The sequence below is a fragment of the Papio anubis genome, unplaced genomic scaffold (assembly GCF_008728515.1).
Source record: "Papio anubis isolate 15944 unplaced genomic scaffold, Panubis1.0 scaffold209, whole genome shotgun sequence".
NCBI lineage: Eukaryota > Metazoa > Chordata > Mammalia > Primates > Cercopithecidae > Papio > Papio anubis.
In genome coordinates, this window is record NW_022162121.1 from 35,854 (window position 1) to 107,613 (window position 71,760).

The 71,760-nt window shown below is 45.1% G+C and overlaps 1 protein-coding gene and 1 pseudogene across 1 annotated transcript; both read right to left on the minus strand.

Annotated features, from left to right (window-relative positions):
* Positions 1 to 11,353: 11,353 nt before the first annotated feature.
* On the minus strand, positions 11,354 to 37,086 carry LOC101026679 (SPARC). Its single transcript, XM_003900399.4, has 10 exons — positions 36,976 to 37,086; positions 26,269 to 26,338; positions 24,724 to 24,786; positions 23,253 to 23,340; positions 21,696 to 21,817; positions 19,771 to 19,891; positions 17,404 to 17,537; positions 16,296 to 16,444; positions 14,012 to 14,160; positions 11,354 to 13,523 (listed from the first exon to the last, which is right to left on the minus strand). Exons 2-10 carry the CDS (start codon positions 26,323 to 26,325, stop codon positions 13,495 to 13,497), a joined length of 912 nt encoding a protein of 303 aa, XP_003900448.1. The 5' UTR covers positions 26,326 to 26,338; positions 36,976 to 37,086; the 3' UTR covers positions 11,354 to 13,494.
* Positions 37,087 to 47,131: 10,045 nt separating this feature from the next.
* Positions 47,132 to 47,203, minus strand: LOC116272806 (annotated as a pseudogene).
* Between the last annotated feature and the right edge of the window lie 24,557 nt (positions 47,204 to 71,760).

The window sequence follows — 71,760 nt, forward strand, 5'->3', positions numbered from 1 at the left end:
TGGACCTGGCCCACTTTGTGCCTCTTTGGTGCACCATTCACTTTGTAATCAATGTAAATGAAGACCTCCAGAGCTGTGCAAGGTGGAGCAATCCCTATAGTTCTTCCCAAGCCCTGTGTGCTTTCAGGATCTGAGAATCTAGTGTTAAGAGACTTTGGAGTGGAAAGAGTCTTCCCTAGGGGCTTTGATGATGTCAATCCTAAATCATCTTGGAAGAGCCCAAGGGGAGCGCTGGCCCCTCCAGGGTGTCTTTATTGATCTCTGTAAACACTCCCTTCTCCCAAGCTCTTTCATTCGAGAGGCCAAGCCAAGTGGAGGCAGACGCTCGCTCACTCTCTCCTGCCTTCAAGCTGACACTCTGTAAGCCTTTAAGCAGCTTGTAATTCCATCATCTCAGTGCCCCTTGGAAGCAAGCAGCATCAGATTAAGCAAATCTGGGATCCAGGCGCTGAGGAATTTGGGGCCTCTCAGGTTTCTTGGCAGGGGTAACAAGTACCTGCAGAGACTCTTCTTCAGAACAAGTGAAACTAATCCCTTCCAGGGGCAGAAAAAGGCATGCTTTTGGCAAAAGACTTCATAAGATGTTATCTCAACATCTTCTGAAGTTGGAGCCTTAGGAGGGAAGGCAGTTGCTAAACCAGGTGGGAAAACGGATGGGGTGGGAAGGAAAGACTTAGGTGGGTTCCCACATCGGTTCGAATCCAGGGTTGCCTCTAGAACCAGGTTTCCTGGCCTGAGGAGGGTGGCCTTGTGCCCTTTCCACTCTCCTAGGACTAGACAGGGAGAAAGAAGAATGTGGAAGGGAGGGAAGGGGAGAAGAGAAGAAATGAGCTACTTCAGTTCATGGCCCCAATTCTACTCCTCAAGCTGGACAACTTAGAGGAAAGAGTTGCAGATGTAAAGTTACAGATGCAAGGAAGCTTCAGTATCATCCAATCTAACCTCTTATTTCTTATTTATTTATGTATTTATGTATTTATTTATTAAGACAGGGTTTCACTCTGTTGCCCAAGCTGGACTGCAGTGGCACAATCTTGGCTCACTGCAACCTCTGTCTCCCAGGTTCAAGTGATTCTCCTGCCTCAGCCTCCCAAAGTGGTTGGGATTACAGGTGCCTGCCACCATGCCCAACTAATTTTTGTATTTTTTTGTGTTTGTGTGAGATGGAGTTTTGCTCTTGTTGCCCAGGCTGGAGTGCAATGGCACCATCTCAGCTCACTGCAATCTCCCCCTCCCTGGTTCAAGCGATTCTTCTGCCTCAGCCTCCCGCATAGCTGGGATTACAGGCACCTGCCACACCATGCTCAGCTAATTTTTTGTATTTTTAGTAGAGACAGGGTTTCACCATGTTGGCCAGGCTGGTCTCCAACTCCTGGACTCAGGTGATCCATCCCCACTTGGCCTCCCAAAGTGCTAGGATTACAGGCGTGAGCCACCATGCCCAGCCTAATTTTTGTATATTTAGTGGAGATAGGGGTTTCACCATATTGGCCAGGCTAGTCTTCAACTCCTAACCTCAAGTGATCCGCCCACCTACGCCTCCCAACATGCTGGGATTACATGTGTGAGCCACCATGCCCGGCCTATGAGTGATATTTAAAATTAAAAACAAAGCATGGCTGGGCAAGGTAGCTCACTCCTGTAATCCCAGGATTTTGTGGGGCCAAGGCGAGTGGATTGTTTGAGCCTAGGAGTTCAAGACCAGAGTGGGCAACATAGTGAGATCCCCTCTCTACAAAAAAAAAAAAAAAAAAAAAAAAAAACTAGTTGGGCATGGCACACACCTGTAGTCTTAGCTACTTAGGAGGCTGAGCTATGAGGATCACCTGAGCCCAGGGAGTTGAGGGTTCAGTAAGCCTGTGTTTGTACCACTGCACTCCAGCCTGGGTGAAAGAGTGAGACCATGTCTCAAAAAAACAAAATAAACAAATAAATAAAAGCACATAAAATGTATTGTGTTCTCCCACTGATGCAACAAAAAGTATGTGTATATGCTTATGTATTATTTTATTTTTATAGTTTAATATATATATTTCCAGAAAGATACGCAAGAAATATTCATAGTTAATTTACTTCATTTTACACCCGTATGCAGTTTGAAGTTTTTGTTTGGTAGATTTTTATCACATGTGTATTACTTCCATTGCAAAAAGAAAATTGAGATGGAAGTTGCTTGGCTGGGATCATGTAGTCATCCAATTACTTTGGGACTGGAACCAGACCAGGTCTCCTGACTTGTCTCTTTTGACTTTTGCACACTGCCTTCTCTTCTAAGCTCAACGGCCAGACTCAGGGCAGAGAGGATTCTGCCTCCTGTCCGTCTGTCCAGTGGCTGAGAACTGGGGCTATGAAACTGTCAGTGCACAGGGATGATGACATTCTAGGTTTTTGGGCTTCTGCCTATTGGATTTCTTTTCTGGCTGTGCCACTAAAAGTAGATATTGAGCAAATGACAAATTGCTTCTCTTTTCTGAGACTCAGTTTCCCCACCTGCATAGTGGTGGCGTGGGCGTGGGTGGTGAAATGAAGCTAACTCCTTCAATGTCCTGAGAACCTTTTTAGCTCAGGCTGCTGCTCCTCCAGGCTGGGGAGCGTGGGGCGCAGGAGTTTTCATTCCTTGAGCCAGGCTTCCCCCTGCTGGTCTCTGCCGGTAGCGCTCGGTAAGCTTCCAATAAAGTGTTCTAACCGGCCGTTGTGGGGGCAGGGGCTGGAGAGCTCGACATCCTGCAGTGGATGAGACAGTTGTGCGCAGTGATGAATTGTCTCACCTCCTGCATGGCTTTCCAATAAACAGATGACCTGAGCTTGGAACTAACTCCCCTTTACAAACATTAACAAAGTGGTTTGGGTTTGTGCTGTTTTGTGTTGTTTTGCTGTGCAACAGAGATACTCTCTCTTGCCCAGGCTGGAGTGCAGTGGCATGATAATAGCTAACAGCAGCCTCCAACTCCTGGGCCCAAGAGATCCACCCACCTCAGCCTCCCATGCACCTGGGACTACAGGCCGGCGCCACCACACCTGGCTTGTTTTTGTTGTTGTTGTTGTTTTGCATTTAAGATATATCGAATTGCAAAGACCCTGTAAATCAGGGGATGCTTGAACTTAGTTTGGTCCAGAGCAAGAGTTGTTCACCATCTCACAAAATCATGTCACCAGTGCCACTTGTGTGGGAATCACCTTTTCAACCCGCTTGTGTCTATCTGTATTTGTAGTCATAACGCTTTGCAAATATGTAACCAAGGAGCTCTGAGACTACCTTTAAGAGATGGAGAACTAAATATTATTAAATTAGCACAAAGACATATGAAATACAGACATTTTATTTCATTTATCAAGGCTGTTTAAAATATATATGATTGCCATGTTTTATGTTTTTAAATTTTTGGTAGCACAATAATAAGAAAGCTATATTGTGAAAAATTATGTTCTTAACTTATTTATGTATCTTTTGGTTGCCTGTTTTTTTCCGCCTGACTGATACTGTTCCCAGATATCTACCACATAAATTTGCTATGCCCCTTATAGTGTAATTTTTCTTTTTCTTTTTCCTCAATCATCTTGTGGTCCCCATCACCTCCTAAAAGATATGGTCTCCAAGTCTTTTGAAGAATCAGAGGCCAAGTGTATCTTGGACATGTGGGGAGTTGCTATGGGCCTCCACAACAGTATGAGTGGCTGCATGGCCTCAAGTGTCACTAAAGCTCAAGATTTTGACCCTACACTTATACACAAGGCCCAACTCATTTGCAAGACTCACACCTCTCCTCATCTTCTCTTCTTCCGCACTTTGCAATTTCTTTTGGTGTGCCATTCCCTTCTCAGTTAACCTTATTATCCTTCCTCTGTTAGTATACATGAATAAGTCGTTCTGTTCTTTACTTTAATCCATACCTCTGTCTCAGCCTCCCAAAGTTCTGAGATCACAGGTGTGAGCCACCACGCCCAGCCAAAGTTATGTTTTATGATAACTACTTGCATTTTTCCTTTTATTTTACAGTTGAGGTATCATATTGATTTGTTAAATTTAACTTATCCTGTCTATGAATTTTATTGCAGAGTAGTAGGAAATATTTGTATTCATTTAAAGTGGAAAGACAATCTGCATGCCTGGAGGAGATATTTGCAATGTTTACAACTGGCAAAGCTTTATTACCAAGAATATATAAAGAAGTCTTGCAAATCAACAAGAAAGAAGAATAAAGCAGAAAGAAATGGACAAACGAAAAGGCATTTTATAAAAGAAGAAATGCGCATGGCCAGCAAACATATGGAGATGTTCAGCCTCATGTGAAATGTAAATCAAGACCGAATAAGATAAGCTTTTATGTCCACTAAAATGGCAAAATTTTAATAGCTAGACAATCCAAGTATTGGAAAACATACGGATCCATGGGATCTCTTACAAATTGCTTATAAGGGTATACATTAGGACACTCACTTAGAAAAACAGTGTGGCATTATCTTGTAAAATCAAACACTCACATAGGCTGCTGTGCAGATCCTTGGTCTGTTTGCCCTCAGATCCACTCTTTGCTATGCCCTTATGTGCTCAGTTTTCCAGCAGGATCTCGGCAGCCGTGTCGTCTTGCTTCCAGTTGGGCTCAGTCAATAAAAGAGAGAGAATGGAAGGTGGAAGGAAGGGAGTAGCCAAGGTATTTCTCAACTGGCACCCTCCCCCACTCCTCTCAGGTAGCATCCCCTGTGGTGGCCACAGCTCTCCCATGGGTCCAGTTCCCACAGGAAAGCCAGTCATGATTCTAACTTGTACCAGGTGACCCTGGCCCTGGGCTCTGGTGACACTAACCCTTTATTTCTCTAGTTCTAGGGAGGGGTAGTAACAGCTTCCTGCTATTATTAATTTATGGGTGGCCTCACTGCCTCCTGTGAGGTTTCTCAGCTATTGATTACCATACTACTCAGCAATAAAAAGGAAAAAACTATTGACACATGCAACAACTTTGCTGGACCACAAGAGAATTTTACCAACTGAAAAAGCCAGTCTCACATTGTTACATACTGTATGATTCCACTTACATAACCTTCTAGAAATGACACAATTATTGAGGTGAAGAACAGATTAGTGGTTGCCAAGGGTTAAAGACAGGGGTGGGGTTGGAGAAGGACCACAACTTTGTGGGACCACAAGAAAATTTTACCAACTAAAAAAGCCAGTCTCACATGGTTACATACTGTATGATTCCACTTATATAACCTTCTAGAAATGACAAAATTATTGAGGTGAAGAACAGATTAGTGGTTCCAAGGGTTAAAGACAGGGGTGGGGTTGGAGAAGGAAATCAGTGTACCTAAAAAGGGGCAGCCAGAGGGATCTTTGTGGTGATGGGACAGTTCTGTATCTTGATTGTGGTAGTGGTTATACAAATCTACATGTAATAAAGTTTTATGTGTGCATAGAACTATGTACATACTCAAACAAATGCATGCAACCCTGGTGAAATCTGAATAAGGTCTGTGGATTGTGACCTGGTTTCGATACTGTTTTATAGCTATCTAAGATGTTATTATTGGGAGAAAATGGGGGAAAGGTACGTGTACTTTTCTGTACTATTTTTGCAACTTCTTGTGACTCTGTTAGTATTTCAAAATTGAAAGTATCTGAAAATCTATAGAGTGGTTTCTGTTTTTTTCTGATTAGACCCTGACTGCACTCCTATAACCCCACGATTCCTTCCGCTCCTAGCTATATATTTACCTACAAGATAGGCTCCAGAGAAACTCATAATGCATGTGTAGCAGTTATTCATGATAGAAGGAAACCCAACCACTCATAAATAGGAGAATAAATAAATTGTGATACAAACAGAACAAAATCTTATACAGCAGGGCAGATGAATGCAATATGCTATATACAGCAATATGGATAAGCCTCAACTCATAATCAACGTTGAGTGAAAAGGGCAGGGCTCAGGACGTTATTTATAATTGTTTTATCAATGTAAAAACAAAGCATTTGTTATAAAATTTAACATTATCTAAAATGATACTACATATTGCTTAGATATATATGGGTGTATGTGTGGGTGTGTTTTTGCTTATGTTTCTGTGATATTTATTTATTTATTATTTTTTCCTAATCACTAGACAATGTGGGAATGATATTAATTTTTAAACATAAGGGAAGGATAGGCCGGGCGCAGTGGCTCATGCCTGTAATCCCAGCACTTTGGGAGGCCGAGGCAGCTGGATCACCTGAGGTCAGGAGTTCAAGACCCAGCCTGACCAACATGAAGAAACCCCATCTCGACTAAAAATATAAAATTAGCTGAGTGTGGTGGCACATGCCTGTAATCCCAGCTACTTGGGAGGCTGAGGCAAGAGAATCTCTTGAACCCAGGAGGCGGAGGTTGCGGTGAGCCGAGATTGTGCCACTGAACTCCAGCCTGGGCAGTAAGAGCAAAACTCCATCAAAAAAAAAGAAAAACCATAAGGGAAGGATAAACACAAAATTCAGGAGTGTGGTCAGTTCACGTGGTAGACACAGAGAGAGACAGGATAGAGAATGAACACAGGTGTCGCCACTGTTCCAGTTCTCAGGTGGGGAGGCAGGCTCATGGGTGTTCAATATATTATTTGATAGATAGATAGATAGATAGATAGATAGATAGATAGATAGATAGATAATGGCTAGATGATAGATAGACTGATAGATATATAGATGATTAATAGACGATAGATGATAGGTAAATAGATGATTGATAGATACATAGATAGTAGATAGATTGATTGATCGACTGATAGATAAAAGCAAAAGAGATTCATGCAAAGACCGACCAAAGACAGTGAGTCTTGAATTAAGGATCACAATGAATGGCTCTATGACTTGAGGTCTATTGCATTATCTATATCTCCATTTATTATTAAAAGGAGGTATGGAGTCTAGTAACTCTGGGACCTCTGATCTAATGAGAACAGACTTCTAAGAATTCCATGTGCTCTTGGATTCAGAAAACTGATGCCCATTCTTGTGCCCCATCAGGGTTCTTCTGAAAGCTTTTCGGTTTCTCAGACTTCAGTGTCCATCTGTCCTGTTCCTAGGTTCCAGGGCTTTTTCTACTGTGGCTTTCCCAACCTCTCATTAGTTAATTCATTTTCTTAACACATCTTGCTGAGCATTTAGTATGTTTCAAGTGCTCAGACCTGGAGACACAGCAATGAGCAGAAGAGACCAGGTCTCTGTCCTCATGGAACTTATGTTTTGTACTTTGGTGGGGCAGAGTGGGAGGGGGTGAAAGGTGGTCAGGCAACAAAAGCAAATAAGCAAGAAAATAATTACAGCTTGTGGTCATTGATATGAAGGAGAGATGGGAGTGAGAAGGAGAGACAGCAAAGCCTTTCTGAGAAGGAGGCATCTGAACTGAGAAGCTGAGGGTGCAGAAAAGGCAGGACTAAAGCTGGTGAAAGAGTGCAGTTCCAGAGGGGAAAGTGAGTACAAAGGCCTGGAGGCAGGACAGACTTTGGCCTGTTTCAGGAACAGAAAGGAGGCCACTCTGCCTGCAGTGTACTGACTGAGGGCATAGTGATAGCAGACTCCAGAGGTCATTCACAGGGCACCAGCTGTGACCAAGATACAACCTGAGTCTCCTGGCACTTACGTTCCTGGTTGCACAGATTGCTTGCTTCCTGGTGGTCATAATTTCCTCTACTTCTCTGAATCTCACCCACTCTTCAAGACCAGGTCATGCCCATCTCCTCCCAGAAACTCCCTCAACTCTCCCAGCTCTTAGGAATGGGGGGCACCTAATATGTGTTTGGAAGTGGGTGACTCTCTTCACTCTCTTACCTCCAAGCCAGTATTTCTTAAAGTATGGCTTTCTGACCATCTGAATTACAATCCCCTAAAATCTACCTAAGTTTTAAAAGTATTTTTAGTGAAATATTTGAATTATAGTGAATAGAATACTGATTATTCATGTACCTAATATCTGCTTCTAAGAGCCTTACCTTTTGTCCCTATTTGCTTCTGTATTTATTTTCATTTTTTAAGAAACAGAACACATTACAAATACATATGTGTGCTTACCAAAAGGTCCCAGTCTGGACCTTCTCAATCGGAATTCCTGGAAGCAGAGCTGGGAATATGCAGTTTTGCAGATTTTACATCCCTTCCTCACTCCCCTTCCCTTACCCACAGGGATTTTTTTTTTTTTTTTTTTTTTTTTTTTTTTTTTTTAAACAGAGTTTTGTTCTTGTTGCCCAGGCTGGAGTGCAGTGGCATGATCTTGGCTCACTACAACCTCCACCTCCTGGATTCAAAAGATTCTCCTGCCTCAGCCTCCTGAGTAGCTGGGATTACAGGCACGTGCCACCACACCCCAGCTAATGTTTTGTATTTTTAGTAGAGATGGAGTTTCACCATGTTGGCCAGGCTGGTCTCAAACTCCTGACCTCAGGTGATCCATCTGCCTCGGCCTCCCAAAATTCAGGGATTACAGGCATGAGCCACCGCACCTGGCCAGTGGTTTTTAGACATAGTGAATATTGACAATTACTGATATGTGCCATTTTCAATGTATCCCATCCAAGTAGTTCTTCCTTATAGCTCATCCAAGGGAGTCTTTGCTATGCATGAGAATCCCCTGGGGAATTTTCTAAAAGTACAGATGTCCAGGCCCCTCCCTAACCTAGTAAACCAGACTGGGCAGGGATGTTAGGAATCTCCATCATGAAAATCTTGCTGGTGGGTTTTTAATGGTAGCAGAGGTTGGGGCAGAGGATGACCCGCCTCCTGTCTGAAACACTCCTGGTGATCATCGAAGTGAGGATTCAGATGTTCTTCCATTTGCTGTCTCCCAGAAGGATTCAACAAGCCTTTCTTATGCCCCTGCTGAGTACTGGGCAGAGCTGCAACCAAAAGACATTGGTCAGGCATGATGGAGAAGCCCTGACCTATGTCCAGGATGCAGTCCGAGCTCAGACATTAACTCAGTGGGTGGACTTGGAGGTACGGTTGGCAGATCTAGCAAAGAAATAGAATGCCTGCTTAAATTCAAATTTCAGATTTCCAACAAACAATTTTTTAGTAGAAGTATGTCCTAAGTATTGCATGGGACATATGTGTACTAAAAAATGATTTGTTGTTTATTTGAAATTCAAATTTAACTAGGAGTCTTTTGTTTTATCTGGCAATCCTACTTGAGGGAGTATCTTCCGCGTCTCTGAACCTATTTCCCCATCTGGGAAATGAGAGGGTTGGACTAGATGTCCTCTGTGGGTTCTGATAGTTTGGATGTTAAGATGCATTGCACAGGCCTAGGAGCTTTTCTTCTCAGCCCCAGCAGGGGGCGCCCTAACCCTCCTCAGCCGCCTCACCAGCTAAAGGCTCAGCCAGGAGGCAACCGGGTCCTGCTGGCTCTGGGGGACCATCTGGAAACCAGGTTGTAAGAGCTGGGAGAGTCCAGGTTTGCCCATCCCTAGGACAGCCTATTCAGAAGGAGAGAAGAGAAGATCAGAGTCTCTGAAGATAGGACTATCTCACACAGCGCCCCGTCTGCCAATATTTAGAAGAGAAGACTGAACTCCTAGAGGGGTAGGCACTTGCCCAGGTTCACACATCTGTCCTGAAAATTAGATTCCTATCACCCTGTCCAGGACTCCTTTGCATCCTTTGAGTACCTTTATTTTTCTGTTTCCAGCTGGAAGTGTTTAACCCTTGCAGTCCTGTAGCCAAAACCAATGCAGACCCCAGCCAGCCCAGTACAGCCTAACAGGACTGAGACAGCCCTGAGTCCCTTCACAGAGGGAGTGTGGTCTGGAAGAAGGAAACATTAGGACTCATGGATAAAGGATCAGTCTAGGCAGTGAGGAAAGAGCAGATCCCTCACATTTAAGTTGGGAGTGGTAGTTAACGATGATGATAATTATTATGGTGACTATAATGATTATTTATTGGCTTTCTCTATGCTGGGACACAACAACCTGTGAGGCAAGGATCATTATTGTCAGGATTTTTACCGATGCGGAAGTAAGCTCAGAGTGTGGGATCACTGGACTAAACGAGACTCCATCCAGTTCTGCAGCAGGAGTGGGAGGGAGGGCTGCTTCCGTTCTCTGACCCCTTTGACCTGGGTGCCTCCAATTTCATCAAGAGCCTGGCTCACTCCTCCTCAATGAATGGTACAGGGGGCCAGGATTATCTCCAAAGGACCCACACCTTCCCAATGAAGAGTCAGTGCCTGAAGGAAGGGATGCTCACCACTTCAGTTTAGGAGATGATTTTAGGAGAGTTACGAATTTGGCATTAACATTGATTTGCTTACAGTTCAATTCTCGTTTGGTCTTTCTATCAAGGAGAACGTCTCTAAGATTTCTTCTTTTAGCAAGAAACAGAGCATTCTTTAAGAAGCATGAGGCACATTTATAACTGCATAACATTGTTTTTTCATTGTATGTGTATTTTTTACCATATTTATCTTTAAGGTTTATCTCTATGGTAAATGATACTAATTTTTCATCTAAGGTAATAATACAATTTATTTTAAATGTTAAAATTTTTGTTTTTTTTTTTTAAAAAAATTGATTTGAAGTGGGGAGAAGGACAGATAGAAGGAAGTTATAGAAGCTCTGCCCTTAAGGGTTCTGGATTCTGACGGTCCCTGTTAACTCAGCCGATTAATTTTGCTGAAGCTAGCAGGGCATGCAGCCCTACCCTGTCCTCCCAGGGCCCTGAGCTGATTCATACAGCATGGCTCTTTGATGCTGAGGTTTTTTTGAAAACTGTGGCGCTCCCTATAGGGAAACATCCAGATATGAGGGAGGAAGCTCTGGGTTCCAGTTCTCCCCCTTTTTCAGTGCCTCATCACATGACCAAGTCACCCAAGCTCCCTGAATGTCAGTAAGTTGTTGGCAGAGCTACTGTGATAGTAACGTGTATTCCATGTATGATCTGTCCCGGGCTGACCACCGGGACAGAGTGCATCATTCAGTTCATAGGGCAAATGTTATATCTCCCACCTACCTGAAGGAGCAGTCGGTCCAAGTCATTTTCCATGAGAGTTCCCTGCTTTATTTCCTTTACAACACATGTTTTTATCAGAAACAGTATTGCAAGCTTATGTATGGTCTGCCTGCTAGAATGTTAGAAAGCTCCAGGGGAGCAAGGATCATGCACGCTGCCTACTCGTAAGACCCCCTAACACACTGCAGGTACCTGATGAATGTTGCCAAATGACTGAATGAGCCAATGCTGAAATTTACTTTAATTCATCTCTCCACAGATTCCTAGAGATTATGAGACTAGTGCTGGGCTTGCATTCCTCAAATGGCCAGGACCAAATGGACAGATCTCTCCTACTGCTCTCCCTCCCATTGTGTAGAAGAGAATACCAGAATACAGTTTGATTTTTTAGGAGCTTTTATTATTTGAGTAATGTTAACATAACTTAAGAGATGGGAAATGACATCTGGAGATCCAGGTATGTGGCCCACTGCAATTGAGCGCATTTTTTGGGTCTGTTTCTCTAAGGGGAGTCTCAAAACACCAGCTCAAAATATGACACATATGACACAAAATACGAACATGCACGAGCTTTGAAAAGTGCTCTGTAGTCTTAATGATGATCTAGAAGAGCACTGTCCAATAGAACTTTCTGTGATGATGAAAATATTCTACATCTGACCTGCTCAATAGGGTAACCACTGATCATGCCTGACTCTCAAGCACTTGAAATGTTGCCAGTGTGATTGGGGAGCTGCATTTTGAATGTTCATTAATTTAAATTTAAATCTTAAAAAGTTATACGTGGGTAGTAGCTGCCGTACGGAACAGTACAGCACTAGAATAATGCTGTGTCCTCCTGTTACACACACTCATGGTCTCTCCTACTCTCCCTTTATTGCACCTGTGACATCTTGCAATTTATATTTTGTTGTGTCATTATTTAATGTATTCCTCTGGACTCTAAGCTCCAAAAGAACAAATGTTTTGTCTACTTTACCATAACTGTGTCTCCAGTGCTTGGCATGGGACCTGGTACAGAGTAGGTACATCATAAATATTTTGTGAATGAATGAATGAATGAATGAATGAATGAACAAACGACCATGATTAATAAAAGGACATAGCTGCTCAGTCTGGTGCTGATAATGGTGGTAGTGATAAAAAGGGTTAAACCACAGGTCATTAAATGAAAACAGCTAAGTTAGTGCTTACAGGAACCATACACTCCCTGTGTGTAAACATACCAGTGTGTGTGTACAGGTGTGTGTGTGTGAAAGCATAATAATGTGTTTGCAAAGGTTTGCATTTTTGTAGTCGTGTGTAGACATGTATGCTCATGTGTTTGTGTGTCAGGATAATAAGGTGACTAAGACTAAGACACATGCAAATCACCCAGGAAGGCAGTTTCTAAGTCATTACTTTTTATTTTGAAAGATTCGTGAAACTCTTCACACCATGGTGAGAGTTCGTATGATTAATAAGAAGCAGCTTTTTCATGAAATGCTTGGAGGTGAACGAGTTCTCAGCCTGTGAGATCCGACCATCCCATTAACTTTGAAGTTTCTCTTAATTAATAGAAGGAAAAAAGGGAGAATGAAGAAAAGGAGGAACATGCTAAAAACCTTATGACAGTCATCCAAATGCGGGGAAAGAACAACCAATTCACCAACTCCACTTTTTCTATTTTACAACTTTCTACATCTCACTCTTGATTTTGGCCTTCCTGGCTGAAACAGCCTGGCAGTCCCCAGAGCCCCTGAGAAGAGCCCTGATTCTCCAAAAGACAGAGGAGGAGAAGCCCTGCAGGATGCGCTGACCACTTCCCAGAGAACTGACAGTCCATGCTCCCAAAAGTTTGAACCAACAGCCTAGTGTGAAAAGAAACTGCACTGAAAGGTAAAGGAGGAAATGGTGACGAACTGGGCTTATGTGAGAATGTCTATATTTTCATAACACAGCCCTAGAATCTTTCTCTCAGTGACAGCCTCAGGCAAACCACGTTCTGGTTGGTGGGTTCTGCAGGGACCTCTCCCATCACTGGGCCTCTAGTCCCAAAACCATCCTTGACAACATCGTGTGTCTGTTACTTCCCTTTGCCCACCTTCAGGCCACCTGGGGAAGCCCACAGGCAGCCAATACCCTGAAATGAAATGAACACAAAGTCTGACTCGGTGAGTATTAGTTTCAAACAGAATACTAGAGAGAAAAGTTGAAGCTGCAATGTGTGTTTAAGGCAGAGCCCAGCAGATCCATGTCCACCCATGTGCCAATAAGACAATGGGCAAAGCTACAAATGGCAAGAGAAAAATGGGACTATTAATGAGTGTGGAAAAGGCCTTAATAGTTAAGTTACAGCTAAGAATGTCATGTCTTGGGTTAGAATTTTCATTTTTAGCACCGTTAAAGTATTCACTTAAATCTATGTTAGCACCTTGTCCCCAGGCAGAACAACAAACCATCCAAACATTTTAAACATTGGGGGAAACAGGAAGGGGAGGGTTAAAGAGAGAGAATCCGGTACGGCGGAAGGAGTGGATTTAGATCACAAGATCCTTGTCGATATCCTCTGCAAAGCAAGAAAAGATCAGGGTTAAAAATAAGGCTGTATCGATGATGACGCACTTCCCAAGGAGTTGGTGGACTCCCACCCATCCCCAGGGACAGGGGTCTAGGTGGCCGTCCAAGGTCACCCAGGAAGTCAGTGACGGAGGAACCTCGCTCTCCCTGTCTCTGGCCTTTCCCTGTCTCTTACACACGCTGCCAAGTTACACTTCCTGTTTCCTCTCTGTGTGCCTGCCAGTTCCCAAAATAGTGTTTAGCACAGGGTGAGTGCTAACGCTGGAGGAAGGGAAAGAGAGAGAGACAGTCGGACGGACAGAGAAGGATCAGGAAGATGCCCAACAAACCGGAGTCAAATAGGCAGACAGAGCAGAGACAGGCAGAGAGGACAGACAACAGACAGACCAAGAGATCAGAGAGTGTGAGGATGACAAGCCAGAACCCTGGGAGCAGTGCTTCTGCCCATGCCCCTTGCTCCTTTGCTCTGACACTCACTCTGCTTGATGCCGAAGCAGCCGGCCCACTCATCCAGGGCGATATACTTGTCATTGTCCAGGTCACAGGTCTCGAAAAAGCGGGTGGTGCAGTGCTCCATGGGGATGAGGGGAGCGCGCAGTGGGGCCAGCTCGGTGTGGGAGAGGTACCTGCAGGGAAGAAGGCAGGAGAGGGCCTGAGGCATGGAAAAGCTCCACACCCAGCCTAGGGAGGCAACCGGGGAGTTAGCCTGCCCCAGAGCGTGGAGGAAAGGATATTTAAAGCAGGACAAAAAGCCAGAATCCCAGGTCTACCCCTAGCTCAGCCACTGACTGCTCTGAGACTCAGAGAACAGCAGTGCCCCATTCGGAACCTCAGTTTCTCCTTCCAGCAAAGAGGAGGAGTTAGCCGTAATTACTAACAGCCCTTCCAGTTCTACGGTTTCATGGGCTCAAAAACAAAGGTCTTTTTGGTGTGTTTGACTGTTTCCCAATTGGCTGAGAACTGGGGGCACAGAAACTTAAAATCAAAATTCAGCACTTCTGCTATGGGTAGATCAAAATCTGGCATGACACAACCCTGTATATTGTCTATGGACACACATTTATATAACTATAAATGCCTAGTAAAGGTCTAAAAAGATACACCAATCTGGTGACAGTGCTGCCGTCTGGGAAGGAATGCGGAAAGGGACTGGGATTGGCAGTGAGGGTTAATGGGAGCTCTAACCATCTTCATAGAGCTTTACTTGTGTATCCTGTAATGTCTGAGAGGGAGGTCCTTTGGATGTCTCTCCCACTGTCCTCCCTCCCTATTCTCCCTGCTGGCCTTAGACTCCAGAGCATGTGTATAATGTTTTTTCTTTGTTCCCCAGAGCCCCCAACTACTTGTCCCTAAAACACTCTCCCCGCCAAGGATCTCCAGGGAACAATATGACTCCAGTTGTCTTCTTAACCTCTAGACCTCCCAGCCCCACCCAGCTCACCAAAGAAGTCACACAATGTTTGAACTGATAGGAACCTTCTCCTCCCCTTCATTGTACTGGTGGAAAACCGAGGCCCAGGGAGGGGCAGGGATGCAGGCAAGGTCACCTACAGCCCTGGGATGGGAGGAGGAAGAAGTGGGTCCCCTTGCCTAGGCTGGAGCCCTTTCCCAGATGTGCAGTCCTTGCACCCCATCTGGAAGCCTCCCTCCAGGCCCTCTGTTGCAGTGGGATCCAATTGCTTTGCCTGAGCTCCAGATGTTCCCCCTCGACTTTTCCCCTCCCTGCCACAATGAGTGACTCAGTTGGATCCCAGCCATGGCAAGAGCCTGGGAGAGAAGTGGCCGGGAGATTCCCAGAGCTCAGGAGACCCCAGCCCTTGGGATTGCTGGCAGGGTTGGCGGACTCCAGACACACGGGCTGGATAAAGAGCAAGGGGTGAAAACCCTAGAGAGGCGGTTCCCTGGGTATGTGAGTAGGGCACCCTTCCTTTCTGCTGTGTGTGATGCTCTGCTTCCACAACCCAAGGACAAAGTAAAAACAACTCTGGGAAGGTGCAGGTGTGGCTTGCTCTATCTGATGCTGAGCAGGAGCTCTCACTTCATCACCACAAGAAAAGTTCAGAAGGTAGTGACAGGGTTATGAACAGAGTATGAGTCCATAAGGGCAAGGACCATGCCAGATCTGATTGCTGCTCAATCCGCTGCCTAGAATAGTGCCGGGCACAAAATGCACACTCAGTAAGCATTTGCTACCTGACCAGCTGCCTGCTTGTTCTGCAGTGCCGTTGCAAGTGCCTCATAACTCATTTAGACAAGGGACAAGAGTCCTCAAACTGGGGGCTCGCAAAATAGATGGGATTTTTCGGATAACTTCCAGGGTCAGTTGCGCCCTGTTGGGGCTGGGCCTTAGGAGAGGGCTTAGACAGTACCAGGTGGCTGCACTGCCTCTGGATGTTCTGCTGAAGGACAGGAAGCATATGGCTGACACCACCTTGTCCCCTGCCACCCCTTGGAGCCTGGTACTCCTTCCTAACTCACACTACTTCATTATGCAGATACCCACGCCTAGTACTTGCAGGATTATGGAGCTATTTTGAGCTCCTACTGACTTTCACCTCAGCATGAGAGTGTCTTATTGGTTTCTTTCTCCCAAGTCCACATCTTTTCTCCAGATGCCTCATCTTTCTGCTCCAATCCCCAGGCAAACTGTGGATGCCAGGGCTAGAAGCAGCATAGGCTGCTGAGAGGCTTTCTGGCCCTAGCTAGCGCACCTGCCAGCCTGGAGTCATGGCTCTGTCCACTCTAGGGTCTGGGGTCTTACCCATCAATGGGGTGCTGGTCCAGCTGGCCGAACTGCCAGTGCACAGGAAAGATGTACATGTTGTAGTTCTTCTCAAAGTCCCGGGCCAGCAGCTCCACGGGGTGGTCTCCTGCCTCCAGGCGCTTCTCATTCTCATGGATCTTCTTCACCTGAGGGAGTAGAGATCGTGTGTGACAAGAGGTCCACGGAGATTGTCTGGGCCAGTCCGGCCCTCCCACCCCTGCCAGAAGGCCAGAGCAGGCAGAGACTAGCTAGACCAAAGCTCACAATGAGGGGAAGGAGGTGTCATAGATGGGTACCAGCATCTCATTCACAAAAACAGAAGCCTGGGATGATCTCAAAGAATTCGCCATAGAGCTACCCACATCAAAATCACCTGGAGAAGTCCGGGCACACTGGCTCACGCCTGTAATCCCAGCACTTTGGGAGGCTGAGGCAGGCAGATCACCTGAGGTCAATAGTTTTGAGACCAGCCTGACCAACATAGTGAAACTCCGTCTCTACTAAAAATACAAAAATTACCCAGGCGTGGTGGCGTGCCTGTAGTCCCAGCTACTCGGGGGGCTGAGGCAGGAGAATCACTTGAACCTGGGAGGTGGAGGTTGCAGCGAGCCGAGATCGCACCACTGCACTCCAGGCTCGCAACAGAGTGAGACTTTGCCTCAAAAAAATAAAATAAACATAAATCACCTAGGGGGTATTTAGAATGCAGCTTTTTAGGCCTTGCTTTTTAGAGACACTGTTTCAGTGGCCTGAGGTGGGACCAAGGAATCTGCATTTTATCAGCATCCTGGGGTACGTAGTATGCTCTTTAAAGTTTAAGATCCACAGACTCCAAAGGAAAAAGGAACAGGGCTGTTTGTGTCTCTTTTGTTTAATGCTAAGTTAAGCAAAGGGAGCAGGTCTCTGCCGCAGGACTTCTCAGCGATCTAAGATGTTAATATGCACCACCAGCCTCCAAAGGCGGGAAGAGAAGTATGTGTCCTGGTGCTTGGGGGTGAATGCACGCTCCAGAGCAGGATGCCACCGTGCAGTTGGGGGCCCAGTTCTAGGAATGGGACTGGATCTTCGCCAGCACAGGGCCAGCAGGGCCAGAGACGACACTTACCCGCAGCTTCTGCTTCTCAGTCAGGAGGTTGTTGTCTTCATCCCTCTCATACAGGGTGACCAGGACGTTCTTGAGCCAGTCCCGCATGCGCAGGGGGAATTCGGTCAGCTCAGAGTCCAGGCAAGGGGGGATGTCTAGGTTCCAAACACAGGGGTGGTCAGCACAGACCCTGACTCTCCCTGCCGAGAGCCAACCAGCTGCCTGGGCTGTGCTCCCCACCCCAGGGCCCCCACACACACCACCTGCATTGGTGGCCTTGGCACAGTGGCTCAACCTTTCTGGGCCACAGTTTCTTCACAGGACAAAGAGCAGAGGAGATTATGTATGGGAAGAATGCTCTAAAAATGCATTGTGCAAAGGCATGGCTGCTGCTTTCTCAGCCTGATCTCCTCAGATCAGGGAAACAGATGGTTCCTGATGGCTCCTGCACCTTACTGGGTGCTGGGCTTTGGGTGTGATTCTAGCTGAGATGGCTTATGTTGTTCATGTCAACCATTGGCAGGTGTTTGAAGCCGGGAGGCTGAGGGATCACATCTATCCACAGGCCCAGCTTGGCAGGGAGTGGGGAGTAGAGGAATCAGGAACGTGTAACCACCAGAATCTTCTTAGAAATGATTCCAACCTGGTCTTTGGAACTTAGAATCACAAATGTCGGACCCAAAGATTTCATCCAAGTCCACACTTTTCTTTTTCTTTACTTTTCTTTTTTTTTTTTTGAGATAGCGTCTCACTCTGTTGCCCAGGCTGGAGTGCAGTGGCACAATCACAGCTCACTGCAGCCTCGGCCTCCTGGGCTCAACCAATCCTCCCTCCTCAGTCTCCTGAGTAGCTGGGACTACAGGCATGTGCCACCATACTCAGCTAATTTTTTTTTTTTTGAGACGGAGTCTGGCTCTGTTGCCCAGGTTGGAGTGCAGCGGCGCGATCTCAGCTCACTGCAAGCTCCGCCTCCCGGGTTCACGCCATTCTCCTGTCTCAGCCTCCCCAGTAGCTGGGACTACAGGTGTCCGCCATCATGTCCAGCTAATGTTTTTGTATTTTTAGTAGAGACGGGTTTTCACCATGTTAGCCAGGATGGTCTCGATTTCCTGACCTTGTGATCTGCCCACCTCGGCCTCCCAAAGTGCTGGGATTACAGGTGTGAGCCACCGCACCTGACCGAAGTTCACACTTTGTACTGGACTTGTTAGAGGTCAGCATGGAGAGAAGGGACTTGCTCAAGGCCACATTGTCAGAGCCCCATCCCGCAGCCAGGACAGTGTGGTCGCCTGGGGGCTTAGGGTCTGCTCTTCCCTCATCACTGGACCATAGAAAGTCCCCTCTGTAAGGCCACCTTCATTATTAGCTGGGAGCTGGGAGAGAAGAACATCTGGTGATAAAAACCTTAGGAGTTGGAGTGAGTGGGCAACATGCGTCAGGGAAAGCAAAGTCACTTCGTAAAGGCTTCTTAAGACAGGCACTCTAGTCTCACTGCCCAGGGACTTCCTACCCATGCTTCTTCCCCCAACCCTGCTTCTCTACTCTGTACCTTCTCAATTTCACACCTGGGGCCCCACGAGGAGAACTTTGTTTCCCCTACGTACTTTTCTGCACCCTGTGCACCTGAGGTGGGTGAGTGGCTGTCCTCATTGCCATCGGGCCAGAATGTACAAGACCCACAGTGTGGATGTTGCCTTGGAGTGGGAGCAGGTGTGGTCTTGGAGGTCTCCCATGACAGGGAGGATGCTGAACAAGGGACTTGGCCCCACTGAGTCTGTAGCTGGGGTCACTGACCAAAGATCAGACCGCACCCTGGCATCCTTCCCCAGACAACGGGCTCCCAGGTTTCTGGAAGAGGGTGCTTATCCTCTCTCTTCAGAGGGCAGATAGGAATGTAATGGAGTAAAAGGATGATGATATGACAGTACCGAGTAACAGGGCCCAAAGCAAACTGACAGGCATAACCCTTATTTTAAAGCATTCAAATTCAGATATTTTCAAAATATTTTGTAGGCCCAGGTCAAACATCATTTTTGCTTTATAGTGTTGAAGCAAGAAAGATGCAAGTTAGCCTTAGAGAAGAACTTCTTCCTCGTTAGAGAAATGAAACGCGGTTGTCTCCAATGCTAGTGAGAGACTCCAGAAACCCTCCCTGATGCTGACCTTCCATAGTCGCTCAGTCCTTCCCCAGAAAGTACCCTGACCTCAGAGTTGAGAGGAGCCGACTCATAGACGATTACCTCAGTTTATAAACGGGGATGCTGAGACTCAGAAAGGGAAAGAGATTTGCCCAAGATCACCCAACATGGGGGTGGCAGAGCCAGCATCAGTGCCAGCTCAGAGCTCTCTCCCCAAGACAGGAGTCTGGAAGGGCCCAAGGACACTCACATTTGCAAGGCCCGATGTAGTCCAGGTGGAGCTTGTGGCCCTTCTTGGTGCCCTCCAGGGTGCACTTTGTGGCAAAGAAGTGGCAGGAAGAGTCGAAGGTCTTGTTGTCATTGCTGCACACCTGTTGGCAAAGCACAGAGCACCCCCTCCTTCATTCCCACAGCCCTTAGCTGATACCACTATCCTTGTGCATTTCAGAGATGGGAACATCGAGGGTTAAGCAAGGAATGTCATTGGCCCGAGGCCATACAGTGGGTTGTGGTAGGGCTGGGACACAAATCCACTCTTTGGGTTCCCAGGTCAATGCTCAGCCCAGGCTGAGAGCCATCGATGGTCTTTGAGCAGAGGCATGACTGAGTCAGGTCTAAGACACAGGGGAAAAAAATCCTGGAAGATATTTGAAGAGAAAGTTAAAGATGGGAATGGGAGAGAAACAAGAGTGTTCAAAGAAGAGTTAACATAGCAGGCCTGGAACTGTTACCCTTAGAAAGGCCTGCTTGTAAGGTCAGCCTGTGGCTGGTGTCTGGGAACTTAGCCGGGAAACAGTTCCCTGCACTGTTGTAAATATTTCCCTAACTGATAAGAGTGGCTCACTATGCCTGGACTGTTTGTACAAACAATCTGGTTCATGCTGAACATCTGCTTTCCTTCTGGAAGTGTGAAATTCTGGTGCATGCTAGGCAAAGGGTACCTATGTGACCAGCCTCCAATTAAAACTTTGGGTGCTGAGTCTCTAATGAGCTTCCCTGGACAGAAACATCACTCATATGTGGTTGCATCTTTGTAGCTGGGGTAAGAATGCACTCTGATGACCCCTCATGGGAGTAAGTCAGTCTTCACCCAGATTCCTCCAGACTCTGCCTGTGTCTTTTTCCCTTACGATCCAGCTGTATATCCTGAATATGTCGCTGTACTAAACCTTAGCTGTGAGTACAACTGTATGCTGAGCCACTGGAGTCCTAGTCAATCTCTGAACATAGGGGTGGCCAAGCAGAGATGTTGAGGGCTGGACGAGGGCAGTGGCCGTAAGTAGTTGTGTTAGGAGGAGGGGAGCCTGTGTTGAACATCCTGTCTGTACTTGCTTAGTATAGCTTATATGTCACTGCAGAGGGAGAACTGATGGGCACTGGTGACTGGGCATTGGGAGTGGGGAAGGGTGAGGAGGAGGAAAATGTTAACAATGATATTAAAATGTGGAGCCCAGAGGCTATGTAGTCTCTGGAGAAACTGAAGAGGGAGAAGCCAGATGGGAGGCTATAGGAACAATGCTGGCCCCAGATTTGCTGCCATGAGAGAGACTGCCACTTGCATGATGGTGGGCAGGAGCAGGCACTCAAAAAATATTTACTTGGATGGATGGATGGATGGATGGAGGGATGGGTCCTATTGGAGAGAAGGGACATATTTGAGAAATAATTTAAAAATAAGTAGCATTTATTGGATACTTGTTATGTACCAAGCATTTTCTGGTACATGTCCACAACACTTCTATGAGTTAAGGACTATTTTTATCTTCTCTTTGGACATGAGAAAACTGAGACCTGAAAAAGTTTGGCAACTTAGCTGAAATCTCACAGTTAACAAGTGATGGAGATGAGGTTTGAAGTCAGCCTTCGGTTTGGCCCCAGAACCTGTATTTTTGGACCTGATTCTTTGCTGATGCTCTTATACTCTTAGCTCTAGAGTCTGGCATAGGACTTGGAACCTGTTGGTGCTGTTAAAGTCTTGCTGGTTGCTGGAAAGATCCAGTGCCAGGCAGAGCACTCTGACTCATCCCCTCTTTCCTGCTGGGACTAGGTCTAGTAAGGGGACTTCTGAGACTGGCGCTGCCCCCATAGAACCACCAAGCCGACAGTTTCCTGAGCAGACATCCTGTATTCCAAAGTGCCCAATCCCTACCCCCGCCCCTGTCTCTCAGCCCTCACCTTCTCAAACTCGCCAATGGGGGCTGGGCAGCTGGTGGGGTCCTGGCACACACACATGGGGGTGTTGTTCTCATCCAGCTCGCACACCTTGCCGTGTTTGCAGTGGTGGTTCTGGCAAGGGTCTGTAGGGCAGAAAAACAAGGGAATCAGCATCACCTGGACTAGCACATCTACCCCCATCCTACCTGGACAGATCTCAGGGCTGACAGTCCTTGGCTGTGGCCCCTACTCTGGACTTTGGGCGGCCCTGAGTCCTGCCTGCTCTTACACTGAGCCTTGCAGTCAGCATTTAGGGGAGCAGCTGGTTCAGCTGGGGATTAGAGGTTTAGCTCGAGATAGAAGTCAGGCCCTTTTGGGGGGCTGGAGGCTCAGTCTGGGACCCAAAAACACTAGATGCCATATGACTTTCCCGAAGATTGAAGCAACCATTGTGTTCCTGGGTCTCCACTGAACAATCACAGTGAGGCTTTTCTGGATTCCAGAATAGGCTTTCTAGAATGGCTTAGAAAGTCAGCTGTTGACACTGAGCCAGGGAGCGGTGAGGCCCAACAAAACAGACTTAAGCAGCTGTAAAGGACAAGGGAGAAAAGCCCCAAGGTCCACGCTAGACAATAGAGCCTGGTAAACACCGGATGAGGTGGGCGTGGAGGCGGGAAGGAACATGACTCAGTAGACGTCCCTCTGTTCCAACAGAAACCCTGTGCCCAGCTAGATCGAATACCATTAACTATCCCCTCAGGATGAGAGCTTAATGTGGCCTTTACCTAGCGATGCTTTATTTTGGGTGTTTTAATAATCCTTTAGTGGATGCCTACTCAGCTTGTCTGTAAACCTTCTGACAGCCCTGGAATGAGGTTCTGCTGTCTTCATCAGCCCTATATGAGAGATGAGAAACTGAGGCTCTGCGATGCTAAGCAAGCTGGCGTGGAGAAACCTAGGTTCAAAACTTGGTTGGACTGCTTCCAAAGTCCATGCTTTTAACCCCTTGGGTACAAATGCCTTGCACCTAGGGCTGCAGCCAGAGCCCCTAGGTCATTTCTCTCCCAGGGCACTAACGCACGGATAGCATGGTATGGTTTATGTCAGATTGCATTTCCTCAGGACCTCGTTTCCTTGGGTTGTGTGAAATAGAATGAGCTTATGAGTGTGCAAGTTCCTGATCTCTTCTCTCAGATCTATTCCTCTGTGGGGCACGGGCTGAGACAGAAGCAATGGGGGATTTTGGCGACCTGATGTGATCAGCAACCTCCGTGGGACTGGGAAACTCAGCTTTGGACTCAGGGCAAAGAGCTATGAGGGGAAAAGGCCATTTTCAGCTGGAGAACTCTCCTTCCTACCACACACATGCATGGCCTGGAAACCGATCTTGCCCAGATCCCAGGGGACTGAGTGCCACAGTTCCCCAGTTATTAAGTCAAAGCCGTGTTTCCTCCATAGCCACTGAGGACCCCACCCTGCATTTCTGCTGGAAGGAGCCTCATGTAGGCTGTCCTCATGCCCCAGACCCAGGCAGCCAAGGGCAGCTTGGATGTGCCAAGTCACAGGGAAGGGACGTACTTTCAGCTACCACCTCCTCTTCGGTTTCCTCTGGACCGTCATCAAATTCTCCTACTTCCACCTGGACAGGATTAGCTCCCACAGATACCTGGAATTGAGAGAGAAGAATGGGTAAAATGGTCCCCACTCCCATCCCAGACCCATAAGGGTAGCTGAAGGGTTCCAGGTCACAGAAAGCACAAATGCAGGGTTAGGAATCCAGATTTAATCTATAGGCCTGTTGTGTTTCGCAGTATGCCTGGGATTCTGTTGAGCTGCCTTAGAGGCCACCAGGGGTGTTAGGGAAAGAGAGCGTGAAAGGAAAATATATCTTGGACCCCAAAATCAGTAAGCTAAGGGGAAAAGTCAAGTTGGGAACTGCACAGGAGAAACCCGCCTCCTATTCTATGCAGTCGTCCCTCTGAGGCTCACCTGAGACAAATGCTTATCTGATTGCTTCCTCTCCCCTATTGTTTATGTAAAAATGCAGATTCACTGAGCCAGATTAAATTGTGTATTCAAGGGAAGGCTGATCAAGGACTCAAAAGAATGCAACCATTTGTCTCTTATCTTCTTCTAACCTGGAAGCCCGTACTTCTCAAGTTGTCTTGCCTTAGTGAACTGAACCAATGTACAACTTAGACATATTGATTGATGTCTCATGTCTCCCTAAAATGTATAGAAGCAAACCGGACTCCCGACTACCTTGGGCACATGTCTCAGAACTTCCTGGGGCTGTGTCATGGGCTCATCCTTAACCTTGGCAAAATAAACTTTCTAAGACCTATGACTTGACTGAGACCTATGTTCACAAGAGGGTGTCAAGCCTCCACCCCTGCCAGTCACACCCAAGCATCTCCCCTTTCCTCTGTGTGTGTGTGTGTGGTTTTTATTTTTTTATTTTTTATTTTTTGAGACTGAGTCTTGCACTGTCACCCAGGCTAGAGTACAGTGGCGAGATCTTGGCTCACTGCAACCTCTGCCTCCCGGGTTCAAGCGATTCTCCTATCTCAGCCTCCTGAGTAGCTGGGATTACAGGCACACGCCACCACGCCCAGCTATTTTTTTGTATTTTTAGTAGAGATGGGGTTTCACCATGTTGGCCAGGCTGGTCTCGAACTCCTGACCTTGTGATTCGCCTGCCTCGGCCTCCCAAAGTGCTGAGATTATAGGCATGAGCCACAGCACCCGCCCTCCTCTGTTTTACGTTTGGGGAAACTGTGGGTAAACATGGAAGAACAGTTGTTCCACAGCTTAAAAAACAAAAAGTTTAAGGTCTTGGCCCCCAAACGTAGGGGTCTGTTGAAGGTTTGGGAAGCATTCAGGAGTGTGTCAGGATGTGGGGGATACTCAGGGTTTGCATCGATGCTATGTGTGTACATGGAGATGAATGCCCCACTCTAGCACTGAGACCCACAGCACCTGCCCTAATTTCTCAGGGCACAGAAACAGGTAGAGAGGGGCTAAGGGGCTGTGGTCACTGCCCACATACCTCGGTCACCTCTGCCACAGTTTCTTCCACCACCTCTGTCTCATCAGGCAGGGCTTCTTGCTGCTGTTGGAAAGAGAAAGTAGGGTTTAGGGGGGTCAGGAATGAGGCCAGCTTCACCTCCAAAGTGCCTGTGGCCTGAGATACAGGCTAGGGGGCTTGGAGAGCAGCTCACTGGAAATCCCCAAAGTTGTGTCTCACGGACTGCCATGGGTGAGGGACAGGACAAAGAAGGAGCCAGTCATGTGAGCACCGTGGAACGCTCAAGCAGCTCTCATTTTATGTATTTTATATCCAAGGTGTCTACCTAAGATTTAGCTTGGAAAAGTATTTCTGCTGCTTTGATTCTTATAAAGTCTGAAAATCACTGATCCAGATCAATTCCCTCACTTTACAGATAGGAAAACTGACATCCAGAGGGCATGACACTGTGAATTTTAACAGATGTCATCATCTTCCTCACAGTCTGATATTATTATTATTATTAGGCAATATTTCTTGCCATTTCAACTTGGAGTAGGAGAAAGCAAGAAAACACACAACTTTGAGGCCCCTAGGTGGCTGGGGCTGCTTCAAAACTTAAAGCCAACTTTGAGAAACTTTTGCCTCCATCTACCAGCCTGATCAAGATTGCCAAAGTCTGCCATCACTCCCACTTCTTAGTGAAGAAAAGATGAGGGGATCACAGGTTGAAAGAAATTGCACCTTTTGCCTGCCCTGCTTCTTCCTCCTCTCCTGGTGAAGGCTTCCAGATGGGCTGTTGATAACTACTCCTGTCCTCTGCATGTAATGCTTGGAGAAGCTGTCTGTCAATCAAGAGGCCCCACCCTTCCCTGGCCAAGATGTTGCCTCAGGACCCAAGCTCAGCCAGATTGGCTCTCATTTTTTGAATTTTTAAAAATCTTCTTGGCACATTCTCTCAAGATGTGAAAATTGCTGGAGTTGATTCATTCAGATAGCAACATCTCAGAGACTGTCTGTCCATTAGTTCTTAACTCCCAAAGCCTAGATTTGCCCTTTTCCAGTCCTCCCAAGGCCTTTAATGTTATAATCGACCTCTGTATCTTCCCCTCCTCCAACAATTTAGTTAGATTGAACGGTTGCTTACAACCAAACAACCCTCGCTGTTTCAGAAGCCAACACGTTCCTCTCTCTATAGCTTGAATCTCTTCTAACACCACCCCTACCAGCAATCCCCCACATCCCGTCTCCTGCCTGCTTGAATTCCTCATATGACAAAGAGGTCATTTCCTTCTAAAGCAATCCTAGTTCATTGCTGGGAGGCTCTGACTACTAAGAAGTTTAGCTAACATTACATGGAACTCTCTCTTCTCTGAAGCATCACCCAATGGTCCTCATCCCAGTTTTTCTCCTGAGCTTATTAACTTAAGAAAAACAAATCTTAAAAAAAAAAAAAAAAAAAAAAAGACAACTAACTTGAAATGGGGAAGTCCCTGTTCCCTTTCAGCATCCAGGGCTGGCAGGCTGAGAACCCCTGGAGCTGGTGGTAGGAATGAAAACAAGAAGATATGATATTTAGGTACTTACAGGGGCTGCCAAGGCCCTCCCGGCCAGGCAAAGGAGAAAGAAGATCCAGGCCCTCATGGTGCTGGGAACCCTATGAGGAGGAGAGATTGAGAGTTCAGTGAGGGTGAGACTTCCTGATTGAGATTTCTGAATTCCTGATATGTGCAAGATAATGTTAGATGGTACAAGTTAAATGGTAGTGAAAAACATGAGAGGAAGTTGGTTCCATTTAATATTCTTTCAATTCTGCTTATATGAAAAGAAAGTCTCAGTTTGGTGCTAAGATATCTTGAACTCCTCCTTTATACTCATCTATCTCCTTTTTTAACAGAGAGAACAGGCCTCCAGCTCAGAGCTTCCACAGGAAATTATATCCAGCTGGAACTGAATAAAGTTGCTGTTTTTGTTTTTTTTAATGTGTTTGTTTTTACAGTTTCCTTCTATTTATGACAAAGGTACACAGAGTTTTCCATTTATGGTAATGATATAAAATCTGCTTTCATAATACATTTATTAAAGTTTTAAAAAAGTGATTCAACTAAGGTGATGGGCTAATTAGCTAAGTTTGGGCAATGCCAAACCAGACCATCTTCAAGGTCCCTTCAATCCCTGATATTCTAAAATTATTTTTTTCCCTAAACCCAATCTCTCCTCCTCCTTCTCTGTAGCCTCCTCCCCCTCCTTCCTACTCCCTCTGCAGTGGGAGAAGTTAATAGGCAGCAAGTTCTTGCCAGTTTGAGACAATGAGATCCACATACTAAAACAAAGAACAATAGCCTTGGAATGTAACCCATGGAAACTTGAGGGTGGCCACATTTTTCTCCATTCTACCCAGAAGGGACAGCAGTTCTTTAGTCCTGTAAGGAAACCATCCAGATGCTTCCATGTGTTGCAGAGGGGATGTGTTGAGATCTTGAAAATATCCCTGTTCTGGTAACTGTTAAGGCCTCATTCTCTAAATGGCAAGCTCTAGACTCTAATACTCTCATGACTATAAGGGATGTTGGAGCAGCATCTCCTCTGAGGATTCAAAACCAAAATGCCATTCCTAACAGAGGCTCTGTGGTGGAGACACTTCATTTCTTGTGCTAACTAAATGGCTTTTCATTTTTAAGTGACTTTAGAAAGTTCTTTCTTTTACTGATCTAAATCTGCCTCCCTCAAACCTTCTGATCTGTCTACCCTGCCTCCCCTGCAGCCACAAAGAACAAACTTGCTCTCTCTACCCACACATAGTCTTCCAGTCAGGAACAACAATGGCCATGTCTTCCATCTTTTTTCTCCCAAAACCTCCCTGTCAGGCTCATCATCCCTTAATTCTTCCAAGACTTCTCAACTGACCAAATGGTGGTGGGAGGTAACCTGGCATCATGGAGAAGAACACTCAGCTTGAAATTAAATGCCAGGAGTTCTTGTTCTACCACAATAGTATCTTGATGTACCGGTTAAGTCTTTTGGTCTCTCTAGACCTTGGTTCCCCCATCTATCAATTGAAAGGGGTAGGCTACGTGAACTTTGAAGTGGCAGCCTCGGTCCTTAAAAGGCTCTTAAAACACCCCAAGAACATTCTGGTCTTGACACATATCATCTCCTCTGGGATCATTTGGCTTCACTTGTACTATAGCATTTGGGAAGCAGAAACAGGCAGAGGAAGGGCCGACTTCATAATGGTCCTTTCTTGGAATTAAAGAGACACAAAACCTCACCCCCTATTGCATGGAGTGAATGAAATAAAACTAACAGAAATTTAAAGGACCTGGGGGTTTGGTATTGCTTTACAATGACCCCAACTCCCAGAGGAGTCTAGTCTTCCCTTTGGAGGCAGCTTGTGGAATGTTCCTCCCCTCACACAGTTGTTCACTTGTTCCCCAGGCTTAAGTGGAAAAATCTCCCTTCTTACTTCCCCTTTTGGAAGACGCAACATAAATAACTCCTGCATGTGGCTCAGGACAAATGGAACAGAAAAGAAAACATCAAGGAAGGACTTTCTGAGACAGTTTGAAGTCGAAGGATCAAAGTGAAATGGCAGCTAAAACAAAACAAAACAAAGTCACCCTGTCTGAGTTACAATGACAGGGAAGTCATGTTATTGAAGAAATAGCCCAGCTAGGACTGGAAATGTAGTAAGCTTCAGATTAGAAAGACAGGAAGACAGACATTTCCCTGAGTCTGTGTCCTGCACATGAGCAGTGTAACCATGCTTCCCTGTGACCAGGGGAAGGTTTCGCTGGGCAGCTCTTCCGTCTATCCTGCCTCCCCATCTTCCTGAATTCCTTTTCCAGCTGCACACTCACCCTCCCTTGCCACCCTCATCCCTGCTGTTGCAGCCAGAAGAGAAAAATAACTCTAAGTCTTACAGTGCTGCTTCATAGTTTCTAAAGCACTGTCACATAACACTGTCTCCTAGAGCCTTCTGACAATGCTGGGAAGGAGGCAGACAGTCATGGAAGGGTTCTTAGTCCCACAGTCCTAATGGGGAGTCTGAGGTTGAGAGGGAGGAAGCACTTGTCCAAAGTCATGCAACATTCAGGCCCTCTCCAAATAGGCAAGCGTTCTCGCTCATGGAGTTGGGGTGAGCCTGATAGGAATTATGCTCAGACAGGTGGGAGTGAGGGAGAAATACAGAGAGACTGTTAAGAACAGAATGCAAAATCTTGGAATACTCCCTCAAAGTTTTGGAAGAAAACTGTAAAAACAAAGACAAAATTTGGGTCCTGCCCAGTACCCAGTGCTACACCACCAGTCCCAGAGCGCTTTTCCCCCAGATGATGAGATGGGAGGGAAGGGAAGCGGCTGAACTATTCCAGATGCACAGCCATACTCCCTGCTTCCCACAGGATACCTCTCTGAGGCTCTCTAAACCACCACTGACCAAAGAGGCCTGGGTCCATCCTGCAAAGCTAATGGAGTATAACAGTCACCCCAGCAAGGTCAGAGCACAGTGTCGAACCCCAGTATTCAGAACTTACCAGCTGTGATCCTTTGCCAATCAAACCTAGGTGTAGTGTGCCTGGTGAAAATTTAAATTCCCTTCATATAAATGACCAATATTAAATGAAAACATCCTCTTTTGTATTTCTTTAGTCTGTGATGATGCATACATTTATCATTTTCAGGGTGTTTTCATAATCCAGCATCCCACTGGGGACTCAAGCCACATCTTTCTGCCCAATAGTACAGATGAGAAGACCAAGGCCTAGAGGAAAGGAGAAACCTGCCAACAGCCGATAGCAGTGAGTGAGTGGCAGGACTAGGGTGAGGACCCATGCAACCCTACCCCACCACTGGCATGTCTCTACCTCTGCACACTATTTCCCTTAGCAGTTACCCACTCCCAGGTGGTCACCTGAATGGGGCTCAGTTGGGTCTTGAACTGGCCTGAGTTCCTGGGAAGGAAAATGCCCAGGGCCAGGGGAGGAAGAGGAGGCATATTTCCCTTGGCTTGGTAGCCATCAAATGCAGACAGTCTTAGCCCCCTCCCGGCCGCCACTCACTGCCTCCTGTTCCGTACATTGAGTCCCTTCCTTTTGCCTTTATTTGCTCTGGAGACTGCTGAAAATCCGTCCTTGGCTGCCAGCAGGACCTGAAGCTGAGGTCACTTCTCTCTCTGGAAGGACTCCGAGGATGGAAAAGTACAGCCAGCCCCCAGGTTTGTCCCTCAAAACATAAAGGGCCTCCTTTGGGCTCTCCTTGGATGCTAAAAAGCCACTGAACGTTAGAATAGGGGGGATACCTCAGAATCATAGAATCATGCACTGTGGGTCTCAGAATGATAGACTCTTAGAATGTGAAGCAAAGAAACTGAGTTGCCATCTTTAAATCTTATTTGGGTGGAAAGAACTTATGGAGTAATGCAACCCAACAGGACTTCCCAAGATGATGAATATATTCTATATCTACACGGTCCACTATGATAGCTACTGGTTACAAGTGATTATTGAATGCTTGAAATGTTGCCAGCGCAAATGAAGAACTGAGTTTTAAATTGTATTTCATTTTAACTAATTTTTTAATTTTAAAATTTTATACAAAAGGACTGAGGACAGTCCTAAAAATCTTACTTAACCCAGACCTTGTTGAAATACTGCAATAGAGAATAGTGGAAAACATCTTTTTTTTTGAGACAGGGTCTCCCTCTGTCACGCAGACTGGAGTGCAGTTGGCGCAGTCTCAGCTCATTGCAACCTCTGCCTCCCAGGCTCAAGCGATTCTCCCACTTCAGCCTCTTGAGTAGCTGAGACCAGAGGCACATGTGACTATACCCAGCTAATTTTTCTATTTTTTTGATAGAGATGGGGTTTCACTATGTTGCCCAGGCTGGTCTCAAACTCCTGACCTCAAGCGATCTGCCTGCCTCAGCCTCCCAAAGAGGTGGGATTACAGGCATGAGCCACCATGCCCATCTATTTCAATCAACTTAAATATAAAGTGGCTAGTGGCTACCATGGTAGACAGAGTGGTAATAAACTATGAGGCAGTACAGCATAAAGGTAAGCTCATGGGCTCTGGAGTCTATATAGGTTCAAATCCTGGCTCTGCCACTTAGCAATTGTATGACCTTTAGAAACCAACTTTACCTCTTGGGGCCTCAATTTGTTCCCCACTGTGTAAAATGGAAACAACATACCAATCTTGAAAGGCTCATCGGTGATTTACACAAGAGAATCCAAATAAAGAGTTAAGCAATGTCGTCGCTGGGAAAAACATCTTAAAGTCTGAGGATCCCAGAATCTCCATCCCCCGAAAGAATTCAGTGCAAAATTCCAGTGCTTCATAAGCCCAGGGAGAAAGGGGTGTTTGGGTGGAACAAAGGACATATTGCCCCTGTTGGTCTGCATAAGTCCAGCCTCCAGAGGATACAGTGACGAAGACCAGGCCCAGGGCTGGCCTCTTACTCGGGCAGCTGATACCAGCCAAGCATCTCACTCTCACTATTTGGCTTGGAAACAAGGGCTTCAAAAACACATGTTGCTGGTAAACAAGCCCAAAGTGAGGAAAACAAGTCTAGAGGCTAATAAAGGAAGCCAGGAGCCAGGCCCTCCAGGGAGTTGGGACTCAGAAGGAGCTTGGGCTCTGCTGACGTGGGGACCAAGCCAGGCAGGCCAGAAAGGTGGCCACATGCGGCTACAATGGTGCTCCTGCTCACACCCCCGGGAACAGACATAGCAGCTCAGAGGTGGCCTCATGACGTGGAAGTCAGGAGAGCTGAGAGCAAGTCAGCATGTCTCCCAGCTAACTGTACGAACTTAGGGGAGTCTCCTCTGCCCTCCAGAGCTAACACCCCCAGCTTGTCTGTTTAAGGTCAGTGCTCAAAATTATGTAAGCCAGAAAATCCTTTATTTCAATGAAGTCTTCCTCAGAGTCCGATATTTCAAACAGCTGAAATCTTTTAGCATGTATTGAAACATATGAATGACTATTATCTATTTAATCAATAAGTGTGAAATTAAAAAACAAGAGCAGGCTGGGCACGGTGGCTCATGCCTGTAATCCCAGCACTTTGGGAGGCCGAGGCAGTTGGATCACCTGAGGTCAGGAGTTCGAGACCAGCCTGGCCAACATGATGAAACCCCGTTTCTACTAAAAATACAAAAAAATTAGCTGGGCGTGGTGGCAGGCACCTGTAATCCCAGCTATTCGGGAGGCTGAAGCAGGAGAATCACTTGAACCCAGGAGGTGGAAGTTCCAGTGAGCCAAGATTGCGCCATTGGCCACTGTACTCTGGCCTCGGCAACAAGAGTGAAACTCCCTCTCAAAAAAATCCACAAAAAAGAAAAGCAGCTAAAAATGGAGTGGAACTGAGGACAGGGAGTTCTACACACAGGGACATTCCTTAAGATACATTGGAATATCTGTAGTTTCTCCTAGGAACACAGTGTGGAACCCTTGGGCAAGGTGGTCCCTTAGGTTCTTTTCAGCTCTGATTTTCTGGAACAACTTAGGCAGAAGCTTTTTAGAGCATTACCTCTCTCCACTTGCCCCTTGACTCCCTGCTTCCACTTCTATTTCCTGTTGGAAGAGAAGAAGCTAAAGGAAACTTTTAAGGTGTGGCAGCTAAAACTTAGGACTGGAGAGCTTCTGGGGCAGCTCAGAGATGCTCCAGAGTTTGGGGCCAGAATCAGCCTGAGATTCCATAAAGACATCTGAGGTGCCACGTTTCACTGTGGCTAGCAGAGGCTGGGGTGGAGCTTCGGGCTTCCTCCTTGGCTCCCTCTAGGGGACCGCTGTTGCATCGTGGTGACCACAAATGAAAGGGGGAGAAATAACGTCAAAGTGTCCAGGCTGTTGCATCTGGAAAGGCCTCCGAGATCCCGAAGATAGCAAATATGTGGCATATGTGGCAAACACGTGGCCTCCACCTACCTCTCCTGCACATGTGGCAGACATTACTAATCAATCGCCTGACCTCTTCCCCTAAAGCCTAGAGAGGCATCAGAATCCTGAACACAGTTCTTCTGACAGCCACTACCAATGGATTAGTGATGTTGTCAGGCCACATGAAACCTCTATGTGATGTCTCTTATTGTAGAGATAGAGAAATTGAGGCTTAGAGAAGGAAAATACCTCTCTGGAGGTCATACGGCAAGCTGGTGTCTGAGCCAAACTTCTAGATTGTCAAAAACATCCAGATGTTTGCTTTGCTTTTTTAATCTGATAGGTCTGAAATCCTAATGCCATGACTAACACAAGATGACCCAGGGGGATCCCCAAATGAGAGAAGTTAATACCAAGTTTCTGAAAGAAACCAGCTCTGAAAACAATTGTTGTCTATGTTCATGTTTTCCTTACAGACAACAACCTCTTAGCTTGATGGGTGAGAGCAGAGATGATTTCCTGTCTAAGCTGCCAGCTGAGGAGAGGCTGTTTTTCTAAATAATTCTGTCAAGTCACTACTTGCTGGCCCTGGCCTTGCAGAGTCCAGCTGTCCCTGGGTTCAGTATTGGGGTTGGGAGGGAGGGAGGGAAGGAGAGAGGGAGGCATCAGTTTCTGTGCTATAGAAACAAGGTCCTCAGGGTTGCTGAAAGCCCAAGGCCGGTTTTCTCTTCTTTCATTTGAGACTGACGTTTGGGAGGGAGCCAGCTAGAAGCAAGCAGTCAGCCACCTACAGGCACATCGCGCAGGGCCTTTGGGCCTAATGACAAAGCCATGTGGGCTGGAATAGGCACTGCAGGCCAGCCAAGGGGAGAGACAAAGTGCTGCTCACCACTTAGTATCTACAGGACTTGTGTGCATGACTGTGTTTCCAAACTGAACAAATGGGGATTGGGGGAAGGCAAGGTGAACATCTAAATGGTCCAAACACCTGGAAGTTTGGCTCAGACTCCAGCTTGCTATGTGACCTCCAGTGAATTATTTTCTCTTCCTGAGCCTCAGTTTTTCTCTCTCTGAGACACAGAGTGATATATGTAGGTTGCACTTCTGTCTCATTGTCATGATCCATATAATGTTTGACTGTGCACATCCATCCATCCATGTGTGACTACAAGTGGTGGTGTGTGTTTGTACACCTGATGGCATGTCTGTGTAAGTTACATAGAGCCTGACTGAGCATCTGTGTGTTTCAGCCTGTAATAGGCGAGGATCAGAATTTTCACATTCATTAAGATATATTCCTGGACCTTGTTTGTAAATCAGTGTCATCCAGGAAGAAGTATGTGAGTGAATGACTTTCTGTGTCTGCTCCTGTAATGAGGCACTTATTTTTAGCTGAGCCAGTGGGTGCCTGTTGATGAAATCACTGTTTATGCTCTTCAGCCCTATGGGTTTGTACCTGTCCCTGTTTATCTCTGCATATTTATCTACCTACCTAAATGACTTCAAAAGCCAAATATTCTACTGTTTACCTCACATCCTCAGCCTTTTCCTTTCCTTCACCATTCTTTCTTATTTATAGCTTGTTTTCAGCAAGGAAAGCTGTTCTCATGAATAGCAAACCCCAGTCACACTATTGGTTGACAAATCTCTACAGATGGATAAGGATTACAGCATGATGATTATGTAACCCAAGATCCCCTAGCCCATCCTTTCTTGTTTTCTTTTCAACTGGGGGTGCAGTAAGGGGGTGTTAGAAATGCAGGCCAACTATTCCTTTGAATAAACACTGTATCTGGGATTTAGGTTTACTTTAGAGTTAGAAGGGTGCCTGGGAGATCATCTAGCTTAGAACCTCTATTTAACAGATTGGGAAACTGCAGCCTCAAGAGAGGAAATGTCTTTCCCGATGTCAGGCACTGTGAGTCAGAACACACTTTTTCTTTTTTTTTTTGTACCCTTGGCCAATGCTTTTCCTACATAGAGGGCACAACAGTCTTGGGAAATACACAAGAAGGTCCCCAAATCAAAATGAAGGTAAACAATATTATGATTTTAAACTTTTTCCTGTCAGCACTTCTAGTAAAGGGAAGTTCTACGTGAACCCCAAGATAATGGAGCTGCCAGGAAAAAAAAAAGTAAAAAAAAAAGCTGAGAATGATTTCACCAGGTCTTTGGATGCCATTAATCCATCAGTTCTGAAACCCTTTGCATTATGAGGGAACGCCACAATTTGTGCTTCCCTGGGCATTATCCCATTTCTTCCACACACTATCTACCCTCTAGAGGTGGCTGCTGTTACTGTTCTTTAACTGTAGAGGGAATGGGGCCCAGAAAGAAGTATTAGTTCAAGGCCAAATGGTACCTTCAGGGCACAGCCAGAGCTAAAACCCAAGTCTTCAGACACCCTTGCAAGGAGATTATCATGGCCCAAGGCTTCCCCGGAATCCTGAGAGATCACAAGGGCAGGGCCTAAAATTTGCTGCAGTCCTTGAATTTGGGGGTGGGGTACGTTCAGACTGATGTTCTTGGAGGGTTCTGAGCGTCCCCTCCCAGCCAGCAGGCAGAGACCCTGAAAAAAAGGTTACCGTGGCAACTCGCATTCCTGGGAGAGTGAGTCAGGCAGAGAAGAGCCTTCTGGTGGGTGGGACTTGGAGAAAGTTTCAAAAGTTGATTCCTTCTCCAGGCAACCCCCTTCTTCCCCTCCCTCCCCCTCTTTGCTCTAGGCTTTGTCGATGTGGCAGCTGATAGCTGCGAGTTAACTCTCTCTTTCCTCAACCACTCCCTTTTTAAAAGGGAAATACACACGTTTGTTACCAGTCCTCACTCCATCCCCACGTCATGCCCTCTAATCCATTTGAGAATATCTTAAAGCTGAAAGTCGTGAGCACCCATATTCATTCTCTCTCTCTCTCTGTCTCTCTCTGTCTCTCTGTCTCTCTGTCTCTCTCTCTCTCACACACACACACACACACAGACACACACACACACAGTGCATACAATTTTTAGGGGCTTACAGATGGCTTGAGGCCCATTCAAAGACCACTCCATAGACCCTGGTTAAGAAATCTTCCTTTGAATATTTTAGAGGACACAAAGCACCTCAAAGAGCCTTCAGTTTCAGCCTTCTTTCTTTACAGATGGAGAAGCGAAATCCAGGTGAAACACTTACCTAAGATCACACATAAAATGCATGCCTGAAGCCTGTGTCCTACGTCTGCTTTGCTTCTCACTAAACCACCAGCACTTGGGGCATACAGAAATTTAACTCTAAAGCATTACTAGCGAAAACATTTTCTCTAATGAAAAAAATGCTGTCCTTTCCTGAGGAAAATGCATGCCTCTCTGTTCCCTTTTGGGCAGACTGGGATTCCTGGAACACATAACTCAACCCAGCGCCCCCTTGCCCTTGGAGTCCTTGGAGTCCCTTTCCCTAAAAAAGTCCACATGACAGCCAGTTCGTGGAGCCAGTGGCAGTGAAGAAAGGTAGTGAGTTTGTCTGACAAAGACCTGACACCCTGACAGGCTGGACACCAGCCTTGGGTGGAGTACGGAAGGGGACCCTGGAAATCTCTCCCTCTTCCCTTCCCCCTTTCCCCCTTCTGAGAACATCTCCCCCCCAGCACACTCCACCTCCCACCACACCCATGTCTTGCTTGATGATATCTGATGTCTGGGTTCTTCAGATCTAGATAAACTAAGGGCTACTGCCTGTGTTTACCATCCCAGGGAACTCAGGACAGGAGCAACACCTAGCAGAATTTCAGGCAGAACGGCACCGGAGTTTGTGTATGTGGGGGGACGGAAGGTGGTGTTTGGGAGTGAGGAGAATCAGAGGAAAACAGAAGGCTTCCCAGAGGTGGGGATTAATGATGAAGCCTCCCCCTTTGCCTTTCGGAGATCAAATGATTGTTCGTGCAAAGTCCCTTTTGGAAAACCGAGCCCCTGACCAACATCCAAGTCTAGGAGGTTTCTTCTCCTGGAATAAGGAACAGGAGGACAGACTCCGGTTGCTGGCCAGGTCCCTGTGGCAGCTGTGATGGGATCAGATTCCCAGGAAAGGAGGAAGCTGCCACATTTGCAAAGGGAGCAAAGAGGACAGGCGGGCAGCCTCCGAAACCAGAGAGACAGACACAGGGAGAAACAGAGAGTGAGAAATGCTCCCCTGAAGACATAGTGAGATTATTTCCTGTAAACCTATAAGGGAAGACAAAGTTACACAGTGAGTCCACCTTCTGAAAAGCAACAGGCAGACAGGACCGAGGACCATGCTCTTAAGGGGAACCGTGATGGAGCCGGGAGGAGAGGTGCATCCTCAGCAGAGCTTCCCTCCCTTGCACATGAGCTGACGGTGTGAACTAGGGTGTTGGGGTTGGTGCAACTATAGAAGGGAAAGGCTGGGCGGGGGTCACATACCTCAGTGGCAGGCAGGCAGGCGGCAGGCAGAGCGCGCTCTCCGGGCAGTCTGAAGGTCTGCAGGAATGTGGAGGGGTTTAGAGACAGGCAACAGGAAACCACTCAGAGCTCTGGGCTGGGTCTATCTCCCCTCCACCCCGCGGTCCCTCCTCCTCCTGTCTCCTCCTTCCCCCAACCTCCTCCTTCTCCCACAGCCAAAGCTGTCTCTGTCTTTCATTTCTTTCCTCCTCTTTTTGCGGTGGGCTGTCCTGACCAAACGCCCCAACCCTGCCTGCCTCATCTGTTCCGGGGCTGCTGCCTAAACCGACTCACGGAGTGCCAGGGCTGGACAGGCCTGGAGGGATCACCCAGAACAGCCTCTTTCTTGTTCAGAGGGCAAGTGAGGCCTGGAGAGTGCAAGGAATTACCCAATGGCCCCCAGGGGCAGAACCAGGCGCAAGTGTCTTGATCTTCTAACCAGTGAGCTTCACAGGAGTACTCCCTAATATTAGGCAATGCTGAGAAGGGCGAAGCAATTCAAGGGGCTTGTATTTGCCACAAAGGCAAGGCCAGGACTTGCCACTGTACAGACAAGACAAGCTGCTACTAGTGGTATCATCCTTGATGATTTGGAACTGGTCTTAAAAAAAAAAAAGTCCCACTCAAACTCCACTTGTACCACTGATAGGCACGTAAGGGATTAGACATCTAACTGGTGGACCTGTGCCACCAATATTGAACAGATAAGGTAACTGATGATATTGATGATAATCATAAGAGTAACAATAGCCAAGGTTTACTGAGGACTTAATAATCTTCCCAGCAACCCCTTATCTTAGACATTGCAATTATGACCATTTTAATAATAAGGAAACATAGAGGCTAAGTAACTTGCCTATGATCACCTGGCAAAAAGTGGTATGAGCGGGCTGATTCTACGTTTCAACTTGGGTCACTCCTGTTGTATATGAACTGCTCAGTGAAACAGGTCTTGGCTGAATATTGATTTTGTGCCTAACACTCTGGGAGGCATGCGAATTAATACCTGGCCTTGTCCTCAAAAAGGTTTGTGGTTTCTGGTTTTGTTTTGTTTTTTTGAGACAGAGTCTCACTCTGTCGCCCAGGCTGAAGTGCGGTGGCATGATCTCGGCTCACTGCAACCTCTGCCTCCCGGGTTCAAGCAATCCTCGTGCCTCAGCCTCCAGAGTAGCTGGGATTACAGGTGCACATGCCACCATACCCAGCTAATTTATTGTATTTTTAGTAGCAATGGGGTTTCATCATGTTGCCCAGGCTGGTCTCGAACTCCTGAGCTCAGGCAATCCAAATGCCTTGGCCTCCCAAAGTGCTAGGATTACAGGTGTGAGCCACCGCACCCAGCTTAGCTTTGTGGTTTCTTAAGTTGTTTTTTAATTTTTTTAGACTAGTTAAGTGCCGAACTGAGAAGGGAAAAAGAGTACAACAAGGAATTCAATCTGTAACTGACTGTGAATGATCAACCAATTGAGATAACTCACTACTCAAGGAGCTTTGGATCTTGCTGAAAGGTTGTTCCTTACATATACACCCACTTACATATACACCCACTTACACGAGTGGTACAGACTCTAAGGCTTATCCCAGGGCTTCAGATTGGTGGATTCCTGAAAGAGGTGGACCTTGAAGCATGGGTTGGGTTTGAATACCATGGAAAGGGAGAAGGCAGAGAACACTCTCATGATACACTTCCATCCGCTGTGGCCCCTGTCTGTCTTACTATTCTCTCCTCCTACCACTGTCCTCTGTGCCCATGCTGCTCCAGTCACACCAACTTCCTTCCAGTCCCTCAACTACCCCAAAGCTTCTCCCACCCCAGGATCTTTTTTTTTTTTTTTTTGAGACAGACTCTCACTCTCTTGCCCAGTCTGGAGTGCAGCGGCGCAATCTCAACTCACTGCAATCTCCACCTCCTGGGTTCAAGTGATTCTGCTGCCTCAGCCTCTCAAGAAACTGGGATTACAGGAATGCGCCACCACACCAGGCTAATTTTTGTATTTTTAGTAGAGACAGGGTTTCACCATGTTGGCCAGACTGGTCCTGAACTCCTGATCACAAGTGATCTGCCCACCTCGGCCTCTCAAAGTGTTGGGATTACAAGTGTGAGCCACCGTGCCCAGAATCTTTGCACTTGCTCATACCTCTGCCAGAAAGACTCTTCCACCTGATTTTCCTGTGCCTATTCTAATGTCACCTCCTTAGAGAGGCCCTCCCTGGCCACTCAGACAATCTACTTGCCTCTCTCACAGGCACAGTTCGTTGCCTTACACTGTTTTATTTCCTCCCCATCACCTGTCATTCTCAGAAACCATTTGTTTCCCCCACTAGACAGAAGCTTGGTGAGAGCAGGGATTTCACATGTCGATTCACTGCTTGGTGCCAAGCATGTTGACCAGTGCCCCACACAAAGCTGGCTTGCAATATTTTATTCAATAAATAAATGAACTTCCACTTGCCCATCTGAAAAAAGAGGGGGTTGTCTTTTACTAGGGTTCCAATCTGGAACAGTGCCCCCCACCCAAGAGACCCTCAAACCACTAAAGTGGAATATAAAAGTTAGGGTGTTTGGTCCTTTTGAGAACCTGAAGGAAGCCATGAACTTTCTCTGCAGAAAAATCCACAAACACCCAAGAAGGAATCTGCTCCAGATGACCCCCAAGAGCCAGGTGCAGTAGTATGTTCCTGGAGTCCCAGCTACTCTGAGGCTGAAGCAGGAGGATTGCTTAAGGCCAGAAGCCTGAGACTAGCCTCGGTGATAGAGTAAGATGCAGTCTGTAATAATAATAATAATAAGGCCGGGCATGGTGGCTCACTCCTGTAATTCCAGCACTTTGGGAGGCTGAGGCAGGTAGATCACCTGAGGTCAGGAGTTCGAGACCAGCCTGGCCAACATGGCAAAACCCCGTCTCTACTAGAAATACAAAAGAAATTAGTTGGACATCATGGCACGTGCCTGTAATCCCAGCTACACGGGAGGCTGAGGCAGGAGAATTGCTTGAACCCAAAAGGCAGAGGTTGCAGTGAGCCGAGATGGTGCCACTGCACTCCAGCCTGGGAGACAGAGCAAGACTCTGTCTACAAATAAATAAATAAATAAATTAATTAATTAATATCCCCAAGGTCTCTCACCCTGGTTCAAAAGCCAAGAGCATTTGACTGTTGAATACAGGGTGCTGGTGGACTCTCCAGATATCTGTTTTGCCATCTGGACAGATGTATATTTTTATAGGATTGGTTGCTATAGCTCCCAGGCATTATAGGGACTAAAATTAGCGGAAGCTTTGTGTTTTTATTCATAAACTAAAATGATGATTCTGATGAGGATGAGCCAGTGGAAGTCTTCCCAGTTTTTGGCTTGTGTTCCCATGTGGCTTTCGGTTCAGGAATTGGAAGTTTGGTTGGGGCCGGGCTGAAGCTCTGGGACAGAGATCCCTCCTGATGGCCACTTCCAGGTCTTTATGGGGACACCCTGAGCCAGAATCACTCCCAAAAGGGAAACTTGGTAGGTGTTACATCTAGGGATAAGAGCATACGGCCGAGTGTGGTGCCTCACGCCTGTAATCCCAGCTACTTGGGAAGCTGAGGCAGGAGAACTGCTTAAACTCAGGAGGCGGAGGTTGCAGTGAGCTGAGATCACACCATTGCACTCCAGCCTGGGCAACAAGAGTGAAACTCCATCTCAAAAAGTAAAGAAATAAAATTAAAAAAAAAAAAAAAAAAAGCATCCTGGGATACCAGGAGCCTCTGAAGCAAGGATGACTGACCTAGAAAGGAAGACCACTAGGACTAAGGCTGGTCTTCCTGCCATCTGCCAAGGGCTTTATAGGAAGGGAGAGAAGCACAACCCAGCCAGGTGTGATAGACCTGGGTGTGAGTCCCCGCTCTGCTATTGAGTCACTGAGTGACTTTGGGCTCATCCCTGCCCCTCTCTGAACTACACCTTTTCTTTCTTTCTTTTTAATTGTGTTAATAGAGGCAAGGTCTTGCCAGGTTGCCCAGGCTGGTCTTGAACTCCTGGCCTCAAGCAATCCTCCTGCCTTGTCCTCCCAATGTGTTAGTGTTACAAGCATGAGCCACTGTAACTGACCCTACACCTTTTCATTTATAAAATAGGTTGGACAGCAGAATAGTAGTAATAAGAGCCAGCATTTATTAAACACCTACTATGTGCCAGGCACCAGCTAAACTCTTTGCATATATTATCTGATTTAACCCTTATAAATCTGGAACTGTTATTATTCCCATTTTATAAATGTGGAATATGAAGTTCATATCAATAATTTGCCCAAGCTTATGCACCAAGTATATAGTAAATCAGAGAGATTCAAATCCAGGTTTAAGGGACACCAGAGCCCAAGTGCTTGACTACTGCACACTACTTCCCCCTCAATTCCTCTCCAGCTCTGACATATGTGGACTTCACACCACACAACCCTCTCCTGAGTCGAGTATGTTGCTGATCCAACATTAGGCTGAATCAGCTTTTCGTCTTGTAAAGCAAACAATCAGTATATTGGGGTCCCTGCTGCCTACCCACTGCCCCTTCCATCCACTCTCCAGCTGTGCTTTTCTAGGCACCTCTCACTTTACCCTGATCCTGCCCTCCTGACCTAGCACCCCAGCCACAGCCTTAGAACTCAAGGGACTGCCTGGGAAATGTCCACATGTGCCTGCCATCCAGGCTCCCTACACCCCCAGTACATCAGCTGCCTCATTCATTCATTCAATCTTTGTTGCACTTTGCATCAGGCACTGGGGATATAGCAATAAATAGGACAGACAAGCCTCTGCCCTCGTGCACTTTACATTCCGATAGGTGGTGGCAGGCCGTGAGCTCATTTCAGGTTGTGATCAGTTCCATGGAAGAAATAAGGAAGATGAAATGAAAAAGCAGTGGAGGATGACTTAGGTAGGGTCATTAGCATAGGCCTCTTGGAGGAGGCAAGATGAGAAAGATGTTGAAGGATGAGTCAATGAGAAGGGCTGGGAGAAGAGTACTCCAGGAGAGGGGAGAAAAAGCACCAAAACCCTGATGTGAGGAGAGCTTGGCTTTTTCAAGTAACTGCAAGTGTGGCTAGAATTACCTATTGGGGGAGATTTCCCTTCTCCTCCTGTTCTTCCTTGTCCTTTTCTCTTCCATTTTCCTCTTATTCATTCCTACCCTTTTTACACCCTTTCAGCCATTTCAACATACTTTCTTGTCCACTATCTCAGTCCTGTGAAACAGTTAGGGTAGGGATTAGAACCTATAGTGTAGATACGGAAAAACTGAGGCCTCTATCACTCAGGGAGGCTGGGGCTCAAAACCAGGTCTCCTGACCCCTGGCTAAAAATCAGATTCTTAACCACACCAAGAATCTTCTTGTCTTTCTGCTCACTGACTCCAGAGACTCTGTCACTAGCTCTGAGACCAGCCTATGGACCACCTGATGAACCATTTCTGGGAGCTGGACTGAGGCCAGGTAAACTATTCCTATACAGGAACAGGAATACCTGGACAGGAAGCAAGAGGTCTGAACTCTGGAAATAGATTAGGAAGGCTCTGTGGATTTGGCTTCTGGCAAGAAGGAAAGCAACCAAGCATAAAGTTAAACAAATAAAAGCAGGGCCAAGAAACATCTCCTAAGGCCATGCATTAAAAACAGCATTGGGATCTCAGCAGTTCAGATCTCCAGGTCATAACTCCTGAGTGGGCCTTTCAGGTTAAAAAAAACTCAACAAAACTTACATAGGAGAACTTGAGGGCCCATGAGGGACCAGGTTTCATTGGAGCAATTGTTACTAAACTGAGAAGAGAGACAATCATATTCAATATTACAGAGCAGACGGTGGGCCAAACTATGTCCATTATCTCATTTAACACAACACTTACGCAGAATATTTGTTTTCTATCATTACTATAGTAAATTACCACAAACTTGGTGACTTAAAAACAACACACACTTCTTATCTTATAGTTTTGGAGGTCAGAAGTCCTAAAATCAAGGTGTCATTGGGCTGTGTTCCTTCCAGAGGAAGGATTAATCTGTTAATGAAAGAATCTGTTTTCTTACCTTTTTGTTGTTGTTTTGTTTTGTTTTTTGAGGCAGAGTTTCACTCTTGTTGCCCGGGCTGGAGTGCAATGGTGCGATCTTGCCTCACCACCACCTCCACCTCCCAGGTTCAAGCGATTCTCCCACCTCAGCCTCACGAGTAGCTGAGATTATAGGCATGCGCCACCACATCTGGCTAATTTTGTACTTTCAGTAGAGACGGGGTTTCTCCATGTTGGTCAGGCTAGTCTCAAGCTCCTGACCTCAGGTGATCTGCCCGCCTTGGCCTCCCAAAGTGCTGGGATTACAGGCGTGAGCCACCGTGCCCTGCCTGTTTTCTTACCTTTTTCAGCTGCTCGAGGCCACCTTCATTCCTTGGCTTGTGAACCCTCACTCTGTCTTCTAAGCACATCACTCCAACTCTGCTTCTGCCTTGACATCTTATCCTGACTTTGACCCTCTGGCCTTCATCTTTGAAGAACCCTTGTCATTACATTGGGCCCACCTAAATAATCTAAGATAATCTTCCCACCTTTAAATCCTAAATCAATCTGCAAAGCCCCCTTTGCCATGTAAGATAGCCTGTTTATGGGTTCTGAGGATTAGGGCATGTCCATCTTTGGAAGGGACATTATTTTGTCTACCATAGGTGAGTACAATTACCATTCCCATTTTAAGGATCAATAAAGAAAAGTTCTGAGAACTAAATCACTTGGTCAAGGTCCCATGGTGGAGAAGCCAGGAATGCACACAGGTAGCTCCACTCCAGAGCTCTCTCTCCATGGCTTCCCCATGCACTCCACTGCCCATTTTGCCCTTCTGGCCATGGCTGCCTCCCTTCCCCCACTGGCCCCAAACACAAACCCATTCATCCTTCGAGCTCAGATTGGATCTCTCCTATTTTTTCAAAGCTTAGAACCGATAGGGCCCTTTAGCCCTATTCAATCCCAGATTTTCCATGTGTGGCTGGGAACATTGAGGTTTAAAGAGCCCAAGGTTACAGTGTGGACTGCTAGGCCTGGGGCCTCTCTCTCCCAGGCTGAAGCCAGCTCTGGCCTGATCCAAATCTCCAGAGGCAGGGACTGGGCAGGCTGACCTCTTTGGGATGAGGATTATGTATCAGAACTCTCAAATGTACTCTTTGTGTGGCTGGCTGAATGTCAAGGCTGCCAAACTAAGAAGGTTCAAGCACATTGGAGGCTGACTCAGCCTGTTGCCTTGTTACTGTATCTTTCCCCAGGCAGACCTTTCCATTGTCTGAAGGGCACAAAGAACCCATTGTCATCTGGCCCTGGGTCCCCCAAGCAGAGCATCCACCAACCAGGCCAAGGCCAAACAGAGGAAGATGAAATTTAACCTCAGCACCCTCCCCACTTACAACATACCCACTGAGCAGTTGAAGGTTTCTCCTTTAGCGCTTTGTAGCTCACGAAGGACTTTTTTTTTTTTTTTTTTGAGACGGAGTCTCACCTTGTAGACCAGGCTGGTCTCGAACTCCTGACTTAGTGATCTGCCCGCCTCAGCCTCCCAAAGTGCTGGGATTATAGGCATGAGCCACCAAGTCCGGCCCACAAAGGACTTGTATCACCCTAATCTTATTGAGTGGCATATTTAGTCTACAAAGTAGAAAAGTCAGGATTCACGAAGCCCATTTTGGGCTTGAGCAGACAGACAGACTTGCCCAAAGTGACATAGTTGGCCATGGTGGGGGTGAAATGAAAGCTCCCAAACTCTTAACACTCAGTCAAGACTCTTTCCACTGCACCCACTGCCTCCACCCAGGGTCCCGGTGAGAGTTTGCCAAGGCACCCCCTTCTCACAGAGCCTCCCTCTCCACTGAGGTGACAAATGTTAACAATGTGTTGGCTGCACCTTCTCATGTTGACACAAACCCACTGGTCTTAGTCTGTTTTCATGTTGTTATAACAGAATACCTGGAACTGGCTGATTTATAATAAACAGAAATTTAATGGCTCATGATTCTGGAGCTGGGAAGTCCAAGATTGAGGGGCTAGCATCTGGCAAAGGTCTTCATGCTGTATCATGCCATGGTGGAAGGGCAAAGAGAGAGCGAGAAAGAGAGCAAGAGATAGAACTTGCAACCTCAAACCCTAATTGATGTTAATCAACTCATAAGGGCAGAGCCCTCATGAACTAAGCATCCCCGATAGGCCCCACCTCCCAACACTGTTGCATTGAGGATTAAGTTTTCAACACATGCTTTTAGGGGTACATGTTCAAACCATCGCATCACCCAAGGAGAAAGAAGCACTCATTTGAATTCTGATTTGGGTTCTTCCCTTAGTAGGGCCTGTGTCCTGAGGCCCTGCTTATACTCTGACTTTAAGCAGTTCTCTTTTCCTTTCCAAACCTGAGTGTTCTTATCTGTAAAATGAGCACGATTAAAACATTTCACCCTCCTGGGTACAAAGTCAGTGTAAGATTCAAGTGAACATAGATTTTAGGGAGTCAGTAAATATAAGAGGATGCTTAGGAGGCCTAGTTTTTGAGTCAGATCTCTGGGTTTGGGTCCTGGGTCAAAGTTATTCAACTCTGTAAGACTTGAGGCATGTTATTAATCTCTAACCTCAGCTTCCTCAAGTGTAAAGTTCTTGTGAGGTGCTTGTGAGGATTAAATGAGATCATATATGTAATGCATTTGGCCCACTGCTGCATGTCTGAAGCACTTCATAAATGTCAGCTATCTTATAAGTAGATTATCTAATTTAAATTTTCCAAAGTGTGTTTTACAAAATATTAGTCCTATAACATACTCCAGAAAGATAGGGGGACCCTGGGTTGAAGTGCATTTGCGAAATGCAGCACTCACTACCTTCCTTGCAGATATTCCTGAGGCACCTTGAAACCTTAAAAGCTCTGAAAATGCCTGCTGAAAAGAAACCTATTGAACTCTGTTAAAGCTATCACAGAGTCCTCTTCTTCATGAGTGTTTAATGCATTCTACAGAACTTTGTTTCCTAACAAACTCTTTGGGGAATGTTTATTTGCTCCAACACCCTCGTTTGAAGAAGAAACTAAGGTTCAGAAAGGTAAAGTGACTTGGCCTGGGTCTCCTGGCCAATAAATAGCAGAGCTGGGACTTGACTCAAGCTAACTAACTCTTTGACCTATTGCTCTTTTTATTAAACCACACTGAGAAGACATCTTTGGCTGTTGATGTGGCCAATCACTCTCCAAAGGTTAAAGATTTGTATTATTGGTTTCATAACCCCTCAGCCTTTTTCCAGGGCTCTGTATCCATTACTTTGAGGGTGCAGGGCTCCCTGCTGCTCTGGGGAGGGTTGGAGGAGCTCGGCAGCAGATTGGCTCAGTCTTCCCCAACCCCCGTGTCTGTAATATTGCTGCTGCTGGTCCAGGTCCAGGGAACACTCACACACAGGCATCAATTTTCTTCTGAAACCCCACACGCCAGGAAATCTTCTCTGAAGGAGGGAAAAAGCCCAATAACCCAGCCCTGACAACGTGGCAGCTCTTACACATTCCTTGACGTGGTCCACAAACCAACCCTTTCTTCAGTTTAGCTGCTGTGAGGCCAGGAATAACGACCGCCCCGCCAGCCCAGAGACGTGGCAGCCTATGCTGCATGACTCAGCCAGCCCGAGAGGCAGCCTGAAGGCTCCAGCCTCTGGGGTCTCTGGGCTGGGGCAGATGGATGACGAGGAAGGGCGATCTGGACTAAGCAGCTCAGCCCCATCCTCTTCCCTGACCCCTGTCTCTTCTCCTCCACTACCTGAGACAAGGCGGCCCTCACTGTCATCTGAGGCGGATCCAGCACTGCGGCTTCATGTCATCTCTCTCCACTCCTGGATCCTGTACCTTTCCTCAGACAGGAGCTTCTTGTCATGATTCTTCGAGATTTCCCATGTCTGTTTCCGACTGCATTCTGTGGAACTCTGGGAGTTCCATGCAGCAGCCTTAAGAGGACAGAAGGAAGGCCAAGGAGGCAGATCTTCAGACCCCTCGCCCATCCTTGCTTCAACCAGAGCAGAACTGCTTTTGTCTGTTTGAAGTATTGGGCTTTTGTCTAAAATTTCATTTCTTTTTAAATTTTTATTTGTACTTTGTTTTTATTTTTTAATTTTTAATAAAATTTTAATTTACATTTCAGAGAAACTTTTGTAGTAACGAACTATAGAAATAATCCCTGAAAGTATAGTCTTGTAAGATTTAATTTTCAAAAGTGGTTTCAGTAATTTAAAAAAAACTTTGGAATGCACTGATTTATTTTCAGCCCACTGGCTCTCCAGGTGAGAAAAAAATGAACCCTAGAGAGAAGGGTGGTCTATCCAAAGACCCAGTGCATCGTAAGCTCTCCAGGGCTCTGTGGGAAGGGGGAGAGTTCTAAGATCCAAGCAGAAGCCACGGAAGACTAGAGTCTGCCTGCTGGAAGCTTTCAGTCTGGTCACTCTGGGCAGGCAGGCAGCTGGTAGTCCCTATGTCCCTATGTCCACCCAGAAGCTGGAGGAAGAGACTCCATCTATTAGCCTGGCATCTCCCTGAAAGAAAAAACCAGAGGCCAGGTGCTCACGCCTGTAATCCCAGCACTTTGGGAGGCCAAAGCAGGCAGATTACTTGAGCCCAGGAGTTCAAGACCAGCTTGGGCAACACAGGGAGGCCTGGCTGTACAAAAAATACAAAAATTAGCCTGATATGGCGTGTGCCTGAGATCCCAGCTAGACAAGAGAATGAGGTGGCAGGATCACTTGAGCCCAAGGAGGTCAAGGCTACAGTGAGCTGTGATCCTGCCACTGCACTCTAGCCTGAGCAACAAAGTGAAACTCTATTTGAAAACAAAAACAAAAACAGAAAACAAAACTGCCAGGCGCAGTGGCTCACACCTGTAATCCCAGCACTTTGGGAGGCCAAGGCAGAGGGATCACCTGAGGTCAGGAGTTCAAGACCAGCCTGCCCAACATGGTGAAACCCCGTCTCTAGGAAAAATACAAAATTAGCGCAGATGTCGTGATGCATGCCTGTAATCCCAGCTACTCAAGAGGCTGAGGCGTGAGAATCACTTGAACCTGGGAGGTGGAGGTTGCAGTGAGCTGAGATCATGCCACTGTACTCTAGCCTGGGCAACAGAGCAAGATCCTGTCTCAAAAATAAATAAATAAACAAAATGAGCACTGGACAAGGATTTGAGAGACCTGGGCTCCTCACCCAATCATTAAATGATATGGGCAAATCCTTTTCTCGTTGTGGCCCTTACTTTGCTCATTTTTTTTTTTTTTTCTTGAGATGGAGTCTCACTTGGTTGCCCAGGCTGGAGTGCAATGGTGTGATCTTGGCTCACTGCAACCTCTGCCTCCCGGGTTCAAGCGAGTCTCCTGTCTCAGCTTGCTGGGTAGCTGGGATTACAGGCACCTGCTACCACACCCCATTAATTTTTGTATTTGTAGTAGAGACGGGGTTTCACCATGTTGGCCAGACTGGTCTCGAACTCCTGAACTCAAGTGATCTACCTGCCCCAGCCTCTGAAAGTGCTTGGATTACAGACATGAGCCACTGTGCCCAGCCATTTTGCTCCCTTGTAAAATGAGGCTATTGGGTTAAATCATGGTTTCCAGGCAGTGGGTGATGAGAACCAAGATGATGGGGTTCAGATCCTCTTAGAGGCAGCTGTTGTTTTGCTATGTTAATTGTAAACAAGGATTCTGCAGCTAATAAAATGCTTGAAACTCACTAGGCCATGTAACTTAAAGGCCTTTTGACCATTAAATTCAGTGTTTTTGTCCTCTTTCTGTCTCCTGCTTCTCTTCCTCCCCTGAATTCCTTACTCAAATCCCTGAGTTTGCTGGCAGAGACTTCACGATTCTTCAGGGTTGCATCCCTAAGTCTATCTTGCTGTCTCTCTGGAGGCTGGACTCTGCCCTCTCACTTGCACCATGGGAGAAGAATTGCTTCTTTCCTAAGATCGCAGAACAATGAGGGAGACCCAAGGGTCAGGACAAATCAGAGCCAGCCACCCCATCTGGTCCAATGCTGAGCTCTCCAGCTCCCCTGTCTCCCACTGAACGGCTCGCTTCCCAGCCCCATCCCAAGTTAGGTTATTTTCCTGATTCAGACATTTTTGTGGTGTGAAATCATCTCCGCCCAGTCAGCCGAAGCTGGGAGCTCACTCCAGCCCACTGCAGCTTGCTGGCCCTCCCTTTCCCTGCCACGTCCCCACACCCTCAGCTCCTCTCCTCCCAGCACTCAGAACTTCCATTTGATTTCCTTTCAATTCTGCAAAGAAACAGAGTGTCAAGGGCATGTTGGATTCAGCTCTGTCCTCTCCCTGTAGCTCCTGGTGCAGGTCCTGGCTCAGGATCAACCCCTAAGGGAAGGTGATTAACGTAAGTTTGTTAAATCAAGACAGAGAAAGGAGACAAAGGAAGACAGACAGAATCAGACAGTGGAAGGGAGAGACACACTGAGAGTCTGCCATGATCAAGAGAGAGACAGAGGCCACGCATGGTGGCTCATGCCTGTAATCCTAGCACTTGGGGAGGCCAAGGTGGGTGGATCACCTGAGGTCAGGAGTTTGAGACAAGCCAGGCCAACATGTCAAAACCCTGTCTCTACTGAAAATACAAAACTTAGCTGGGCGTGGTGGCACGTGCCTGTAATCCCAGCTACTTGGGAGGCTAAGGCATGAGAATCACTTCAACCTGAGGGCCAGAGGTTTCAGTGAGCCGAGACCACGCCACTGTACTCCAACCTGGGTGAAAGAGCGAGACTCCATCTCAAAAAAAAAAGAATGGTCGGGCGCAGTGGCTCACGCACTTTGGGAGGTGGAGGTGGGCAGATCACGAGGTCAAGAGACTGAAACCATCCTGGTCAACATGGTGAAATCCCATCTTTACTAAAAATACAAAAAATAAAATTAGCTGGGCATGGTGGAGCACGCCCATAGCCCCAGCTACTCAGGAGGCTGAGGCAGGAGAATCGCTTGAACCCGGGTGGTGGAGATCACAGTGAGTCAAGATTGCGCCACTGCACTCCAGTCTGGCGACGGAGTGACTCTGTCTCAAAAAAAAAAAAAAAAAAAAAAGAGAGAGAGACAGAGGTGGGAGACAGAGAAACAGAGATGAGAGAGACACAGAAACAAATGTGAAGAAAACTTACCTGCAACTTAGCAACAAAGCAAAAGGGCGACTGCATGTCCTCTCAATGTTAGACTGGAACACGGTCTGACAAGTCCATCCAGGGATCATCTTCTCTAGGGGATATATCTTGATTTGGCTTGCTACTTACTATTGATGAGGGCTCTGACTTTGAAGTTACATGCTAACTTGCAGCTTTCTGTCCATTAAAAAAAAAAAAAAAAAAAAAAAAGAACCCCAGAGCTGACAGTGCAATTGCCTTATAGGGCATTAACCAGTTTTGTATATTACCCAGCAGTCCTTTTCCAGCATGCTTTCAATGCAGTAGCTGTATAATCTCTTTTGGAATTCTCTTTGAACCAGCTTTACCATCCTGCTTATTCCCTCATTAATGGGTTAAATAAATCATTAACATGTGCTCATTTTTAATTCATTTTTATTCATTTTTTATGAGAGTCATGTTTTTAACTATTAAAAACTATATTCTGATAAGAGAGGCAGATATTGAATGAGACAGAGATGAAGAAAGAGAGAGAGCAAGAGGCAGAGGCAGAGGCAGAGACAGAAAGGGAAAGAGACATAGGAACACTGAGAGAGGCCAGAGAAAGAGATACACAGACAAACAGAAGAAACAAAGGTTAGAGGGACTGAGACCCAGTGAATTCATGCACAGAGTCAGAGAGAGAGAAAAAAAAAAAAAGGCTAGCAGCAGAGATCAAGGTCAGCCATGCACGCACAAAACACCAGAAGTAATGTTAGCCTCTGGGGAAGGGATACATTGGAGTGAAAATGGAGCTGAAGGGGAGGGACTTGTATATTTATTTATTTATTTATACTTCTATCTTGAATTTCTTTCTTTTCTTTTCTTTTTTCTTTTTTCTTTTTTTTTTTTAATTAGAGACAGAGTCTCTCTATGTTGCTCAGGCTGGTCTTGAACTCCTGGGCTCAAGTGATCCTCTTGCTGCAACCTCCCAAAGTGCTGGGATTACAGGCCACTGTGCAGGCACTTTAATTTCTTATGAGAATATGATCATGTGTTATTTTATACTTTTATTTTAATTTTTATCTTTTTAAGACAGGGTCTCACTCTGTCACCCAGGCTAGAGATCTGTGGTGTGTGATCATGGCTCACTGCAGCCTTGACTTCCCAGGCTCAAGTGATCCTCCTGCCTCAGTCTCCAGTGTAGCTGGGACTACAGGTGCACGCCACTAGGCCCAGCTATTTTTTTACTTTTATAGAGATGCGGGGGAGGGGGTCTCACTATGTTGCGTAGGCTGCTCTTGAACTCCTGGGCTCAAGCAATCCTCCCATCTCCATCCCACAAAGTGCTGGGATTACAGGCGTGAGCCACCATGCTCAGCCCATTTTACATTTTTAAAATAGGCATAGAGGGAAAGGCAAAGAGAGACTGTGAAAGAAGCAAAATCACTAGAGAGAGAAAACATCAAGAAAAGCAAGGACAGGTACACCAGCTGTTATCTGTTAATCCAAGCGCTTTGAGAGTAAGTAAAATTCTTGAAGATTAACTGTGACGTTTTTTCTTAAACTTTCTAATTTTTGTAACTATTAAGGCTGATTTTTAAAATCATGGTAAAATAAATATAAAATTCATATGATGAGTTCTTGATAATGGAAACATCATCACTGTGAAACAAATGTAGGCATTGTGTGAGGCACAAGGGCTACAGTGGTGACAAAGACAGACTAGGTCCCTGCTTTCATGGCACTTACATTCTGGGGAGAAGGCAATAAGAAAATAGGCCCATAAACAAACACACAAGACAATTTTTTTTTTTTCCTCTCAGACAGAGTCTCGCTCTGTCACCCAGGCTGGAGTCCAGTGGCACGATCTTGGCTCACCAAAACCTCCACCTCCCGGGTTCAAGCGATTCTCCTGCCTCAGCCTCCTGAGTAGCCAGGACTACAGGCGAGCGCCACCACGCTCAGCTAACTTTGTTGTTCTTGTTGTTGTTGTATTTTTAGTGGAGACAGGGTTTCACCATGTTGACCAGGCTGGTCTTGAACTCCTGACCTCGTGATCCACCCGCCTCAGCATCCCAAAGTGCTGGGATTACAGTCATGAGCCACTGCGCTTGGCTCTCTGAGATCATTCTTAGCCCCTCAGGCTATGACTGGCTTATGAGGGCCAAGTGCAGCTTGGACTGAATCCAGGCCTGGGACTTTCTACCCCTTAAGGTCCTTTTCAGTTTCCAGCCCAGAGTTTTGGCCCCGAAGACAGGCAGCATCCAGCTTCCCTCAGCTGCTCAGCTGGCCAAAAAACAAGAAAGCCACCTCGTGCTCATGGGAGGGCAGCCACGGGAGTGGGTCTGTGTGGGGCCCAGTGCTGTGGGATGCCCAGGAGTATATAGATCCATTTCAGAGGCTCGCCAACCTCTTCACCCAGGGACTCTTCTAGGCCTCTCCTGTGCTTTCCAATTAAAAATATCATTTCCCTAATGTTTCTCAGAGGCTCTCAGAGGGCCACGGGAAAGGCAGCCAGGGACGAGGCAGAGGGGAGAGGAGGCCAATATCTAAAACACAAGGAGTAGTGGCCCAGAGCAGGACTTCTGAGACTTCAGTCATCCGGTACCATCTTCACCTTTGTTGCCATATCCTCATAACACCTACAGAATTACTTATTTTATTTCAACTTTTTAAAAAAATCTAAATAAATTTAACTTAAAGAAAACTTTACATCACAATACTGAAAAAAGAGTATAATTTGCCAGGTGTGTCCACCTTATCCTCTCAGATCCACTCTCTGCCCCTCCCCATCTGCTCTAGGGCAGAGGGGCTGACCTTATGGCCCACACCCATGAGCTCCCACGGCCTCTGTTTCCATCTGGGATTGGCTAGTGGGAGATTGGGAAGAGGGAGAAACAAGAGCGAAGTTAGAAGCTTTCTTTCCCCACCCCCTTCACTAGAGGATCACAGCAGACTGGCTGTGTTCTTCAACCCAAAGGTTGAGCTCCTGTTCCTTGGCCCTCTCTCTGGTTCTAGTACCCACTCTCCCTTACCCCTCAGGCACCTTGCTGCAGCTGTCCCTAGAGGACTGCACTGTCCTTGTGATTTACATACACGGGGCCTACATCTTTATAAATAGTCCCTTGATGAAATTCTCAGATTACCCATTTTGAAAGTGCCATCTGTTTTCTGCCAGGAATCTGGCTGATATACTTGTCATAAAGAGAAAGTAATTGATAGTGATAATGCAATTATGCTATTAAATTCTGACCAAATGTAAAAAGGGATGAATAATGTTTACATAATGCTATAGAATCAGCTTCAGAGCATATTAGTAAAAAGTGAACAAACCATAAAAACCAAAGTGCAGAGCAATGTTTAGACTGCAAGGGAGAGAAAAATAGAAACATGTACATGTGCATTTGCTCACATACCCAAAAAGAAGCAATTGAAAGGTAAAACTAAAAATTAATAGAGACGGTTACCTTAGGGAGAGAGAAAATGTTGTTGATAAAAAGCAAGAGTTCTTTGATTACTTTGTTATATGGTTTTAACTTTGGGACTATTGAGTGTTTTATATAATTAAATTTACATTAAAATAACATAAACTATTGATTGGCTATACAATGTTCTTTTGCACCACAAATTCCAGGAACATAAAGCCAATGGGTGAAGGTCACATAGTGCAACTTATGGTAACAGTTTAGGTAATTTATCAACTAGTCTGGAAGCTCTGGTGAAGGAAAGAAAGAAAAAAATGCCTTTAAACAATTGTCCCTGGAAAAGGGGAGTAGAAGGGGGTGGGTATCAAGACTGTCTCATACTTATGTCTCTCAGAGCCTGATAAATTTTGCATACTTCACATTCTTTGGACAGCTCTGAGCTACTTTTCTTTCTCAAGGGGAAGTTCTTCCTTAAAACATTGAGGAAGCATTGTTAGAAATTGAAGATCAACATTTTGCAGCCCCTAATAGTAATGGGTCAAAGTAATGATTAAGGAATGAGAGGTTGATGAGGAACCATGTAATGATTGGGCCAGGACAACAGTACTTGAACCAGTTCAATAATCTTGATAGCTTGTTTGGAGGTTCTAGCAGAGGAGTGCAGCTGTTTTGTACACCCTTGACTGAAGACCGGTCCTGCTCTGTCTGGGATGGTCATCCTCTCAGACCTAGCACTCTGCTTCAGCGGGGACATGCATGGAGCGGTGAGGAAGGACGGGGACACCCGCCTAGCCAGCCAGAGCAGCCAAATCAACCCTGGCAGTCAATGAGGTGACACATATCATAGCCAGATCGTCCACACATCCGAATTCAATAATCTTAACATCACTAAGAGTGGGACAAAGAGAAATCTTGTTCTTCATTTTGTGATGTAATAAAATGTGTATACCATGACCTAGTAAGTACTTATGGCAAAAGAAATTAAACTGAGTATAACTACCAGTTTCTGGGAAATACAAAGGAATAGAGAAATGTGTCTAAAAACAGAAGAATTAAATCAGCCAAACCAAAGTATGATAAATTTTGCAAGACAAATAACATGATTTATTCAATAAATGAATGGCATGACAAAAGGTGGGGAGTGAAGGGAGGAACTCTAATAGATTAAATGAGCCACAAGAATAAAGTGTAGGCCAGGTGCGGTGGCTGAAGCCTGTAATCCCAGCACTTTGGGAGGCCGAGGCGGGTGGATCACCTGAGGTCAGGAGTTCGAGACCATCCTGACCAACATGATGAAATCCTGCCTCTACTAAAAAATACAAAAATTAGCTGGGTGTGGTGGCTGGTGCCTGTAATCCCAGCTACTCAGGAGGCTGAGGCAGGAGAATCCCTTGAACCCGGGAGGCGGAGGTCGCAGTGAGCTGAGATCGTGTCATTGCACTCCAGCCTGGGCAACAAGAGTGAAACTCTGTCTCAAATAAAAAAAAAAAAAAAAAAAAAAGAATAAAGTGTAAAGCATGAGCTTCTTTGTAGCCTGATTCAAAGCAACTAATTAAATAAGTATTTTTCAGAAAACTGAAAATTTGAACACAGACTGAGTATTGAATGATATTAGGGAATTACTTTTTTTCTCCTATTTTTTCTTTTAGAGACCTTGCCTTGTAATATTGCCCAGGCTGACCTCAAACTCCTGGGCTCAAGCAATCCTCCTGTCTCAGTCTTCCATGGCTAGGACTACAGGTGTGCACCACTGCAGATGGCTAATTAAGGAATTACTTTAATTTAGTTAGATGAGATGAGGGAGGTGTGGCTACGTTGAAAAGAAAGACCTTATCTGTTAGCTTACAGATACTGAAATTTTTATGGGTATCATGATATAATATATGATATTATATATTGATATGTATAATATATGATATTATATATTGATATGTATAATATATGATATATATTGATATGTATAATATATGATATTATATATTGATATGTATAATATATGATATTATATATTGACATGTATAATATATGATATTATATGTATTGTTTTGAATTACTCCTGGGAAAAAGTATGTGATGGGGGTGGGTATGTAAAATAAACTGAGAGAAGGTTGATAGTAATTCAAGCTAGCTGATGGTACATGGAAGCTTAATTATATTATTCTCTTTGGAGTGTGCTTGAAAATATTCATAAAACAATATAACAACATCAAATTAAATTAATGCTATTAGGGCCAGCCATGGTGGCTTATGCCTATAACCCTAGCACTTTGGGAGGCTTGAGGCAGGCGGATCACTTGAGGTCAGGAGTTTAAGACATGCCTGGCCAACATGGCAAAACCCTGTCTCCACTAAAAATACAAAAAATTAGCTGGGCGTGGTGGCAGGCAACTGTAATCCCGGCTACTTGGGAGGCTGAGATAGGAGAATCCCTGGAACCTGAAAGGTGGAGGTTGCAGTGAGCTGAGATCACACCCACCACACTCCAGCCTGGACGAGAGAAAGAGACTCCATCTCAAAATATAATAATAAAATAAAATAAAATAAATTAATTAATTCTGTTAGTTGTGAGGACTCTAGGAAAGATTAGCAAGTGCTAGAAAGGTGTTAGCAACATATTAGCTCCAAACTAAGACTTCCTCCTCGTTATGATCAGAAGCCTTGGAAAAGACTTTATTCTTTCTTCTTCTTCTTTTTTTTTTTTTTTTTTGACTAGTCAAGTGCAAGTGCAGGCCAGGCATGGTGGCTCACCCATCTCATCCTAGCACTTTGGGAGGCCAAGGCAGGAGGATTGTTTGATATCAGGAGTTCAAGACCAGCCTGGGCAACACAGTGAGACCCTGTCTCTGCAAAAAAATAATAAAATTACCCAAGTCTGGTGGTGCACGCTTGTAGTCCCAGCTACTGTGGAGGCTCTGGTAGGAGAATCCCTTAAGCTCAGGAGTTGGAGGCTGCGACGAGCCATTCACTGCACTCTAGCCTAGGTGACAGAGCAAGACCTTGTCTAAAAAAAAAGAAGACTTGGCCAGGCGCAGTGGCTCACGCCTGTAATGCTACCACTTTGGGAGGCCGAGGGAGGTGGATCACAAGGTCAGGAGTTCAAGACCAGCCTGACTAAGATGGTGAAACCCCGTCTCTACTGAAAATACAAAAATTAGCTGGGCATGGTGGTGGGCGCCTGTAGTCCCAGCTACTTGGGAGGCTGTGGCAGAGAATTGCTTGAACCTGGGAGGTGGAGGTTGCCGTGAGCCGAGATCATGCCACTGCACTCCAGCCTAGGCGACAGAGCGAGACTCCGTCTCAAAAAAAAAAAAGACTAGTGCAGTAGTGAGAACTGTGGAAAGAGTAGAACAAGGAGTTCAATCTGTGACTGTGAAAAGAAAAAGACTTTAAAAGAAAACAATTTGCTTGCTATGTGGATTCAGTGTTATTTAATGCTGAAATAATCTTCACAACAAAAATATGCTAAGCATTCTACCTTAGGAAGCCTGGCATCATAAAGTCAACCCAGGGATTGGGGAGGGGAGACATGGAATTTAATTCTCACTCAGTTATGATCTCACTAGGAGTCACCTCGCCCTGGTTCCTTCTTCTGTAAAGCGGGAGAAGTTATGCTAAAACACCTCTAGGTCCCTCCCTCTCAAGCTGTGATTCAGTAAATAATGAATAAGTGTTTGACTCATTCAATTATCCAACAATCGTTTATGAAACACCTACCATTTACTGTGCTGGGTGCTGGGATGCAGCTGGACATGCTCCCTGCCTGCACAGAGCTTATGGTCTAGCTATAAATGTACCATTTCTTTTTATTTATTTATTTATTTATTTATTTATTTATTTATTTTTGAGACCGAGTCTCACTCTGTTGCCAGGCTGGAGTGCAGTGGCGCGATCTTGGCTCACTGCAACCTTCACTTCCCAGGTCCAAGCTATTCTCCTGCCTCTGCCTCCCAAGTAGCTGGGACTACAGGCATGTGCCACCACACCCAGCTAATTTTTGTATTTTTAGTAGAGATGGGGTTTCACCACGTTGGCCAGGATGGTCTTGAACTCCTGACCTCAAGTGATCCACCCGCCTCGGCTTCCCAAAGTGCTGGGATTACAGTAAATGTACCATTTCTAAGAGAATGTTAGCTATTCAGAAAAATAGATACTGGCCTAGTAGCACATTTTGGAAAAAATGAGGAGCTGTTTTCTCCCAGATCTCGTGCCTATTTAAATGTCCTGACTCTTCCTCCACAGGCCATCTGTGTTTTAGAACAGCTGGGAGGAACAACTGTTGCCTCCCTGGGACAGAGAATGCAGTGCACGAACTGTCCAGGGTGCAGGACATTCTTATCCCTGAAGCTGGGGGTAGAGTCATTCGAGACACACACAGACCCTGAGCATGGGAGGAGTGATCCTGCAGAGGGAAACCCAGGTGCTGTTACTGGAGGAAGGATCAATGGATGCCAAGGGACAAAAGGCACCAGCACATTACCTTTCTTATCTCATTATCTCACTGAAAGTGAGAATAAAGACACCAAACTTCCTCATTTCCTCTGAGGAGAGAGAACATTAAAAATCCAATTATACTTTTCAATTCATCCCATCAACAGGAACCAGTTCAAAGAACAAATGGTTTTAACTTCTCTATCCCAGTTTTCTCCTTCTTAGAATGGGCACAATGGTGCCTATACTTATACAGTAGTGAGAAGATTCAGGAAGAGAAATTCCTATGAAAGGTTTAGCACAATGCCTGGCACATAAAAAAGCCTCAATAAATACCAGTGATTTTATTAGCTCTTGTCCACTCAACCCAATTAAGCAACTTCCTGACTTGCCCAAGCATCCTGGAGTGTGACCTTCCTGTTGATGCTCTGTGGCTCCTGCTTTTATCCTCCCCATGGAACCCGGCAAACCCAACCTTGGCCCTGGTCATTTAGCTTGTGGCCTATGAGTCATTCTCTGGGTTGAATGGCCCATGCTTGGGGCTTGCTTGGGGCTCCCAAGAAACCAGTTAAATTCTTGCTTATGAATGTTCTTTGGAATACTAATGACCACTAAAAAAACAAACAGCAACAACAACAACAACAACAAAACACAGTTAACATGCTAGAATGGATCTAACCCATAGTTTTCCTTGAAGACTTTCCCAAATTCCCTTGGCAGACACACGCAGTGCTTCTCTCCATTAATGCTAACCATAGGGCATACTTATCTGCCTTGTTTCAACCTGCCCTAGTTCTCCTAATCTCATCTAGAACAAATTATTTTACCTTTGGTTTTAAGGAGGCCCTTCCTAGAACCTCCCCAACAATTCTAAATCCTTTACAATTCAACATTCAGTGGTTTCCCATTCCCCATGTGGTCAAAGCCAGAATTATCAGCTCACGTCTAAGACTCTCCAACATCTGATCTCAACTTCCACCATGATCAGCCTGTACTTGATTCTCACTTTAGAGATTATTCTCTATAAGAGCACATAGCCACCTTGATTTTTTTTCAAGTTAACAAATACTTTTTGGGCTTTAGACAAGTTTTTTTCTCTCTGTATAATTTGATAGAAATTTCAGGTGTCTCCAGGGATCAGGCAGATGTTAATGATATAGGAGTTAAGAATAAATTATTTTAGGCAGATAGCGAGGGTATGGAAGTCCTCCTCACGCTCTCACCCTTTTAATGAAAAGCAGTCCCCCAAATCATTTTCTTTTCTAACAGAGAGCAGCCTATAAAATCGAGCTGCAGACATACAAAGACAAGCTAGAAGCTTGCGCGAGTGAATGCCAGCAGTTGTGTCAGCAGGAAAGGTCTATCTGGGGACTAGGCATGTTCAAAATGACAACTCCATCTTTCCTTTTCCTTGCCAACCACGCATGCAGTAAGGAGCAAACAACATGGTGCTCACCAAGTGGCAAACTCATTTGCATAATAAGCAAGATTAAGGTCGGGTGGACAGCTTCCTGGTGAATCCAACCAATCTGTGGGCAATATGTAAATCAGGCACTGCCTCCTTAAGCCAGTCTATAAAATCTGGTGCACTCCACGCAGCTAAAGTTCCACTGGGGCACCTCTCTCCTTCACAGGAGAGAGAGCTATTCTCCTTTCTCTTACTTTTGCCTATTACATCTCAGCTCCTAAACCTGCTTCTTGTGTGTGTCCATGTACTCAATTTCCTTGGCGTGAGACGCTGAACCTCAGGTGTTTACCCCAGAAAAATGATGCCACTTCATTAAGATTTGGTAATGTAACCTAGTTTAACACAAGAGGATGGAGAAGATAGATACCAGAGACTGGGAAGAGTGGGGGTGGCGGGGGGTGGGGGATAAATTGAGGTTGGTTCTGGGTACAAACAGAGTTAGATGGAAGAGACAAGTTATAATGTTTGACAGCAGGCTGGGTTGACTATACTTGGCAACAATATTATGTATATTTCAAAGGAACTAGAAGAAAGGACTTGAAATAATACCAATACATAAAAATGATAAACACACAAGGTGATGAGACCCCAGTTACCCTGAGTTGATCATTACACATTCTTTGCATGTAACAAACACCCACAGGTACCTCACAAATATGGAAATTATTATATATCAATAAAAGGGAAAGGAAAAAAAAGGGTAAAGTAGAGCCTGTGGTAAGCTGAAGAGTAGCAGCCCTGTCTACAGACATTCAAATTCAGAATGTTTAACAATAAAGTGACATCCAAACAAAACACATCTGTTAGTCTGGGACCTGAAGAGGATCACAGCTATCAAACTCTTTAATAATAGTTCCCCAATTCCAAATGAAATTATACAGACTCCCATTTTTAAAGGTAGTCATATTTTATCAATTTAAATTTATTTTGTTATGTTTATATGCTTTCTAAAATATTTTATGTGTTTTAAAATTTACTTAAAATGTATGTAAGTGTATATATGTTTATATTGCCATCCAAAAGATCACCAGGATAGCAAAATAGTAGAAAGGAGAGGTTTAATAGTTAACTTTTGTGGGTACATATTAGGTGTATATATTTATGGGTTACATGAAATACTTTGATATAGGTATGCAATACATAATAATCACATCAGGGTACCTGGGGTATCCATCACCTTAAACATTTATCCTTTGTGTTGCAAACAATCCAATTATACTCTTTTAGCCATTTTCAAACGTACAATGACACTATTTTTTACTATAGTCACCAGTTGTGCCAGCAGATATTACATTTTATTCATTCTTTCTGACTTCTTTTTTTTTTTAACCCATTCACCATCTCCACTTCCCCCTAATTCCCTCACTACCCTTCCCAGCTTCTGGTAACCATCCTTCTCTATCTCAGTGAGTTCAATTGTTTTAATTTTTAGCTCCCACAAATAAGTGATAACATACAAAGTTTGTCTTCCTATGCTTCACTTGTTTCACGTAACATAATGACCTTCAGTTCCATCTGTGTTGCTGCAAATGACAGGATCTCATTCTTGGTTATAGATGAATAGTACTCCATTGTGTATATATACCACATTTTTTAATATCCACATGTCTGTTGATGGACACTTAGGTTGCTTCCAAATCTTGCCTATTGTGAATAGTGTTGCAGTAAACATGGGAGTGCAGATATCTCTTCCATATACTAATGTCCTTTCTTTTGGGTATATACCTAGGAGTAGGATTGCTGGACCTTATAGTAGCTCTAGTTTTCATTTTTTGAGGCACCTCCAAACTGTTCTCCGTAGTGGTTGTATTAATTTACGTTTCCTTCAACACTATATGCGGGTTCCCTTTTCTCCACATCCTCACCAGCATTTACTATTGTTTGTCTTTTGGATGAAAGTCATTTTAACTGGGGTGAGATGATATCTCATTGTAGTTTTGATTTGCATTTCTCTGATGAGCAATGACGCTGAGCACCTTTTCATGTACCTGTTTGCCATTTGTATGTCATCTTTTGAGAAATGGTTATTCAGATCTTTTATTTTTTTATTTTTTATTTTTTGCTTTTTTGAGACGGAATCTCACCCTGTCGCCCAGGCTGGAGTGCAGTGGCAGGATCTTGGCTCACCACAACCTCCGCCTCCCATGTTCAAGCAATTCTCCTGCCTCAGCCTCCTGAGTAGCTGTGATTAAAGGCACCTGCCACCACACCCAGCTAATTTTTTTGTATTTTTGGTAGAGACGGGGGTTTCACCATGTTGATCAAGCTGGTCTCAAACTCCTGACCTCGTGATTTGCCCGCCTTGGCCTCCCAAAGTGCTGGGATTATAGGCGTGAGCCACCGCGCCCAGCCTGTTTTATAAAATTTTAAATCATATTGTTAGATTTTTTTCCTATAGGGTTGTTTGAGCTCCTTATATATTCTGGTTATTAATCCCTTGTCAGATGGGTAGTTTGCAAGTGTTTTACCCCATTCTGTGGGTTTTCTCTTCACTCTGTTGATTGTTTCCTTTGCTGTGCAGAAGTGTTTTAATTTTGATGGTATCCCATTTGTCCATTTTTGCTTTGGTTGCCTGTGCTTGTTGAGTATTACTCAAGAAATCTTTGCCTACTCCAATGACCTGGAGAGTTTCCCCAATATTTTCTTGTAGTAGTTTCATAGTTTGAGGTCTTAAATTTAAGTGTTTAATCTATTTTGATTTGAATTTTGTGTAATGTAGGAGATAGGGGTCTAGTTTCATTTTTCTGCATATGGATATCCAGTTTTCCCAGCACCATTTATTGAAGAGACTGTCCTTTCCCCAATGTATGTTTTTGGTACCTTTGTTGAAAATGAATTTACTGTAGATGTATGGATTTATTTCTGGATTCTCTGTTTTATTCCATTGGTCTATGTGTCTGTTTTGATGCCATTACCATGCCATTTTGGTAACTATAGCTCTATAGTATAATTTAAAGTTAGTTTGAAGTATACTATAGAGCTATAATTATAATAATACTGTAGAGCTCCAGTTTTGTTCTTTTTCTTAAGATAGCTTTGGCTATTCTGGGTCTTTTGTAGTTCCATATAAGTTTTAGGATTTTTTTTTTTTTTCTATTTCTGTGAAGAATGTCATTGGTATTTTGATAGGAATTGCATTAAATCTCTAGATTGCTTTGCATAGTATGAACATCTTAACAATATTGATTCTCCTAATGCACGAACATGGAATATCTTTCAATTATTTTGGTGTCCTCTTCAATTTCTTGGATCAGTGTTTTATAGTTTTCATTGTAGAGATTTTTCACTTTATTGGTTAATTCCTAGGTATCTTATTTTATTTGTAGCTACTGTAAATGGGATTACTGTATTGATTTCTTTTCAGATTGTTCACTGCTGGCATTTAGAAATGCTGTTGACTTTTGTGTGTTGATTTTGTGTCCTGCATCTTTATTGAATTTATCAGTTTTAATAGTTTTTTTGTGGAATCTTTATGTTTTTCCAAATACAAGATCATGTCATCTGCAAACAAGGATAATTTGACTTCTTCCTTTCCAATTTGGATACCCTTTCTTTCTTTTGTCCGATTGGTCTAGCTAGGACTTCTGGTACTATGTTGAATAACAGTAGTGACAGTGGGCATCCTTGTCGTGTTCCAAATCTTGCAGAAAAAGCTTTCAGTTTTTCCCCATTCAGTATATTAGTTGTGGATCTATCAAATATGGTTTTTGTTATTTTGAGGTTTGTTCCTTCTATGCCCAATTTTTTGAGGGTGTTCATCACAAAGAAATGTTGAAATTTATAAAATGATTATATTGTTTTTGCCCTTCATTTTGTTGATATAATGTATCACATTGATTGATTTGCATATGTTGAACCATCCTTGCATTCCTGGGATAAATTTCATTTGGTCATAATGAATGATCTTTTTAATATGTTGTTGAATTTAGTTTGCTAGTATTTTGTTGAGGGTTTTTGCATTAATATTCATCAGGAATATTGGGCCCTACTTTCCTTTTTTGCTATGTCTTTGTCTGGTTTTTCTCTCAGGATCATGCTGGCCTCAGAATGAGTTTGGAAGTATTCCCTCCTCCCCTATTTTTTGGAATAGTTTGAGTAGGATTGTTATTAGTTCTTTAAATGGTTGGTAGAATTCAGCAGTGAAGTCTTCAGATCTTGGGCTTTTCTTTGTTGGGAGACATTTTATTATGGCTTTGATCTCGTTACTTGTTATTGGTCTATTCAGGTTTTGGATTTCTTCATGTTTCAATCTTGGTAAGTTGTATGTATCTATGAATTTATCCATTTCTTCTAGATTTTCCAATTTATTGGTGAATTGTTGTTCATAGTAACCACTAATGATCCTTTGAATTTCTGCAGTAATAGCTGTAATGTAACCTTTTTCATCTTTGATTTTATTTATTTGGGTCTTCTCTTTTCTTTTCTTAGTCTGGCTGAAGGTTTATCAATTTTGTTTATCTTTTCGAAAAGCCAACTTTTTGGTTTTTTTGTTCGTTTGTATTGTTTTCTTCATTTCAATTTTATTTACTTATGTTCTGATCTTTATTATTTCTCTTCTTCTACTAATTTTGGATTTGGTTGGCTCTTGCTTTTCTAGTTTTTTGTTTTTGTTTTTGTTTTTGAGGCAAAGTCTCACTCTGTCACCCAGACTAGAGTGCAGTGGTGTGATCTCTGCTCACTGCAACCTCTGCCTCCCAGGTTCAAGTGATTCTCCTGCCTCAGCCTCTCGAGTAGCTGGGATTACAGGGGTGCGCTACCATACCTGGCTAATTTTTGTATTTTTTAGTAGAGATGGGGTTTTGCCATGTTGGCCAGCCTGGTCTCAAACTCCTCGCCTCAAGTGATCCTCCCACCTTGGCATCCCAACATGCTTAGATTATAGATGTGAGCCACTGCACCTGGCCAAAAACACATGATTTTATATATATATTTAAAACCAGTCAATAAGAAGAATGATCACAAAAACTTGAATTGAAACCAGAGTTTGGATGACAATTATAGATTGAATCAGCCTCGGCAGCTGATTTATTGCACAAGAATTATTTTCTTAGATGATACTGACAAAACACCAACTTATAGATATGCAGTTGTAAATGGTCACTATTTACAAATAGCTCACCTTGCAACACAGCATGTTTTGCATTTAAACAGAGAATAAAAGAAAAAGTTTATTCCAAGATCTGCACAAACATGTGTTAACCTGACAGCACAAAGATGACAGAGTCGTTGACCCCTAACCTCTCATATTTTATACACGTTTCTTTCCCAGCAATAGAAATCCTGATTTTTAATTGGGTGCATGAAAAACATAATTTTAAAATAGCATTCCCCAATCTGCTTTGCAGTTAGGTGTGGTCATTTAACTAAGTCTGGCCAAAAGAATATAAGCTGTAGTGTTATATGCAATTTTTGGGAAATGTCCTGCTGACAGAATGCAACTGAGATGGTTGGAGTTTGAATAGCCATTTGTAACATGAGGTTTAAACCTCATGTTGAATGTGGCAAAGTCACAAAATATAATCAGTCTAGGTCTCTCATGAACCCAGAACCACAATCTCAGCCCTTGATTATTTGCATCCAAATTTTATTTGTGTGAGGCCAAAACAAATTTCTGTATTGTTGAAGACGTTGCTGTTTTGTTTTCTGTCACTTACTGCTGAACCTGACTGACAGAAAAGCTAACCTGATGAAGCTTCCAGATACTTTTTTTTTTTTAAGAGTCTCTCTGTTGCCCACGCTGGAGTGCAGTGGTGATCATAGCTCACTGCAGCCTCAAACCTCTGTGCTCAAGCGATCCTCTTGCTTCACCCTCCTGAGTAGCTGGGACTACGGGCTTGTGTCACCACACCTACTATTTCTTATTTTTTTGGAGACAGGCTCCCACTGTTTTGACAAGACTGGTCTTGAACTTCTGGCATGAAGCAATCCTCCCACCTTGGCCTCCCAAAGCGCTGAGATTACAGGCATGAGCCACCTTGTCTAGCCAAGTATGTTAAAATTTGATATGTAACATTTATAAGTGTGTCTGTTTCTCCTTATTTAAAATTTCCAAGCAAACCTCATATCTAAAACAGTAGTTCTTAAACTTTTGGTCTCAGGGTCCCTTTATTTCCTTAAAAATTATTATTAATTCCGATAAACTTTTATTTAGTAGTTTTTATCTGTCAATATTTAATGCATTGGCAATTAAACAGAGAATAAGGCCAGGCGCAGTGGCTCACATTTGTAATCCCAGCACTTTAGGAGGCCAAGGCAGGAGAATCACGAGGTCAGGAGATCGAGACCATCCTGGCCAACACAGTGAAACCCTATGTCTACTAAAAATACAAAAATTAGCCAGGCATGGTGGTGCATGCCTGTAGCCCCAGCCACTTGGGAAACTGAGGCAGGAGAAACGCTTGAACCTGGGAGGTGGAGGTTGTAGTGAGTCGAGATCGTGCCACTGCATTTCAGCCTGGGCGACAGAGTGAGACTCCGTCTCAAAACAAAAACAAGTCTGGGCATGGTGGCTCACACCTGTAATCCCCGCACTTCGGGAGGCCGAGGCGGGTGGATCACCTGAGGTTGGGTGTTCAAGACCTGCCTGGCCAACATGGTGAAACCCCGTCTCTACTAAAAATACAAAAAAATTAGCTGGGCATGGTGGCAGGCGCCTGTAATCCCAGCTACTTGGGAGGCTGAGGCACGAGAATTGCTGGAACCCGGGGAGGCGGAGGTTGCATTGGGGCAAGATCGTGCCATTGCATTCCAGCCTGGGCAATAAGAGTGAAACTGTGTCTCAAAAAACAAAACAAAACAAAAAAACTTATTTTAATCAAATGTTTAGGGAAGCTCTGACACACTTTCAGCGATTTAAACGTCTCTTAATAGGATGATGTCTAAGATTCTGTAGCAGATGTTTATGATTTATTGGGTTTGATTTGGGGCCACCAGCATCCATTTCCCCTTCTCGGGAACTATGCCTTGATTTTCCTCTTGGGCAATACCCTCTCCTACACTCTTAGCCCCACTTAGAGAAAGGGCATGTGACTAGGCTACGCCATGCCTTTCCCAGGGCCACAGTAACTCTTTCAGGGACGGACATGAGGTGGGATATAGGGCCGCAACAGAGAATCTGGCCTTCTCCTTGGCTTGACTAGAAATGCACGTGAGATCCTGAGTAGCAGGAGCCTCCCTGAGACCACAGTGGGGGGCTGCATGAACATGAAGCCAACAGGAAAGACAGTAGAGTGGAGAGAGAGACAGACAGACAGACAGAAACAGAGACAACAGAGAAACAGAAAAAGAGAGAGAGAAAGAGACAGAGAAACAGAGCCAGACAGAAAAGGGCAGACAGACAAAGAGAGACAGAGAAAGAGAGACAAAGAGAGAGAGAGAGATTGAAAGAAAGACAAAGACAGAGACAGAGACACAGAAAGATACTCATGGAACACTGGTTCAAGTCCCTAAGCTAACCTGGGGCAGACACTGTTATTTGTCTGCTCAGCATCCATTCTCCTCTTCTGCCTAATCAACAGACCCTCAATTCTGCTTATGGAACTCTGTGTCCACCTCAAAACACTAATCTTTCTAGATTCCTTTGCAGTGCAGAGATGCCATGGGACATGCTTCTCACCAGTGAACTTATAAGCAGAAATCAGTGCATGGAGCTTCTGGGGAAGCTTGTGAAAGAGGGAGACTTTGCTTTTTGTCCCTCTTCTTCCTTCTTGGATGGCATATGTAAGACAAAGTGGAGCCACGGAGAATGGAATCCACAAGGAAAGGCTAACTGCAGCCTGGTGATGGCATGGACCCAGCATCATCCTCAGATGGCCAGATTGCTTGCAAAATGGGATAAAAGCTGCTGGAATCAGGTTTCTCTGACACACAGCAGAGTGTAGTCGTATGTGATATACAGCCCTGTTCCTGGAATTTTCCTTTCCATGAGCCAATAACTCCCCTTTTTGCTTATACTGGTTTGGGTTGGGTTTTTTATCACTTTCAACAGAAAAAATCCATTTTTGACTCGGAGAAGACATCCTGTTTACTCAACAGGTAAATGTCTCACATCTATGAGAGAAGGTGAACAATAATTGTCCCTTTAAGAGAAAGAAGATGATATTCCTTACGTATGGCTGTGGGGGAACATCAAAGCAGGAGGTGGAGAGAGGAAAGGAATGTAATGGGGGTGAAGAGGAGCCTTATGGGGAGCAGAAAGTTTCTTCTGGCTTCAGAACGGAGCTGATGCAGTGTCTGGGGCTGCTGTCTGGGTCACAAAAATAATTTTGATGACTCTATAGCCAAGCTATGTAGGGGAAGCTCCTCCAACTTTCAGCAAAGTGTAGTTGGCCCTTACTCTTTTGAGGCATGTGAAGAACTACATTCTTCTGGGGGCTGGGCCTCTTCAAGACTCTTTCTCTTTCCTGGAGAGGGCCAGGGAGGCAAGTGGGGGAAAGATTAAGGATCAGTGTGAGCATGAGCAAACTCTGGAGTCAGTAAGATTTCAGCCTTTTTGTTTTTTGAGACAGAGTCTTGCCCTATCACCCAGGCTGGAATGCAGTGGCACAATCATAGCTCACTATAACTTTGAACTCCTGAGCTTATGTGATCGTCCTGCCTCAGCCTCCCAAGTAGGTGGGACTACAGGCACATGTCACCACGCTCAGCTAATTTTTAAATTTTTTCTAGAGACAGGGTCTCATTATCTTGCCAGGGCTCGTTTTGAACTCCTGGGCACAAGCCATCCTCCTGCCTTGGCCTCCCACAGTGCTGAGATTACGGGCATGAACCAGTGTCTGGTCAAAATGGAGATTTTTGTTTTGTTGTTGAGACAGGGGTCTTGTTCTGTTGCCCAGGCTGAAGTGCAGTGGCATGAACATGGCTCGCTGCAGCCTCAACCTCCCAGGGTCAAGTGATTCTTCCACCTCAGCTCCCCCTAGTAGCTGGGACTATAGGCGTGCACCACCATGCCAGCTAATTTTTAAATTTTTTAAAATAGAGCCTGTTGCCCAGGCTGGTCTCTTTAACTCCTGGGCTCAAGCAGTCCTCCTGCCTTGGCCTCCCAAAGTGCTGGGATTATAGGCATGAACCACTAAGCCCAGCCTGAAATAGAGTTTTCTATGAATTTTTAATTAGATCCCTTTTAATACTCTTAGAGATATAAAAATGAAGATTGTAGCACTTTTAAATGATTTGTAACTGTAACACTTTGTTTTCTTCAATGTGGCTCTTCACAGACTGGGCCATGTGAAGCTTTGGGATTCCCCAGGGTCATGCTCTTCACAGAGGCAGGAGGTCAACTCCACCGGTTCCCTCACACTGTTCCAACTTCTCTGCCCTCTAAACAGGCTGCACAGATCCTCCAGCCCCAACTATCCTCTCAGAAGAGTTGTTGGGATAAGGACAAAAACAACACCCTCTGTTTCTAGGTCCTTCTGGAGTGTCTTCTAACATACAAAGTCTCCTCTCAGCCCCATTAGCTCATCCCACCCTCCCTCCACCTCTGGCTGGATTAAAACCCTTCTGTGCTGGAGGACAAGGAGAATCCTGAAGAGGATTCAGTTAGCTGAACTGCTAGAGATGCTCCAGTGATTCTCCAACGTGCCTCTCATCCTGAGACTTTCCTGTTGTCCATGAGGCCCAATGGATGGTTTTCCCAGCCCCTTTGCCTATGAAAAAGTAAGTGATAGCAGTCAGGAAGGCCCTGCTGCTGTCGTGCCACCATGCACAACCTAGAAAGTTGCAGTAAATGGAGACTTGTAAGTTGCTTGGGCAGCTCCCGCAGATGGCACTGCTTTTCAGGGAAGTTGTGTCTCAGGTAGTGACTATCTGGGGCCGGTGCTATGCAGGTGGTAAAAAGAATTTACCAAGGCAGTTGTAGGTCAGCAAAGCAGATTTGTTAGAGGAAGTATGAAAGTATGTTGCAAGGGTGCAATGGGCAAGTTAGCAAGAAAGGAGCTGACTGCAAGGAGACAAAGTCTTGCTGGGGATTTTTTAGGGTGGTGCTTGTGCTGTGTGCTGAAGAGGGCTTTGTACAGTACAGATAACGCCAAGGTTGCAGTGAGCTAATGTACATTATTCTATCAGCTGAGGTGTCTGGTGATAGTTGGGCACAGGAAGACTGTGAGTTATTTGCACAGGAGGATTGTGTGTCCTGGACCATGAAGAAAGGCAGACGTATAGTTTACCTGCTTTTCTTTCTTCTTTCTCCTGCTCCCACCAGCCTGACTCCTTTTCCCTAATTAGGACTCCACAGGTTGTAGTCCCCACTACCTAGGGTCACAACCTTTGCAGGTTTTGAACTCCATCTGATCAGTTTGCAGTGTTGGGGGATTGCTGCACAAAGAAAGACAGATGCTCCTGGAAAATACCAACATGTTCCATCCCCCTCATCTGGAGCACGAACTTTTGCACGAGCAGAAAGTTTGTTTCTACACCTAGAGGCATATTATTCCCTATGCCAAGGTGTGAATTAGACATCGAGAGGTTGACGAAGGAGTACAGAATTGGAGCAAAGGGTGATCTGAAGGGATGTGACATCTAAGTGGTGTGATGAAGTGTTCCTGCTCCCATAGTAAAGTCTGTCCTCACACAGTGGGAGGCAGTGGTTCTTAGCATAGAGGCTAAAGTGTAGTCTCTGCAGTGCATTGTCTGCATTCAAATTCTGATCCATTCTGAGTAACAGTGTGGCTCTGGGCAAGCTACCCTTCCAGGTTGCAGTTTCATCTGTAAAATGACAAAAAAGAAAGTATCAGAACAAGTTAGTACTTGTTCCTGCTATAAGTTGCTGGTCACATCAATTAAATCTCTCAGCCTCTCTGGATCCATGCTTTCTCCTCTGAAAAATGAAAAAGGTTGAATCAAGGGTAGACTCTTCTACTATGACAATCTCTGAAATCCCTGTGGAGGGAAAGTCTGAGCCACTCCCCACTAAGAAGCTGTTACTGCATGGATGCCTGAGTTTTCAGTGCCTCAGTAAACTATACCACCTCTGGGGAACTCCCAGCCCAAGGGGGAAGACTGCTGAATGACAGAGCACTTTTCATGATACTTGGCTCAGGCTGTGCTAACCTAAACAATGAGCACAGTTCTCAGTCCTGAGGGTAACAAGAACACCCTGCCAGTCTCCAGAGAGAAAACCCTCTGTAAGCTCATATATGCGGGCAGGACTTCCACAGAATTCTACAATGTCAAAGCTGGAAAAGCTCTTAGGGAGTTTCTAGTTAGGGGTTTTTAAGTCACTTTCTGTACTTCTGCAGTTCCACAAACTATTAATATTCACCTTATTTTGTATACCAGAAACTGCATTTAAAATCGTGGCTGAAAAACAACAAAGACGCCTAAATCAGTCGTCTGTCAGATGTGAACACATCAGAGACCAAAATTCATTTATACATTGTGGCAGATTCTGCTAGTGGTCCCCTTTTCCTTTGTTGTAGAAACTATACTTGAGTGGGGCCATACTGCCCTGATTAAACTACATCTCCCAGCCTTCCTTACAGATAGGTAAGGCAGTGCAATTAAGCTTTAGTCAGTGGGATGTAAGCAAAAGTTGTGAGTGTGACTTCTGGGAGTTTTCTTCAAGTGAATGGGATGCTCTTCTCATTCCTCTTCTGACTAGCTCTAATATGGACATGATGGTGGAACTCAATCAGTCATCTTGGACTTTGAATTGACAGAGAGAAGGAGGCTTGGTCCTGATGATCACTGAGTCACTTGCTGACTCACTTTCTTACAGTGAGTGCCCTGGCCTGCTCACCTCCAGATTTCATTTACATAAAAGAGACATACAATTCTGTCTTATTGAGGCCACTTCTATTTGGAGTTTTTTGCCTTTTGCAGCTAAATCTAATTGACACATTGGTGTTCTCAGTAATTGATTTTATAATGCATTCATAATATAAATATAAAAATAGCTTACTGAATAACCCTAAGGAAAACCACTCAGGTCAAGGAAACCACTAAGGTCAAAAAATAACATTTTGCAGCCACCCCACAAGCCCTCTGTGTGCCCTGTCCCAATCACAACTACCTCCTTGCTTCTAAAAGCAATCTCTGTCCCAATTTGTATAGTAAACATATCCTGTTATACAGTAATGACACAACATTTCCTTAAAAACATTTTGGTCAGAGACTACTTTTATCTGTTTTATTTGAGATACTCCTTAAGACTTTGCTTGACAGAAGGCTTCTTCTAATAAAAAAGTTGGCCAATAACTGAAATAGTCTGACCCCTTCATTTCACAGAGGAAGAACATGAAGTCAGAGAGGGGAAAGAACTTTCTTGTTTTAAAACTGACAAATAAAAACTGAACATATTTATGGTATACAACATGATGTTTTGATGTAT

Excerpts from the sequence above, each read along its gene's own strand:
- LOC101026679 (XM_003900399.4), bottom strand. The coding sequence starts at position 26,325 with ATGAGGGCCTGGATCTTCTTTCTCCTTTGCCTGGCCGGGAGGGCCTTG. Across the intron at positions 21,818-23,252 it reads AGAGGAGGTGGTAGCTGAAA|ACCCTTGCCAGAACCACCAC; the intron begins GTACGTCCCTTC and ends TCTGCCCTACAG. Across the intron at positions 19,892-21,695 it reads CCATTGGCGAGTTTGAGAAG|GTGTGCAGCAATGACAACAA; the intron begins GTGAGGGCTGAG and ends CTTTGCCAACAG.